This window comes from Anolis carolinensis, chromosome 4 (assembly GCF_035594765.1).
Source record: "Anolis carolinensis isolate JA03-04 chromosome 4, rAnoCar3.1.pri, whole genome shotgun sequence".
In the NCBI taxonomy this organism is placed as follows: Eukaryota; Metazoa; Chordata; class Lepidosauria; order Squamata; family Dactyloidae; genus Anolis; species Anolis carolinensis.
The window spans coordinates 27,104,022-27,176,110 of record NC_085844.1 but is presented as its reverse complement, the minus strand read 5'-3'; the positions used below and the strand labels follow the sequence as shown (position 1 = coordinate 27,176,110).

The window sequence follows — 72,089 nt, the reverse complement described above, 5'->3', positions numbered from 1 at the left end:
GAATTGAAGCCAGGGACATTGTCAGGGAAGAATCCAAAAAGACATTACCTATAGCCAAAATGAAAAAGAGGCTCAATAGATGACAGAGAAAACCTTTTAATCAGTTAAATATCAGTGAGAAACAAAAATAAAAGGTAAAGGTTTCCCCTGACGTTAAGTCCAGTCGTGACCGACTCTGGGGGTTGGTGCTCATCTCCATTTCTAAGCTGAAGAGCCAGCATTCTCCATAGACACTTCCAAGGTCATGTGGCCGGCATGACAGCATGGAGCGCCGTTACCTTCCAGCTGGAGAGGTACCTATTGATCTACTCACATTTGCATGTTTTCGAACTGCTAGGTTGGCAGGAGCTGGGGCTAACAGTGGGTGCTCATTCCGCTCCCGGGATTTGAACCTGGGACCTTTTGGTCCACAAATTCAGCAGCTCAGCACTTTAACACCATGTGCCACCAGGGGGCCCACTATTTTTGTTTAGAGAAACAAAAATAAATGGTAAAAAAAGAGTCAGAACCCTGAATGGAATTGTTCATTGACTTCACAGGGACAAAGAGAACTACTATAATAATGCAGGAAAATAGAAGATGGCAACAAAAAATAGAAGAAGAAGAGACCTCTTCCACAAAGGGAAAAAGGGAAATTTAAACCAAGAGTGGGGATGTTTTCTAGGACCAAGAGATAGACATTTACAAGACCATGTAGAATTTTAAACAACAGAAAATACACAGAACTATATAAAAGATTAAAGTGTGACAGATTCATTTGAGAAAGAGCCATATGAAGACAAAGCTTCAATTTTAGAAAGTTAAGTGGAAACTGGACTCAGAGTGCTTGGGAGAAATAAATCACCAGAAACAGATGGCATGCCAATAGGGGTACTTCAGTTTAGGGATTCTTCAAAAGTGATAGGCAGTAGGAAAAAGCAGAGACTGCACTATAGGTGGTTACAGTAAATCAAAGGAACCACAGTCCTGAGTTTGCGAAGTCTTAAACAGCTGAATGCATCAGAAGACCCTCATTCATAAGATCGCTAGAAGTTGAAGTTGACTTCAGAGCAAAGAACAAAAGCAACAACAACATGCTGGTTGAATCAGTTGGAACTTGGTAAGCCACTGGTTATTGAAATGTTCTCTATTCAGTGTGGAAATAGAGAAAAATTCATAGTTTCGATCAATGACTGGATTTAGGCTAGTGAAGACTAAGAAGTACCTTGGTACTTGGTACCTTGAACTTGGCCACTTGGCCAATAGCTGGAGCCAACCCACACAATTCACCTGTTCCCTACTATGTTAAAGGGCACTCCACAGTCCCCGGTGGCACAACGGATTAAAACGCTGAGCTGTTGAACAAAAGGTCAGAGATTCGAATCCAGGAAGTGGGGTGAACTCCTGCTGTTAGCCCCAGCTTCTGCCAACCTAGCAGTTCAAAAACATGCAAAAATGTGAATAGATCTATAGTGTCACATGACCTTGGAGGTATCTATGGACAACGCTGGCTCTTCAACTTAGAAATGGAGATGAGCATCAACCCCCAGAGTTGGACACAACTAGACTTAATGTCAGGGGAAAACCTTTACCTTTAATAATTTCTCACTGCACATCTATGCATATACATTTTCATGTGCTTATAGTTTGCGAATCTATGTCCTCACTTCTATTTTTAGTGGTTCATAATAGGGCAGTAGAAATAATAACAATATCTAAACAATAAGAAAAATATAAAACACGTGTGAAACAGAATGGTTTAAGAGTAGAAGCATAAGGACCAAAAAGAGATCATAATGATACCTCTGGCAGTAAGGAAATCATACATTTTATGTACATTACACAGTTAGGGTGGGTGGGAGGAGGGAATCTAGAACCCAAGTAGGAAAAAAACAATGAACATTTCTTTCAAAATCCATTAAAAGTTGAAGTATAAGAGAAATGAATTGTTTTTCCTTTTCTACCCTGTTCCCAGATTTAAAAGACTTTTAAAAGTGTATTTTCTTCTTTTAAAGTATATATTCTTCTTTTAAAATCAATTTATCTTAGATAAATTGATTTTTAATGTATCTTATCCCTTAGGCAAGAACCTGTTGACCATTGTGTAACAGTTTGTATTATTAATTATTAATAATAGCAAGCACCAATATTAGTAGCCGTCTTGATTTAAATTTTAAATTATGTTTAACATTTAGATGTTAAGCTGAACTGTTTCTTTTAAAATATTTTTGTGCATTTTCAAGTGTTTGAAATGTAGGTTTTAATTCAGTGATATACTAGAAGAGCCTAGCAAATAATTTTGGTCTTAAGACTAGCATTTCAACAGAAACTCTGCAAAACATTCTGCTGGAGCTATTAATATTAAATCTGGCAGGAAAAAGGTGGACTATTTTGGCAACATAAGTTTGTTTCCAAGGGATAACGGTTCCAAAGAGGAAGTCAATGATCCGGCCTCCAAATATAAACAAGGAATACTTACAAATATGCATCCACGATCTTTAGAAAAGTGCATAAGTTTGCAAACTGAAAAAAGAAAGAAAGGAAACGTTACTAAAAACAAAAGGTCAAAAGAGAGCATCTAAATACATATTTAAAAATCATTTTATAAGCTTTTGTCTGTTACCATGATACTTTTTTGTACTCTACTGTTTAAAGGTGAATAAATTAACACTAAAAACTACTGCATATTAAATCCAGATAACTATCAAAATAGACACACCAATTGATTTGCATGATCAATACACTAGCTTATGGTTATCCCATTCATGCATTACACTGGTAAGTGTATGCAATAGATATATCTGCATTTGCAGAAGTCTTGTGGCTTCCAAGAACCTCTGCCATCCTCAATTATCATTCATGACAGTCTTTTTAGAAATAGTTTTTGTCTTGTATATAAAATTATTTTAATTAGTTATTAAAATTCCCAACATAGTAGAACCAACATGACTGTGACTTGAATAACAATATTACAAGATGTTCAGTGTCTCGTGTTGCCCAGCTACAGTTCAGAATAGGTTATATTTAAAACAGCGCAGCTATATAGGAGCTATTTCCATCTGATGTCTAACTTGGAGTAACTTTAGAATTGTTTTGATTAAAAGGTACAAATAAAAAGGGTCTAATTGCTACCTCTTTCATATGGTTTCTTATCACAAGTTGCACAATTTTTTCCCCACCCAAACTTTTTGTCAATTTTTATTAGATTCCAATTCACTTTGCTTGCATTTTTAAATAGATAAATAATGCATCATGTGACACATTTAGTGTCATGGGCAATTGAGGCAGTTTACAGCATCGCTACGCTTTTATAACTGAAAACCTTTTTACAATCATTAACTTAGATCCATATGTCTTGTTCTACTGCTCCTGGAGAACAGGATGAAAACTTGGCATCAAACACACAAGGAATTAACTGCTTTGCAGATGTACAGTAGAAGGATGCTAAGTATTGGAACAACTGAGCTCTGCCATTAGAACTGCTTCCCAATGAAGCTTTAACTGTTTAGTCTAACCGCTGCCCTCGTGAAAAATTGTGGAAGGTCCCAATAACAACATGCAGCATTCCTGGGTTTTCCCATTATTCCTTCTACCTTATTTCTCATTTTCTTCATGAAAAATTCAATTGAAGGTGGGGCAGGGAAGATGGAAGAGATGCACAATCATGAATTGTAGGAGATGTTGTGATGGAGCCTATTTTCAGGTTACCTTTCCTACCCTGGAATCTAATACAGATTATTTCAGGATATATCCACACTGATTTAAAAGACCATAAAGTCCCAAATTCTGTTCCTTTTTTGGTATTTTATTTTTCTAAAATAAGGTGATAAACCCATATGTTTTCAAGCCTCTGGTCGTTTCTGGCTGGGACCCTTTTAATTCCTCATTAAGGTGACTCAGGCAGTGGTTAAACTACTGAACAGCGAAAATACTGTTCCATTATCCAGGGGGAGGCCACAAGGGGGAGCTAAAGAGTGAAGGATAGTCCATTTTATTGGGAGGGTGGAGTTGAAGGAGGAAACCCATTTTACCCGTTTTCCCCATTTTTGAAGGTTATCCCCTCCCTTTGCATATCATAAACAATGGTTGTTTCGAAGATGGTGATAGAGACATGGGTGGGAGGAATAAAAGAAAAACAGGGGGAAATTATTTAACTCATTCAACTCCCTTCCCCTCGTAAAATGGACTATCCTTCTCCCTCTAGCTCCCCCTTGTGACCTCCACCCAGAACAGAACAATACCATTTTTTTCAAGGCTCTTCTTTAAATTTAAATGAATCTAACAACCTCATCACACTCACCAAAGTTAGCGTCCTATGATGCTTCCAGCCTGTTTGAGAGCGGGCCCCATGCCAGCCATCACACAACATTGTGTGACTTTTGGCAGAGGCCTCACTCCCAACCAGGGTGGAAGCATCCTTGGACACTTCCCTCACAATACGGGAAGCTTCCCATGTTGTGCTGGCTCCAATGGAGCCCGCACAGATCCTCCCAAGACGAGTGATGCTTCCTATGCATGATGGGGAAAGCATATCTGAGAGGAAGCTGTGCATGGGGCGATGGATTCACCTCACTGCCCCTCTCTTTCATTCGCAAAGTCGGGCAAAGCAAATACAAAAAATAAATAATAATACTATGTGTGTTAGGTTAAAATATAGTTAAGGTATAATAAATACAATTTAAATGCATTTTAAAAACACACAATATCTCCACAAATCTCACCCACAACCTGCCCATCAGCATCACTGGCAATCCAAATAAGATAGATTATCATTGGCAACTTAAAACTGCACTGAGGTGAAAGCTGCAAAAAGAGAAATGGAAAAGCCGACCTTTTTTCCTTGTTTACCATCACTTGTACATCATTAGGGGCCGGGCTGTGGCGCAGCTGGCTAGTAACCAGCTGCAATAAATCACTACTGACTGAGAGGTCATGAGTTCGAAGCCTGGGTCGGGTTAAGCCCCCGACCATTAAATAGCCCGGCTTGCTGTTGACCTATGCAGCCCCGAAAGACAGTTGCATCTGTCAAGTAGGGAAATTTAGGTACGCTTTATGCGGGAGGCTAATTTAACTAATTTACAACATCATAAAACTGCCAGCAAAACACGAGGAAAGGAATGAAGAAGTACAACCACTAGTGAACAGTGAAGCAACAGCTCCCCCTGTGGCCGGAATCGTGAAGCTGGAAAAAAATGTTAAATGCCTCTGTGTCTATCTATATATGTTGTTTGTCTGTTGGCATTAAATGTTTGCCATATATGTGTTCATTGTAATCCACCCTGAGTCCCCTTCGGGGTGAGAAGGGCGGAATATAAATACTGTAAATAAATAAATAAATCTCTTCTCTTGTCGCTATACTCTCCTCCACCCTTTCACTCTCTACATCTCTCCTATGCACTTCTTACTATAGAGGCCATGCATTAGCAAACCTTCTTTTCCTTCTCCTTTCTCCCATTCTGGCTGACGTCACTTTGTTTTGCTCACTGCCATCATTACTATCACCCAGAGCAGGGAAATTTCAGGAAGGATAGCAAGGCAGAAAGGCAAATAGGGCACAGTAAAAACACATATAATAATGATATCTCCCACATTGTGCTTTTCTTTGTTGGGAAAAGTGCAAAAGCAGGGTTACAGCTGAATACTAAGAAAACACAAATAATGAGCACAAAAGATCAACATAACTTTAAAGTGGATAAAGAAGCCATAAAAATGATCAAAGACACCTTGGCTCAATCATAATCCAAAATGAAGACCGTAGTCAAAAAGTAGAAGAAAACTAGGATTTGAGAAGGAACTAGATAATATCCTAAAATGTAAAAAATATGCCATTGAATACTAAAGTTTCTGTGTATAACTATAAAAGCTGACAAGAAGAAACAAACTCACTTGAAAAGTGATACTGCTGGAAAGTTAGACAGAGATGCAATTTTTCCTGACTGCATGCTCTTGTGATATATTTAAATTCTCCAATCATACCAAGGTAGAAAAAGGGCACTACAAACCAAGCCATATCAGCAAAGCAACAGCCATGTAGTTGAACATGCAGAGATAGAAAGTCAGTGGGGAAAGTATCACGTCATTACATTTACTTGATAAAGTTTTTTTTAAGTATATAAATTACCTATATTTTGTAAGGGAATTCATTCTAAGTTGGTGTTTAAATTTCTGTTGCATTAGTGTAAAAAGAACTTGCCAGAATGAAAGTGAAAAATGACATCCGTGATTTTACTCTTCCTGTTTCTTTGTCCGCGCTTTTACTTGGCACAGAAAGAAACAGCTGCAAGAATTTTTGAAAACCTCATTTGTCACCCACCCAACCATTGAAAGAGAATGAATGGGATTAAAAGGAAATACACTGAAAGAAGAAATGATACAGGAAACAAAAAGATTTCTCAGGTGACATGAAGAAAGAAAATCATTTATAAAGAAACTGGGCTAAAATTTTGTTCCATACTCCAACCATCAAATAGTGGATATAAATCCAACAACAAAGAAATGTCAAACCAAGCTCACAGCAACCCTAAAAGAGATTTCTATGCAATATTACCCCTAAACCAGCGTTCCTGATCGAATTTTCCTATCCACTATCAATACGATATTTATGGAGCCTAGAAAGAGGTATATATGAATGTAATAATAATAATAATAATAATAATAATAATAATAATAATAATAATAATTTATTTTTCTATCCCGCCTCCATCTCCCCGAAGGGACTCGGGGCGGATAACATGGGGCCAAGCCCAAAAAATAAAACATGAACAAAATTAAAAGCATATATAAACAACAATTTGTAGATAACTAAGTTTAGGAGACATATACCATTACATATATGCATAAAGTAACACATGGTCTACAATACGGTACTATTTTCAAAATAGTCTTCACCAGTGGTGATGCATTTATGTTATCTTTGAATCCACTCAAACTTTGGACAAACTCTTTTGGACACTTTCTGGTCATTTCTGATACATCTTCCACTTCACCCACATCTGTAAACCACCATCCCTGAAGTCTTTGCTTCATTCAACCTAACAAGTGGAAGTCTGTAAGATGAATATGGCCCCACTGACCATCCCATTTGTGCAAGAACCTATGATGTTACCAAAAAAGTGTGGAATTGTGCGTTATCATTGTGTAACTGGATTGCGTTCAGCTGTTTCTCTTATGGACAGCTTCTCAAAGTTTCCTGATGGAAGTAATGTATTATAATGAAATATCCCCCCCCCCCACACACACACACACAAATAATTGATAATAATTTATGAACACTGGGAGTTGCCTTTATGGGGTTACACATGGGTCTCCTCCCATCATTGTCATCAATGACTGGCCCAGCATTGTCACCATGGAAAGGAAACTGCTGTCCCAGTTTTTCCCTCACCCCAATCTGGAATTGAAGAGACTGAACCTGGAAACCTTCTGCCTATGAAACATATGCTTTGCTGCTGAGCTCCAAACATGCCAAAAGTAACAAGCTACAGGTGTTTGATCTTCTGCAGTCACTAACAGCTGGGAATCTGACAAAGTAAACAGAATAGCACAAATTGGCACTCAGTTCATCTCTATAGTAGCCTTCTGTGAAAAGGATTATTGTTATGGAGACAGCTGTCCTTAAATTCCTGGCAGCTGCAATTATACGGAGCCTCTTTTATCTTTGCACATTAGAAAATTGATATACCACTTCGAAAGACAATAAAGAAAACAAGCCCACGAGGGAAAGTTAAGGTGCCTGATTCCTTAAGAAAAATTGAATCATTTCATTTTACTGTTCTCAAATTTTTAAAAGTTGGACAAAATGCTATTTCTTGGCCTATATTTAAGATATTCTAATCCAATATAGTGAAATAGTTTGAGTGTTGAACTATGACCCTAGAGATCAGGGTCTGAATCCCCACCCAGTCATGGAAACTTACTGCATGAGAGTCACACTCTCTCAACCTCAAAGGAAGACTAAGACAAACTCCCTTCTAAACAAATCTCACCAAGAAAATGCCATGATAGCTCTCCTTGGGGTTGGAAATGACTTGAAGGCACACAGCAACCATCTGTGTAGTGATAGAAATTGCTACCATTTAGTGAGTGTCTTCTTGTATCTTTAACTGCATTTTAAACACAATCTGATACACAAAAATTGTTTTTTAAAAGCCAGGCTTCACCTGGCACTCATAGGCATGACATTTTGCCTGCTGCAGTTCTTAGTGTCAGCTTGTTCTCATAGAGGCAAGTCTAGTAAATTAGTTTCAAGGTGGAATTTTATTCAGTCCTAATCTTGAAATTATCAGCATAGTTTTCCTAATAGAGTTCTCTGGTCTTTCAGTAACTGCAGAGAAGACAGAAATTCAATATGTAAGATTCCATGGGTTACTTGAAGGAAATGAACTTTTCGCCTTCTCAATCTTTCTAAAACTGATATTACTCCTCTGATCGATATAGTGTTCTTTTTTCCAGTGTGTTATGCCAGGTCTCTTTCCATCTCCCATTGCTAAAGGAATGGGGAAAGAAAACCATTGAGATATCTTATGATATGGGGAAGGATATAAATATTATGAATAAATAGATCTTATATCCAGTGTGCTGTGTACTGGATATACACCCTCCCTTTCTCTTGGCCCACTGCTGAGAAGACTCACCTCCACGAAAGTTTGGCATTGATGTGTTGCATCTTAAATACACAGGCTTATGCTGATAAAATTATCGATACAGCAATTGCCCAAGAAACACAACAGTGTGCCCTCACCGCTGTCTCTCCTCCCCTCCTCGTCTGTCTTCCCTTATACCAGTAAAGCTTTGCTGGAGCTTCCTAAAACCTTTCCATCTCCAATTGATGGAGCCCATTAATTTGGGAACGTATCCTTTCCCCATCTGTGTCCTCTAGATGTATACACAATGTGGATATAAACACTCAGCACTTACCTCTGGATATAAGTATTGATTTTCTTGGGTTACTCTTGCATCACTACTTCCCCTCTTATTACCTTGTGTTTTTCTCTCCTCTGGATGTGTGCCATTCCTAGCCAGCATGCCCGATGGTTGTGCTGTGCGGATGGCACTCGTCCAATGCTTCATGAAAGGATCCAATCTTGACAGCTGGTCCAGTGCCAATATCCCCAGCAAGATATCTTCTTCCTACAGTGCTGCTGTACTATCTATATTAGTCCAGCTAAAATAACTGATTTTGTTTCTAGTTTGATTATGCCTGCTGTTTAACATATTTTAAATCAGCCATTACTAGTATCATGGAGCCCCAGTGGCACAGCGGGTTAAGCTGCTGAGCTGCTGAACTTGCTGATTGAAAGGTCAGTGGTTCGAATACAGAGAGTGTGGTGAGCTCCCGCTCTTAGCCCCAACTTCTGCCAACCTAAGCAGTTCAAAACATGCAAGTGTGAGTACATCAATAGGTACTGCTTTGGTGAGAATGTAGCGACACTCCATGCAGTCATGGTGGCCACATGACCTTGGAGGCATCTATGGACAATGCTGGCTCTTCAGCTTAGAAATTGAGATGAGCATAAACCTCCAGAGTCGGACTCAACTAGACTGAATGTCAGGGGAAAACCTTTAACTTTAACTTGCACCATATTTGAGCACTACAGATGATAGATGATAGATAGATAGATAGATAGATAGATAGATAGATAGATAGATAGATAGATAGTTTTGGATAGTATAGGGAAAGGGTAACACTGCTGTAACATTTATTTTGCTGTCTGCCCAAAAGATTTCACCTCACTTTCTGTTAAATTTTGAAAAATTTGGCTTGTTGTGGAAACAACGATTGGTGATAAAGCTTCAGTTGAGACACCTTTTCCCCATTATAACTCTTTCAGGAGTGATTTTCCTTTCCTAGGGGTAGATTTCCCTTACTTCCTGTTATCTAAACCTCCATTCTTAACTATGAGTCATATGTAAGTTGGATGTTTATAACCTGAGGACTGACTGTACTAAGTTCAATACTTAGGGCACTTGCTCCTGTAAAACTGGCTGTGAATTGCACTAAAACATACAACGTTGTCCGAATGCCCGATCACCATCTCTCAAAGCAGTTACTGTACTCCCAACTCAAAAATGGAAAAAGGGGTGTTGGTGGACAGGAAAAGAGATTTAAAGATGGGCTTAAAGCTAACCTCAATAACTGTCGCATAGACACTGAGAACTGGGAAGCCCTGGCCCTTGAGCACTCTAACTGGAGGTCAGATGTGACCAGCAGTGCTGTGGAATTCAAGAGGCATGAATGGAAGGCAAAAGGGAGAAACGTGCCAAGAGGAAGGCGCGTCAAGTCAACCCTGACCAGGACCACCTTCCACCTGGAAACAGACGCCCTCACTGTGGAAAAACGTATGAGTCAAGAATAGGACTCCACAGTAACCTACGTACCCATTGCCAAGACACTACACTTGGAGGACCCAACAACGAGGCATAACCTAAGTAAGTAAGAATATACAAACTTCCATATGTACAAATAGCTGCACAAACACATGTAAATATCACCACTTCACACACAATTAACTGAAGAAAGTGAACCAACTGCATTTTTAGATTAACCCAAAATGAAGAAATTCTGGAGTCTGACAACCACCATAATTCTGGCTGCAGAGACACATGCCTTGGTTGGATTACTGTAATTACTATGTAATTCTGCCTTTCGGAAACTGTTTACAAATTTCATTGGGTCCAAAATGCTGCAGCTAAGCTGCTAACTAGGGCTGGTTCTAGGGAACACTTTCTGAGCCCCAGAGAAAGGCAAAGGCAAATATCTCTTGAACACATTTTCACAAGAAAACCCTGTGTTAGGTTCGCTATAGATTGTAAATGGTTTGAAGGCACACAATAACAAGAAATCATCAGGCAATGTTCCTATCTTGAGATTTGGAATACAGCCTTCGTTCTTTCAAGTGAGTTCATCTATATCTCCTTCCCTCTCTCCTCCAAGTCCTGTCTTCTTTTGCTTCACAGCTTTTAAATTGTGAACTTTCCTTCAGGGACCTGATCATTTGACTTTTATAGAGTGCCTAATATGTTCCGTTAGCTTATAGCTATTCTGGCGACTCCAACCCTTCACACCAAGACTAGAACAACATTTTAAGGGACATTGGCTTCCAAACATATCATACTCAGCACTTGAACAGCCTTTGAGATTTTACTAGTGGCCATAAGGTGACATGATTCAATAGAAAAGATGATAATATAGTGTGAAATTGAAAGTAGTAGGAAAAGAGGGTGATCACAATACAGATAAATTGATTCAATAAAGGAAGCCATGACCCTGATTTGGCAAGATCTGAGTGGAGCTGTTAACAGTAAGGTCTCTCGCAGAGATCCCACCCACAGGGTCACTATAAGTCAAAACTAATTTGATGACAAATAACAGCAAACCCAACCAAAGCTTGTTTATCTTGCATGTGAAAGAGAGTGCTGAATTACTTGGTTTTACTAAATATTTCCCATAATTGTTCAATGTGTTTTAAATAGTATGCATTCCACTTTAAGATGTTTTTTAAAGAGTTGAGGCAGAGGGATGTCATTTTTTTTTTTGAATGATCATAAATATAATTAAGCTTCCGATTGAGGTGTAGTGATTTCAGCTAGGGCCACGATTAAGAGAATCCATGCTCGATGAGCGTAAGCTAAACCAGATAGGCCAGGACAGAGAAACAAACTCACCAGGTTGAAGACAAGCCTCAGAGATTTATTACAATTTTGGCCAAAAGGGATGCACGTACAAGCAATTTGCTTCAAAATGTACGAGCATAAAGATACAGAGAAATGTAAGACATCTTATATAGTTCTGACAGCCATTAAAAACTCTTGCTCCCTGCTCTGATTAGTTGGAAAGGAGGCTGGTCAGGATTTGCACTGGGACTGGCTGGGATCTTTGCTGACATTGCCACTTTGAGGCGGGGATGCCTTTGGCGGGGAGAATGGCAGCCATGGATTGGTCAGAGTGGAAAAATAATAATTTATAGACACACCCCCTGAAAAAGCATAGCCCCACCCCAGAAAAACAAATTGCACAGATATGCTGATGAGCTTTTGATTTGTTCAAATGTCCAGTTCTGTGCCAAACAAAGATATGGGTCTCAGGAAACAAAGGTGCAAGACTCAAAGGACAAAGATGCTGATCTTGGGTAATCATGGGCTTGGCTGTCAATAAAAGAGTTAACAAATGCACATACTCTAAGCTTCTATTTCCACGAAGGAGAGACAGACTCAGCATCATGTGAATTATACAAGCATTTTGGGCTTATCGGGCTGGCAAAGAAAATCACCTTTCCTTGCATACACACAATGAATCTGATAATTACCTAGCTTGGGAAATAGCCAGAGGGATTGGCTCAATGTTTTACTTTACCAGGGGATTATCTGAACAGGGTCACATAGAGGTGGCTGTTTCTAGGCTACATTTTGATACATTTCATATGAGAAGTAGATACAATACACAGTTTGAAAGATACAAGTTATAGAAAAATCATAAATTGATACAATTTATCAAAGAGTTAAGCACAGTATAGTGGGGATCCAGCTGCTGCTGGGTTTATTCCCAATCTTCTATAACTTTGAACGTGTGCAGCTCTGGACTTCTGGGAAAGGTCTTTTTAATACAAGTAAAAAAAAATCATATATTTATTTGTGGTCTCCTAGTGAGCTATAAATTATTGACCGGGGGGTGGGGGGGAGTTACTGTGGCTCAATAACAGATTCAGTTCACCACCAGAAAGAGCTAGAATTACATTAATCTCTTTCCGAATGCATTCCTTCAGTACATAAGCAGTTGCTGTACAGCAGTTGCCATAGAGATGTTGAGAGCTTGCTAAATGACAAAGCATCTTGTCTATAGCTTTGTGAAAAAGAGGGGGACGGTGTTGACAAGACAACTTCTCTGGGAAGATAGGACTTCAGCTCCTAAGTTGCTTGGCAAACCTTGCTGTAGGTGAAGGAGAGCCTTTTTTAGATGAGGCAAAGCCTGCATAAAATGTATGTCTTCCATTAATAATTGTGAAGGGCTATAGTATAATGAAGTCCTTTGAGGGAGGGAGGGAGGGAGGGAGGGAGGGAGGGAGGGGTTACACAATTCAAAAAAGAGTTATCTGACATTTACATCATTTTTATCCCAAAATAAGAAGTAACTTTGGCTTGAGAATGCAACAGTTTCAAGGTGCAATCAGGACCACATCTATGTTTATAATCCAAATGAGCACATGGTGGAATATACATCCCCCTTGCAAAAGCAATAAAATCAGATATATAAAAGTTTGTTCTTTAATTTTTTAGCACTACTTAAGAAATACTAAGGACTTATATATATGATAGTTTTGAATTGAACCAAACAAATTTTTCACTGCATTATGGACACCAGATGAAATCGTAAAGTTAGACTTGCCAAGTGAAATATGGAACAGAGTTTCTTTCCTGTAATAATAATGCAGAAGGGGAAATTTCGGAAGGTCATCCTTGGCGTACAAGAAACACTGTTTGAAATTTCCTTTTCTATGCAATCATTAAAAGGGCCGGAACCATATTTCTTATCCCACCTGGCAAGCCTACTTAAGACTTAATGCATATATCGAACTGCATTACACAATCCAATTTCACTGTAGCATTTTAGAACAGAAAAGAGAGGATGCAGTACATCACAAAGGAGACATCCAAACCAGATGAGCCAATCCATCTATGTAAGTGTATGGCCGAAGCATTGTTGCTACAATCGATTTGCAATGGCAATGCAACAAATTAAGAAATGGGAAAATTGAACAAGAATGGCACAGGGATTCAGTGGTTTTGGGATAACTGAGTGAGTAACTGTACTTCCCCAATTTGGTGCCCTCCAGAATTGTCTACAGCCAGCACCGCACAGGAAGGATGGGTTAAACTGGGCTGAAATGAAGCTGGTATCATACAGTGTTTTCCACATCAGTTTTTGCTTCAATTCAGCTTAATTCAACTACTTACCACAGATACCAAGTGCTGCTGTTTTGTTCCTTCTAGCTGTCTCTCTTGTCTCTTTGAAACAAGGAGTGAATCCATAAATAAGACCCCATCTACACTGCCATATAAGGCAATGTGGAATAATTAATGACCTCATCAGATCCGGATTCACAACATATCACGGCAAATCCCACAGTGCCCTTCAGCAGATGAGGAGAACCCATCACCCTATGTCCCACAAGGCCCAACTCACCGGGTCCCCATCCCAAGGGGAGAAGCATCAGCAGCCTGGCTTCCTCCCATTTACTTCTATTCAACATGGGAAACCCCCCTTGTTGCCACCATAGTAGCATGTGCCAGTTCGCCTGTATGTTTATAATGGAGCCCAGGCAAAAGTTGCTCTACATCATGGGATGGGAGCCAGTGGGCTCCATCATAAAAGTATAGGCGAACCAGTGCATGTTGCCGAAAAGAATGTCATGTTCAATGCAGTTAAACTGTATTAAATGAATGTAACCAGACATGGGCAAACTTTGGCCCTCCAGGTGTTTTGGACTTCAACTCCCGCAATTCCAGCCAGTAAGCTGGCTAGGATTTCTGAGAGTTGAAGTCCAAAACATCTGGAGGGCTGAGGTTTGCCCATTCATTGTCTACACTAACCATGTAATACAGTTACAGTGAGTTTTATCCAACCGTTTCTGTTTGATGTGTTTATGGGCATTGAATGTTTGCCCTATGTGTGTATAATGTGATCCGCCCTGAGTCCCCTTCGGGGTGAGAAGGGCGGAATATAAATACTGTAAATAAATAAATAAATAAACTAGTATCAAAAGATTTTCCATTTGACTTTTAAAGATCTCTCTCTCTCTCTCTCTCTCTCTCTCTCTCTCTCTCTCTCTTTCTCGGTCCTACACTTGCAGAATTAGGTCCTGATTTTGACAAAAATACAAAATACTAGTCCAGCCATACCTGGACCTAATTTTCCCTCCACTATGTTACTGTCATAAAGAGAACAAAGCACTAGTAATTACTGATGCTATCCCGGCTATTGAATGATTTTGCTTCAAAAGCACTCATCAATTATATTTAAACCATTCTGCTAGACTGATTGCCTCCATCCCTCCGAGCACATCTTTATTCAAAGCAGGCAAGCAGGAGATTTAAAGCTGAAGCCATGCAAAATGTAGGATGCACTGGCTCTCAGGAATCCACACACTATGAAATTATCCATGGCCCAGGGACCCGCCACTCAGTGCTGGAATGTGTGTAGCTGCCTAGCAACAACAAAGAGCATCCAGCGTTAAACTGGGGCTGATTATAAAGAGTCTGTCAAATATGGTAATCTCTTGTCAGGGAAGTGGAGGTGGTTTCAATTAACAAACAATTCCAGGCTTATTGAAAGCACAGCAGATCCAAAAATAGCATTTGCAGACAGGATCAAAAGTACTGTAAATAATTACCTCTAGTGTTTGTTTGCAACACTGCTCTCATTTCAACAGCGTCTGACCTGACTGTAGATTTGTTCTGGCATTCCTCTGGAATACCTTTGACTTAATTAATATAATTCTGACCCAAGCATCTACCCCTGCCTTCCCTCTGTTCTGCAAACAGCTTTGATCCAGTTTGATGGATTACTAGCAAGAAACTCAGCCACAGGGAGTTGTTGTAATGTTCGACACTTGTAATTACTCAAGCCTTTGAGAGAAAGGAGACCACAATCTCCTGGAAGATAACCAGATGATTTGAAGCAGAGCTTCTCTTCCTCACTCCACTTCAACTTTCTGACAACAGGAAAACCAAACATGCTTTTGCCCAATTAAAGTTAAGATGTTAGAATCCCCAGGCTATTTGATGGGCCTTTGTGAGCAAAGTTCAACAACAACACAGCAGAGGAATTGTAGTGCATGTACTCTGGAGAATGAAATGTTTCACCATTGCCTCACCACTAGCTACTTTCAGTGGGACACTGGATTCTATGAACAGAAGGATGGAGTGGCCATGGGGAGCCCTCTCAGCCCAATAGTAGCAAATTTCTATATGGAATACTTTGAAAAACGGGCCCTAGAAACAGCACCAAAAAAGCCAACTGTTTGGTTCAGATACGTAGATGACACCTTCACAATTTGGAGCCATGGAGAGGAAGAACTCAGCAAGTTCCTGGACCATCTTAACAGCATCCACCCAAACATCCAATTCACCATGTAAAAAGAAAAGGAAGGAAAACTGCCATTTCTAGATGTTCTGGTCATCCGCAAACCCAATCAACAATTGGGCCACATAGTTTACAGAAAACCTACACACACAGATAGATACCTTCATAAAAACTCCAACCATCACCCAAGTCAAAAAAGGAGCACAATCAAAGCCCTGACAGACCGTGCACAAAGAATCTATGAACCTCACCTCCTCCAAGGTGAACTCAACCACCTAAACTGGGCTCTACAGGCCAATGGATATTCCACCACAGACATCAGAAGAGCTGCAAGGCCAAGAACAAGCCATGAGAGTCAAGACAAAGATCCACCCAGAGGAAAGGTGTTCTTACCATACATCAAGGGAACCACTGACCGCATAGGCAAACTGATGAAGAAGCACAACCTACAAACTATCTACAGACCCACAAAGAAAATCCAACAAATGCTACAGTCAGCGAAGGACAAGAGGGATCCTCTCTCTTCTGCAGGAGTCTACCGGATACCATGCAGCTGTGGACAAGTCTACATAGGGACCACCAAACGCAGCGCCCAAACAAGAGTCAAAGAACATGAAAGGCACTGCAGACCAATTCAACCAGAGAAATCAGCCATAGCAGAGCATTTGATGAACCAGCCTGGACACAGGATATTATTTGAGAACACAAAAATGCTGGACCATTCCAACAGCTATCATGTCAGATTACACAGAGAAGCCATTGAAATCCACAAGCATGTGGACAACTTCAACAGAAAGGAAGAAACCATGAAAATGAACAAAATCTGGCTACCAGTATTACAAAACTCCAAAACCAAAACAGTAGATGGGAACCAAAACTCTGAGGGCTTGACTGAACAAAGGATGCCCCCAGGCAAGGGACAAAACATTTCCAATGCCAATTAGGGTGATTAACTGAAACATTAATGCTGGCTCCCAGTGACAAAGGACTCTTGCCACACCCTGGACTCTACACAGATATATATTCTTTCCTTTCCTTACTTAGTTTATCCATACCTCACAACCAGGCCTGTAGCGGGGGGGGGGGGGGGGGGGTTAGGGGTTCAACCCCCCCCCCCCCGAAATTTTTCAAGTTATAAAAAAATTCTCGTTTAACCAAATCCCCATGCTAAGTCTATGAGATGCAAAACATTAAGAGTCCCTCTAGGCACTATCTCAAGCAGATATTGATAGGTTTGTAGCGGGAAGGGGTATGTGGTAGGGGTTCAACCCCCCCCCCCTGAAATTTTCAAAACCCCTCCCGAAATTTTTTCTGGCTACGGCCCTGCTCACAATCTCTGAGGATGCCTGCCATAGATGTGGGCGAAACGTCAGGAGAGAATACTTCTGGAACATGGCCACACAGCCCGAAAGACATACAACAACCCTGTGATCCCGGCTATGAAAGCCTTCGACAACAAACTTTAGATTTGGTTTGGTTATTTGGGGTGCTGATTCAGTAAATTGCATTGGATAGACCACATCAGCTCTAGTTTCTGATACAGAATATAGGCCATCCAGTAGTCGCTGTCTGCTCGCTCACAAAAAAAACATATTTAATAATCTAGAGCTGATGTGGTCTATTCAATGCAATGGTCAGCTTTGCAGAAAGGAGTGGAAATAAAATTAATAAAATAAATAAAGAGCAAGGAGGTTCGCGGACTGGATTTTTGTTCTCCCAGTCCACTGCTGGGCTGCAGCCCACAGGTTGGCAACCCCTGCTTTAGAGACAAAGTGCCAACACCCCCTAGTTTTGTAAGTACCTTAGAACATTTTTAATGGATCGCATATGCCTAATTGGTACTGTCCTTGTGAACGCTGCCTAATGGTAGAGCTGGCCCTGTCTGTCTCCCATACTGAACACCTTCAGCATTCCTGAGAGCCTCTTAGCAGCATTCAAACAACTATTTTAAAGCTGAAACAAATGCACTCTTTTTTTAAAAATATACTAAGGTTTTCAAGAAGAACCTGAGGCATTTTCTTTCCAGGGAGAACTTTATTCTCTTGACAGACAAGGTGGCTTAAAGACATCATGTGGGAAAGAATATTTAAAAAGATGTGTAAGACTGGAACTGGACACGTGTGTGCCCCTCTGGATGTTTCTTGACTCCAACTCCCATTAGCCTTTGCTGCCATATCAGTGATCAAGGATGACAGGAGCTGAAGCCCCATGCCATCTGGAAAGTCATTGGTTTCCCTTAATTGATGTGAGCTTTACAAAGTAATATTTTGCAGCAACAGGAAAGTCTAAATCGATTTTTCCGTATGTTAAAGAAGATGCTAACAGCTGTGACAGACAAAAAATATTTTTTAAATCAACAATAACTAATGAGTCAGGCAGTGCACAGCTTTCAGCATTAATTTCCTAATTAAATTAACAGAAGAATCATTAATGAATTCATCCCAGCTTAAGCTGGCAGCACATACCAAGTCCTGCAAGATTTCCTTCCTTGTGGGATTCGAATGGTCTTCTTGCACAGCAGAAAGTGTCTCCAAAGCATGCTGCACATGTTCTTGCATAAACTCCATCCAGCTACAACCGATTTGGAGATCGTCATTTGTCACCCTTTTTAAAAGTCTCCAGAATAGGGTGCCAGGGAAGAGAATATAAAGCTCCAGTGAAAAACAGAAAACAAATAAAGGATTATAAAATGAAAGTGCAAGAAGGAAAGGAAGATTTCATGCAAACTGGAGAACATATCTATCTTTTTGTTTAATGTTCTAGAACAAAAGAATATGCAAGCACTACACCTTTCCCTTTCTTCTGACAAAAACTCAAGTAGCTAAGTCTGCAATTCTATACAAAGTTATCTGGGAGTAAGTCTCATTGAACAGTAATGGTTTACACTACATGTTCTTCTCCTGTGCCTTCACTTTTTATTCACCTGGACTGCCTAGTTATCAGGAATTGCATGGAAGACGGACAGTAGAGTTGTTCACAAGCACTGCTCCCATGTGCAAGATGCTCAAGCAGCTGCTCTGGGGAGGCTCAGCATCAAATATCGCTAATCCTTCCAGTCAGGGTTCTCAGCTACAGTCACTGGACCTGCATGACAGAGTCTGGACCTTCTTCTATGGTCTTCAAGGTTTGTGTGTGTGTGTGTGTGTGTGTGTGTGTGTGTGTGTGTGTGTGTGTCAGGAGTGACATAAGAAACTGCAAGTCACTTCTGGTGTGAGAGAATTGACCATCTGCAAAGATGTTGCCCAGGGGACACCTGGATGTTTGATGTTTTACCATCCTTTTGGGAGGCTTCTCTCATATTCCTTGATGAGGGAGCTGGAGCTGACAAAGGGAGCTCACCCGTACTTCCCAAATTCGAACAGCTGATCTGTCAGTCAGCAGTCCTGCCGGCACAAGGGTTTAACCCATTGCGCCACCAAGGGCTCCAGGTCTTCAAGATAAGAGGGAGGGATCTCAGAGTGAAGAGACTGCCTTGAAAAGTGTGTTTATGTTCTCCCCTTTGTGAAGCCTGGCATTTGCTTCTTTGATCTGAATGCCATTCTTAGCAACAGTAGTTGATGATTCATGTATTATGCTTACTGACATCACCTTTTTTATCGTGTCAGAAGTGACTCGAGAACATACAGCAAGTTGCCTCTGGTATGAGAGAATTGGCCATCTACAGAGACCTTGCCCAGGGGACGCCCAGATGTGTTATTGGGAGGCTTTTTTTCATGTCCCCACAAGCTAGAGCTGATAGACAGGAGTTCATCCTGTCTCATGGATTTGAATCAGCAACCTTCAGGTCAGCAACCTGCAGGTCAGCAGTTCAGCTGGCACAAGGGTTTAACCCATTGCACCATCGTGGCACCTACTGACATCACCAGGATTAAATCAATGGGGCTTATCACTTGTTTTCAGGTTTTGGCCTTCGTGACATCAATGAACCCTTACCAGCAGCAACTTTCCCCCGCTGGGTTTGCTGTCCTTCCTGCTCGGGACATAATATTACCATTTTAACTGCAATTCCCACAACCTGAAAAGCTTCATAGTCCAAAGAAGTTCCACCTCCACCACTAGAGCCTTAGTATGGTATGGTGGGAGCAACGTACTACCATTCATTTCCCACCTCTTTCCCACATGTGTTTGTCCCACCCAAAGGTCCACCTGCAGTGATGGTTTGCCTGCCTCGTGTGACTCACTTAAGCAATCTTTCTATTATCCTATTTTCCATCATATACCATAGAATTGCATTTAGAAAGCTCCTTGAGATCATATGACCCAATCTTTCATCTCATTGCAAAATAATATATTATGTGTTCTTTTGTTACTACTTCAGGAATTATCCCAGGACACCTGAGCCTCTATGAACATTCTTCTACCATGAAAAATAGCAGCTTGGAAGACAATAAAAAGAATAATGCTGTTCTACTCAAAGTTGTCTTTTGGAACATTTGCTTTTCAAACAAGCAGCACTCAGACACTTGATCTTAGCCAAAAGGCCAAGAAGCTTTTCAAACAAGCAGTATATAAAAAAGAAGCATCAATATTTCTAGGCCAGTCAACTAATACACGAGAAACTCATTTAATGACAGGTCTTTTTTCCCCTTTTGGATAGAAATAATCTTACATGTATTTGCTAATTCAACCTATTTTATTTTAATTTTTATAAGAAAGAGAGGAAGGGAACAGTTTTAAGTTGGCATACATATAACAGGAATGTGGTCCCCATGTTTAGTTTGTTCCAAGAAATAAAAAATAAGTATCTTCCATTTATCTGCACTGAATATTTGAAATCTGTGGTAGGATGGAAATGTTACAGGAAAAATCCCACATGCATACAGTTCCAAATCTGACTGAACTTTAAAATGTGATATAAATGCAGACATTATTCAAAGTCAAGGTGACATTATTAGCTAGTTAAGAGCAGTTGAAAAAACCATTTTTGGTAATATTTTTAGTAGCACCTAATGAAGGTCTTTTACTTTGTGGTGTCACAAAGCAAGTTCTTATCTGACCTCTCAGAGTAAGGGCTTTTTCATAATTGACAGTTTCTGAGACAGTTTGCTTAGAGGAGACCATGAATGGCTTGCTAATATACACATGACTGGGGCAATTATGCAGGGAAATGGTCCCATCAAGTGAAGAAGAAGTGGACAGGGAAAATGAGCTGTGGTATCAGGAAAGGCATGCAGTGAGAACAGAAGTGGTTGTAACTCACAGGCCGCCACCACCGGTGGCAGGCGGAATGGTAGTGTCCCTGAATAATCCCAAATTCACACTGAACACAAAACCTCTCACCATAATTCTGAAAAACATTCTCTCTGTGAGAGATGAGCAATGGAAACATTCTCAAGAGAGAGAGTGCAAACAGAGACAGACTCAGAAATAGATAAGAGGGAAGGACAGGAAGGGAGAAATGAGCTGTGCACTGTAAACTCAAAGCCACAAAGTAAAATCTCCCTGAAAGACTTGGCCAGGAAAGCAGAGATGTACCTGGATTACAACTCCTAGAATGCTGCATCATCAGTTATGCTGGCTAGGACTAATGGGAATTGCAGTGTGATATCTGAAGGACCATGTTATTTCCACCCCAGCTTTGTGGAATCTGATGTGGGAAAATACATCATTTTTCCAAAATGATATCTATAGGAAACTCGTGTTTCTGTAACAGCTGCTAATATTCATTTTCTATGCAACAGTTAAAGATGCACCATCTCACTAGTTTTCATTCTAGCAATCCTAGTAATAGATTTGCTGCTTGGAGGAGTGCTGCTGTGTCCACCTGTGCTCTTAATTATCATCAAATAATTACCACTGTCTTCTGTGGTCACTCTCTCTCTACCCCTAAGAAAAACACAGCCAGAAACCACCTCAAAGGGAGGGCACGGCTGTAATTGCGTTCTTGCAACATGGTGGCTCTTGCTGTGTTATGCTATTGTCCACCACGGTGGTACAATTGCAAAATTATGCCATAATATTTTAAAATAAAATAAGAAATATCTATTGGGGAACGGAGTAAAAGCAACATTGTTTCTGTACCCCACAATGTCCTTTTCATCTGTGCTCCAGAAATAGAGTGATCACACCTTTCTTGTGGATAGAGGAGGAGAATCATGTCACTTGACTACCAGAATATTGAAATGCAGGGGAAGCAGAATCAATAGTGGAACAGCAGTGCTACTGGGACCCTAATGCTTTCTTTCAATCTGATGTGCTTCAATAATGATAATTAAAATGCAGGGAGCGGAAACTCCAGACATGCTCATCCTTGTCTTATGTAAACGATGCCGAAAAGTTAACAAAGCCAGCTGGGCTAATATACTGCCATCTACAAATTAACTCACTCTCACTCTCACTCTAGTCTTATTCTGATGGTTTGCCCCCAGAATAAAGATTTCTTCGTTCCAGATATATGAAAATGCCTTGCGCTTGACTTTAATACAGCCATTGGCCCTAATCCAGTAACAAGCCCCAGCTGTACAGACAGTTTCTGCCTGGTACCAGATGGCAACAGGTGCACATCATGAAAAAGTACCCAAGTCACTGCAAATTGCCCACAGCAAAATTTGGCAGAGAATAAGACACATGTAGACCATCTGCAAATGCTGCTTCAACGAAGGGAGCTCTCTGCTGGGAAATTTATTATTTATTAAACAGGACATACAAATATTTATCTACAGTGTAGATAAAAATGTAGCCACAAAGCAAATAGAAATCAAATTAATAAAAACCAGCTCAATGTAAAAATCTTAATAACAATATGTCAATAAAATACAAAGCTTTAAAAAGCCATTACTAGCCCGAAACCACACCCAGGATCTAAAATATTTAGAATACATAGGGGAAGAACAAACATGTGGAAAACAACAAGATTCCCTGATGAACTTCCCTGGGAAGAGTGTTCTAGTGCTGTGTGGCTACCACTAAACAAGCCCTCTCTCTTCTTCACATGCCAAAATCTTCAAATCGAATGACTTTAAGAGAGGATTTGTCAACTCAGTACCAATAACGCACCATGATCTGAGTGTGTATTGAGTGCAACATCATCCCGTGGTGGCTGGATGAGCCCCATGAGTCACTGGTGTCTGGTACTCTCCAGATTTATCATAAAAATCCCATCATGTTAATAGAAATCATGGAGACTTTAGTTTAGCATAAGTGGAAGGCAAAAGTTTCATTGGGTACTAAGATCCTAAGTCAAATGTTACATACCATCACAGATGTCTCAATAAAGGAAGATTGAAATAGAAAATACAGTACTAACCCCATTCTCATGGGACCAGTACTCACAATTTCACCAACCCACATCTCACAAAATATGTCCTGCCTAGAAATGTTTAGGTTATTTATTTGTTGTGTCAGAAGCGAAATTAGGGTACAGTTATAATGTATTTTTTAAAAACACAAACTAAGTAAAAAAATGGCATTACACTAAATTTCCTTTGATCAGAAGCTGGCCACCTCTGATGTCGCTGTGAGAAAGTCCTCCATTGTGCATGTGGCAGGGCTCAGATTGCATTGTAGTAAGTGGTCTGTGGTTTGCTCTTCTCCACACTCACATATCACAGGCTCCACTTTGTAGCCCGATTTCCTAAAGTTGGCTCTGCATCTTGTGGTGCCAGAGTGCAGTCTGCTCAGCATCTTCCAAGTAACCCAGTCTTCTGTGTGCCCAGGAGGAAGTTTCTCATCCAGTATCAGCCATGGATTGAGGTTCCAGGTTTTAACCTGCCACTTTTGGACTCTTGCTTGCTGAGGTGTTCCTGCAAGTGTCTCTGTAGATCTTAGAAAGCTGTTTCTTGATTTTGCTTATGCAAGTCAGAGCATGGTCCAGAGTAACTTCCAGGTATTTTGATGTGCTGCAATGCTCCAGTGGGATTCCTTCCCAGGTAATTCTCAGAGCTCAAGGTGCTTGTCTGTTCTTAAAATGAAAAACACACGTCAGTGTTTTAGACTGATTAGGAATCAGATGGTTTTCTCTGTAATAGACAGTAAGAGCACTAAAGCTTTGGAGAGCTTCTGTTCAACCACTTCAAAGCTCCCTGCTTGAGTGGTGATGGCACGATCGTCAGCATAGATGAAGCTCTCTGTCCCTTCTGTCAGTGGCTGATCATTTGTGTAAATGTTAAACACTGATGGAGCAAGCATGCTCCCCTGAGCCAGGCCATTCTTCTGTTTTTGGCACCTGCTTCTCCGACCCTGAAACTCAAATGAAAAAGCTCCCATTTTGTATCAGATTTCCTATGAAGCAGGCGTGGTGGTGGTCCTTTGTGGTATTATACATTTTTCTCAGGAGAAGATGATGATTTACATTGGGTACTAAGATCCTGCTGACAGTTCTATGAAGACAGCTCCTGAATTTTTTTTAGGTGCTCCAGAGTGACTCTATGTACAAAGAATCCATTTTAATAGAGTTCACTATTATCATGGTTTCCTGTGTTCATGGTAAGTTCAGGAACGTATCTCCATAGATACAGGGGTAATACTATATTTTGGAATACTGCATAGAGCTTTTGTTACCATGACAGCATTCATTCTTCTAGCAATAGTGCCTTTCCCTCTTTCTGAATGTACAAACCTCCTCCTCTGTGAAATGTGTAGTTTGTTAAGATTTCTTTAATTCCTGAAAGTATGTATTTGTGCATGATTTCTTTAGACCATTCTCATTCAGAGACCATAGTTTGAAACAGACAAAATATTCTTCAATATTCACACAGAACAAGTCATAATTGGTAGAGTTTTGCTGTTGCCTCCTGTAGGATGACTATTTCCATCCATTTTCTTCAGAGCTCAGCAAGATCCAGGCCTCATAAGAACACATGCTGGGGAAAGCTTTTTGCACTTTTATAGGAAGATCAGCCGAAAATAGGAATCCTGTGACAGGCTTCACAACTCTAATGAGACTCGAAGAGTGGACATTTATGACTATGCTCACAAATGGAAATCTCTAAAGGCACATCATAGCAGGGGGCTAACACTTTTCCAGTTGTATGCCATGACACGCACAGAAAGAATGCTGGGATATTTTATTTATCAATGCATATTTTTAGATGCTTCTCCCCCTCCATATAATGAAACATTTTCTCAACAACAGACCAAAAAATTAAATTAGAAACATCAGGTATAAGATCACAACAAAACAATAACAAATAGAACAAAATAATATAACAAATACAGTCTGAGAAAAGATAAAAACCAAACCTAAAATGAATGAGATGGGACTAACCTTGTAACGTTGTAAAGTACTTTTGAGATATAGCAGCCTTTCACTGCTTTTGTAAATAATACGTTTGATATCCCAAGACCACCTACATTTCAGCATAAATGTAAGAAAGATCTGTAATGGGGCCCCTTATATCTTACTTTTATGGAAAGTGAGATTCAAGAATAAAAGAAAAATAATTTTTTGCTCCACTCGAAAAATGATTCTACTTTAAAGATACAGTAGAGTCTCACTTATCCAACACTTGCTTATCCAATGTTCTGGATTATCCAACACATTTTTGTAGTCAATGTTTTCAATACATCGTGATATTTTGATGCTAAATTCGTAAATACAGTAATTACTACAGAGCATTACTGCGTATTGAACTACTTTTTCTGTCAAATTTGTTGTATAACATGATGTTTTAGTGCTTTATTTGTAAAATCATAACCTAATTTGATGTTTAATAGGCTTTTCCTTAATCCCTCCTTATTATCCAACATATTCGCTTATCCAACGTTCTGCCGGCCCGTTTATGTTGGATAAGTGAGACTCTACTGTATATACATATATATAAAATCAAGTCTGTCATATGGAGATATATTTTTATTTATCTTTTGTTCCAGTTTTATTTCTTTTTGATGGTATTTTGCAATGTATTGCAAGTAAACTAGTAAAATAAACTATTAAAATAATATTAATATCCAAATACTAATGGGTAATACAGCATATGAAAAAGATTAAGAATACATAATAATAATAATAATAATAATAATAATAATAATAATAATAATAATAATTAAATACAAACCCACAAGCAGAAACAGGGTGACTGCCTAATGTTTTTTAGTTAATAAAATGGCTAATCAAACTTTGGGTAGAGTGAGGCACTAGCCATAACTGCTGATGAAGTAGCCATCACAACCATCACCCAGCCTTTTTCCTTCAATCCCCTGGCCATTATCCTACTGGAGGACAAAGGTGTCTATGCTACATCAGGCATGGGCAAACTTTGGCCCTCCAGGTGTTTTGGACTTTAACTCCCACAATTCCTAACACCCAGTAAACTGGCTGGGATTTCTGGGAGTTTAAGTCCAAAACACCTGGAAGACCCAAGTTTCCCTGTGCTACATGGTCTCTCAAGAACTAGTCCATTACTTCCTTAGACAACAGAGAATACTCCCCCATTACCACTGTTGAAGTAACAGTCAATGGCCAGTTTAGTTTCCTTCTGTACATGGAGAGTGGAGATAACATCTTTGGTTCAGGTAGCAAAAAAAGTATTGAGCATAACCTAGTAAAAATTCTGTAGGAAACTATGGAATGAGATGTTAACAGCTTGAAGTGTGTTTTATTGTTTACCTGTGCAGCATTAAATTTTTGTTGGATCTGTAAGCTACCTTGAGTCCTCTCCAGGGTTGAGAAAGGCAGGGTAAAAATAAATCCTGTAAATCAAGATGTACATCTTCAGTACAGAGCCATTCTCTCTCCCACATACAGCTTGAAATCTTGATCTAGCCATTTTATATAAGGGACACAATTTTGCTTTGTATATAATGGGATCTACGCATCCACGGATCTAAGTAGATACCAGTAAATACCAAGGACCATTGTATATGAAATGGTGTCTCTGGACAGAAGTTTCATTTCCTCTGCAAATATCTCTTGTTTGCTTAAGTGATGGGGAACATAAAGTATGGAGACTATGGATACATAGATATTTAATGGATATATAGATATTTATTATGTACTGCAATTTTTTGTGTGAGGGAGAGAGAAGTCCTTCTCCAGCTCCTTCTTTCTTCTCATTTCAAATAGCTTGAAATACCAATTGGTGTTGTTTTGTAAATTATGCTTGATTTGGGAAGTTGGTAGTACATTACTGACACAGTTAGGGTTTGGATTACAAGGCTAATGTGTAAGAAGAATATTTTCTTGAGGCAGTGAGCCATATGCTCATATTTTTATTTTAGGTAAGATTATTTTCCATTGCTTCTCTTGGGATCACAGGTACAAACCGTAGTTCTTCTTTACGAAGGTCACAAGAGGACCTGGAAGATATTAGATGTGTCTGCAATGCTGAAATATAGGTATTTCTAAAAGGAACAAGAAAAATCAACATTTTAATAAAAGCCCCAAAAAGATGGTATTGGTTCATTCATCTCTAATAATTTGCTATACTGATAGAAGCTTTTACATACAACAATCAGTCCCTGTATCTGCTCTAGACTCCTCTTAATGGCAAAGAGCAGCAGACTGGGAGGCTCAGAGTTTCAAAACGCTGTGTTTTGTTTTTTTTTTACTATAATTTCCAGAGCCCCCCAAGCAGCACAGTTGGCTGTAAAATGCAAGGAATCGTTGACCAAAACCCCAAGTTTCTGGATCATGAATTGCAGTTTACTTCCCCTTCTCAAAAGGTATTGCGAATGAGCAGAAACATAAACGCTTGCAGATGAAAAATCTTTCTTGACAGAAAACATATACTGACCATCATATTGCTGTAGCTGCAAAAAAAGACCTGATGATTTCCTGCAGCCATTGTTGACCTGCTGAACCTCCTTGACTGCCACAAGCGAGACACATCCTCCTCGGTGACCATCTAAAAATAAAATGCAGTACGTTTCTTAGACAGTTTCCTCTGCCACCTAGTCCTCTCCACTAACTCACTAGGAAGACAGCTAAGGAAATAGCCTGCTTGGCTCTGAAGTATTGCACTGAAACCCACACATCATTCTGAATTGTCTCCTTTCTTCCTTCACAGGAAGCTTTTTAAAACCATCAGAGTACAGATCCATCTAAAAACTGAAAGGTATAGTCAACCAGCCCAATTAGCAGCTGCCCTCCAGGATTTCAGACTGCATATTCCTTAGCCTTTTCTGGAGAAGGAAATTCTTAATAGGCATACTTGAGCAAAGAGCTTCAATCCTTTCTGTCTCAACCGCATCGGAAAGGGAAAGTCTGACAGTAGTTCAATGTGAATGGAACTAAGCAGCATCCATTAAAGATGCATTGACAAGAGGATGGACCACATGTGTAGTTATTAGGCTTGCGAATAATTCGTATTTCGTTAAAAAAAATAGCAAAATTCGTACAAATTCATACAAAGCGATATTCGAAATACGCAGGAAAGTGGGAGAATTTAGAAATTGAAATGCTCACCAATAATTTTCATTAATATTCTGTAATATTCAGATGTCTCCCAAGTTCAGTTTAAATTTCAGTATAACCATTAAGCAACTTTGGTAAAGCTAAGAGAACATAAAGTGTTTTAAACCATCGATATAAGAAAGACACTGTAAGGGGCAACCATTTAGAATCAATCTAATAATAAATAAAATTATTGAATCTGCAAAGAGGACTAAAGTAAGTAAGTAATAGTATAAATCTGTGCTAAGTTGAACTTATGTGGTTGTGTGTCATAAAGACGGCCGGACATTCAAGGAGATTGCTGTTGTCACTTTTTGGGGGATAAATTGTTTTGGTCTAAAAAATTTTAAAATCCCCAAAAATCTGTAGATATGTGAATCTTTCTGAAACTTCTGGGGATTGACAGGGGTATAGCGTCTAGATTCAGGGAAGTCATGCTCCCCCTCTATTCTGCTTTGGTCAGACCACACCTGGAATACTGTGTCCAGTTTTGGGCACCGCAGTTGAAGGGAGATGTTGACAAGCTGGAAAGCGTCCAGAGGAGGGCGACTAAAATGATTAAGGGTCTGGAGAACAAGCCCTATGAGGAGAGGCTTAAAGAGCTGGGCATGTTTAGCCTGCAGAAGAGAAGGTTGAGAGGAGACATGATAGCCATGTATAAATATGTGAGGGGAAGTCATAGGGAGGAGGGAGCAAGCATGTTTTCTGCTGCCCTGCAAACTAGGACGTGGAACAATGGCTTTAAACTACAGGAAAGGAGATTCCACCTGAACATCAGGAAGAACTTCCTCACTGTGAGGGCTGTTCGACAGTGGAACTCTCTCCCCGGGGCTGTGGTGGAGGCTCCTTCTTTAGAGGCTTTTAAGCAGAGGCTGGATGGCCATCTTGGGGGGGGGGGGTGTGTGTGTGTGCTTTGAATGAGATTTTCCTGCTTCTTAGCAGGGGGTTGGACCAGATGGCCCATGAGGTCTCTTCCAACTCTACTATTCTATGATTCTATGATTGATCACGCTTGATGTTGCTTGGCCATAGGTGTCCCAATGTCATCTATGAAATGTTAGAGGGTATCACTGGGGCCTCGGAAGGTCTTGGTTTGGTCTTATTTCTCCCATCTCTCTGCTTACCACCTTGTTCTGGGAGTGAAATGGGAGGTTGCGAGAAGAAAGAAGAAACTTGTACACTGTTCTGAGCTCTTTGGGGAAGAAGGAGCAAAGAAGAATCATACCTAAAATCACCAATATCATCAGGGAGCAATAAAATAAGCCTGAGATTGGCTGTGGCAACAAAGGGACCAATGCAGAACTGCATCAGAGAGGCAGCAGCTGCTTTCAACCATGGAGCGTTCCTTCAGGGAACAGGCAGGAATATGAAGATATTCAAAGATGCCTAAATGCCAGGATAAATTGGGACACAGGGGAGAGGAATGTGGCAATGCTATAATTCTCTCTGAAAAACTTTGAACCTCTGCCTAGAGTTAATTGGCTTCCTCTGTCTTTGAGAAACTTTGAGAAGTTGGAAAGTGGAGAAAGGAAGCTCTTGGTGGATTAGATTTCAATTATGAGAAGCTTCATTTGCCTTCCTGTCCAGTGCTACCTACTTCTGCCACACTGAACAGTGTTCTCATTTTTTTTGCCTTTCCTACTGAATTTTTTACCTTCCTGTCACATTTCCAATATACTTTTCTCAGGCGGCAAACTGAATACTCTATGTCAATAGTGACAAATGAGGTAAGCTGACTTATGGTGAATCTTTATACTTAAGGAGCTCCCCCCCCGCCCCGAAATTCTCAGGGTGGCCCACGAGAAGGCCTTACATTTATTATTTAAACTGTTATGTTTATTCATATCATGATCTGATCACCATGCTCAATATATCCCAGCCCCCCCCCCCCCCCCCCGAATCAAAATCCTGGCTACGGGCCTGATCCAGGGGTTTAAAGAAACATGGCTCTGCATCCAGGGTCCTGAGCCCAGGGGTTTAAGGAAACATGGCTCAAAAATATTTGGGATTTTTTTTCAAAAAGCAAGCCTGGATTTTGACAAATGCCAAACATGTGTGGGCATATGCTGCTGTAGCCTCTCACCATTTTACAGATCCTCAGACTCTCCAACACTTGTTTGGGAATTCACCATTTTATATAAGAAACACAATTTTATTATAGGGTTGTTGTATGTCTTTCGGGCTGTGTGGCCATGTTCCAGAAGTATTCTCTCCTGACGTTTCTCCCACATCTATGGCAGGCATCCTCAGAGGTTGTGAGGCATGGATAAACTAGGCAAGGAAGGTAAAATATATATCTCTGGAGAGTTCAGGGTGTGACAAGAGTAGGACTCTTTATCCATACCTCACAACCTCTGAGGATGCCTGCCATAGATGTGGGCGAAATGTCAGGAGAGAATATTTCTGGAACATGGCCACACAGCCCGAAAGACATACAACAACCCTGTGATCCCGGCCATGAAAGCCTTCGACAACACAATTTTATTATGTTATTACATAATTGGAGTTGAGCATCCACAGATTTTGCTATCCATGGAGGGCCCTGCAACCAAACTCATTGTAAAAAACGATACAAGAGCATACCATGAACTTTGCTGGATCAACTAAACTGCTAACCTGTTTCCTACACTAATGATTTCTATGTGCTGCATTTTCTGCAATACTGGGACCCAAATCAGTGCATAAGATAATTAAAAAACAGACATAACTAAAACCAAAGTAAGGTGACATATTAAAACCATCACATTTAAATTAATGAATATAGAACCTGAAAGCACTCATAATTTAAAAGCCCAGTCAGTGAGTTGCCAAAAAAGCCATACAAATAAAAACCGTTTTAGTTGCTGGCAGAAGGACAATGAAAATGAAGAGGCAGGTGAACCTCTCTTGGAAAGGAGCTCCACAACCAGGAGCAGTACTTGATATCTGGATTGCTTCCTGTTTGAAAAAAGGCCTTTTCTGGGCATAAAAATGCTTCAGGGACTTGGACTATGATGAAATGCTCTCATAGTCCCCGAGGAGTGGTTTTTTAAAAATAAAAATCACCCCCATGGCCTACAGCAGTGGAGTGCAGCCCTCCATGGTTAGCTGGGTGACCTGGCCCTGCGCAATGGCTTATTCCAATAGTAGGACAATAGTCCTCTCCTTCTGCTGCCCAACATCTAGAGCTCTTTAAGCTTGGACATAATATAGAGACATTTATGACAAGCAAACCTACTGCTTGTCATAATGTCTATATTATCTTCTAGGAGTTGATTTAATCTCCTGATAAAACATTTAAAGTTAAAAGCACGAAGTCCCCTCTGTTAATTATGGAGTGTGAAGGATTTCCTTTTGCCTGTCTCAAATGTCCAATTAACGGGTTTCAATTTAGCCTAAATTTGAGCATTGTGCAACGGGGAAGGAGAATGATGTCTCTATCCATTTGTTCCATTTAATGCATAATTATATAACCTCTGACACATCTGTCCTTAGTCACCTTTCTCTGATACTAAAAAAGCACTAAGTGTAATGAAATCAGCAGGGCAGAACCAGGCTAGGATTTAGAGCACCGCAGGTGTGCTTAAAATGCTTCTGGGGACTTGAGTAATTTTTACTTCTGATGATAGCAACGGGCTTGCAATATGCTGGGACATACATAAAATTACATAGCATAGATCCCTTCTACACTGCCATATAAAATTCAGATTATCTGATTTGAACTGGATTATATGGCAGTGCAGACTAAGGGGCATTTACAGACATTGCCGGCTCTTTGGCTTAGAAATAGAGGTGACCAGTCATGACTAGACTTAATATCAAGGGGAAACCTTTACCTTTACTAGACTAAGATAATCCAGTTCAAATCAGATAATGTGGATTATCTGATTTGATAATCTGGGTTATATGGCAGTGTAGAAGGGGTCTTAATGGTGGGAAATATGTCTTGAAACAGGGGATAGCACTAAAAGTCCCCTAAACTCCATGAGTAACTTTTAAAGGAACCAGAATAATACAGAAAAGAGGAGCTCCCAAAATCTTGGTGTATGGATTACTATCTTTCTGCTGAACTAGCAGACCGTAAGGTCCCAGGTTCAAATCCCGGGAGCGGAGTGAGTGCCCACTGTTAGCTCCAGCTTCTGCCAACCTAGCAGTTCAAAAACATGCAAATGTGAGTAGATCAATAGGTACCTCTCCGGCGGGAAGGTAACAGCGCTCCATGCAGTCATGCTGGCCACATGGACAACGCCGGCTCTTCGGCTTAGAAATGGAGATGAGCACCAACCCCCAGAGTCAGTCACGACTGGACTTAACATCAGGGGAAAACCTTTACCTTACCTATCTATTAAACACTATGATCCAAATCCAATGGCACACCACCACATGGATATTACCCACTAATGTAGCAGTTTGGATTTTCATTTTGGCTTTTTTGGCTTGTCTGTCAGCCAACAATTTCAAAAGTTTTTGCCTAGCAATCAAGAGTTCTGCTTGTCGCCTGAAGTTATGTAAGCAGCACACACTTCCCATCCTGGTGGACTGTTAGCACTGAGTTATATATAATCGTTTCTGCAGTGTCAAAAGAGTAAGTCTGAACAGTGTGTAGGATGAAGTGCTATAAAAGTACTACATTGATTTTTGGCTGAGCAACTATCACAGCTCTGAGGGTGCAAATCTGTGTGAGCGTTATAGCAAAACAAAAGTCCTTGGCACATTTCTAAGATTGCTAATGAAATGGGCCTGTAATTTCTTGGAGTGTGTTAATGAAGAGAGCTTGAAAATGGCTTTTTACCCCTTAATGTCTTGGGTCTGTGTTAATAATACCTATTTCTTTTTGAGTACCTCCATGATCTGAAGCTGACGGAAAAGATTTGCAGGGAATTTTCCTCAGCAATAGACTGCTAGGGAAATGTTGAACTACCAAGAGCTACTGTATAAATGAAATCTCTACAGTGTTACTTAGAATTAAGGCAGTGTTCCATTTTGGTCTAGGAAATAATTAAGACAATATTTAGTACTGATTTCAAACTGATTAGAAACACAGCATTTGCCACCCTTCCTCGGGTCAGGATTTTTTTTTTTTTGGTCAGGAGCAAGTTGCTTCTGGTGTGAGAGAGTTGGCCATCTGCAAGGACATTGCCCAATGGATGCCAGGATGTTTGATGTTTTGTCATCCTGTGGGAGCCTTCTCTCATGTCCCTGCAAGGGGAGCTGAAGCTGACAGACGGGAGCTCTCCCTGCTCCCCAGATTCAAACCACCAACCTTTCCGTCAGCAGTCCTGCCAGCACAAGAGTTTAACCCATTACGCCACCGGCAGCTCCTGGGTCAGCTGATTATTTATCGGTACACAATAACTATTTTTTGTCGTGGATGCCCAAATAGTGGTGGTCTTTCCTCGTTTGAACTGTAAGTCAACAATTTGAACAGTATGTAAAAAAGCAACACTGCCAGTGGGGAAAATAGACCAATGTGTAGCTAGGGCCCCTTCCAGGCAGGCCTTTTATCCCAGGATCTGATCCCAGGTTTTCTGCTGTAAACTGGATTATATGAGTCTGGGATAAATAGAAAACCTGGGATCAGATCCTGGGATAAAAGGCCTGTCTGGAAGGGCCCTTGGTGTGTTCAGTTATCTTTTCCACTCTTGCATTTTGCAGCCAGCTACTCACAGATTACTTCCCTTAAATCACTTTCCCTTCTTCTAAGAAAGTCAATTTCGTTTCTTCTCCTTTATGATGCATGGTTGGTAATGGAACGCTGTGGTCATAATAGCTGTTTGATGCTACAGATGGTGATTAGCATCCCTGTACATATGGAAACCTGCTCCAGGGGCTTCCAGATACGGTGAGTTGATTTTCTTATATCCTGCCTTCTCCTAAATGAATTATTTGAAATTACCAAGTTTTACCTTTCACCATGCTTTGAGCATCCAGTGTAAGTATTCCTATTTATTATGATAAGCTCATAAACTAGTGTGTTATGCTGGCAAAAATACAATATTTTCTAACACTCATTTGATACATGGCAAAAATTAAGCATTTGAATCTTTTTAGGTTTAATGAGGTGCCTCTGGCCATGATGTTCTAGGTTTTACTTTTTGCAGTCTCCACACAACATTATACCATGATATATCACATTTTGGGCCAATGCAAAGTACCTTTGTACAAGTTGTGATGTTTTATTTCCCAACTATATTAATATATAATCATTGCGTGAGTACTCACAGATGTATTATTAAACACATTTTGAATCCAATTAGCCTGTGGTGCATTTTCACATTCCTTAGCTCTATGTGAAGGGAAGCTGGCTGAGATTTGCATATCTTCTCCCTCCAAGCTTGATTCTTCATTCTCTGATCTGGCTTCTGGAGCGGAGATATGGATTCTTGTCATTAGGTAACTGGGAATAGTACCAATCAGGTCTTCAGAGGAGAAGTTTGGGTGGGTGGATTCAATGCCTCCCTGCTAAACAGATGATTCATACAATGGCTGGCTATTAGAACTAAAGTACATGCAGAGCCAAGTACTAGAGGCATATATTGTTGCATAGAGAGCAAAGAACATAGAACAATCCTTGTTTTATAATATAATATACCATTTCCTATCATTAATCAAAAAGCTCAACATGTAAAGAACTACCACTTTGGCTGTGATTAGATATTACATAGTGTGTTTAATAATAATAATAATAATAATAATAATAATAATAATAATAATAATAATAATTTATGCCTCAAGTACCACCTGCCAGCAGCAAAGAACTGGTGGGATCACAAACCTGTAAAAGTATTGGAGAATTAGCACGCAAAGATACTGTGGGACTTCCGAATCCAGACTGACAAAGTTCTGGAACACAACACACCAGACATCACCGTTGTGGAAAAGAAAAAGGTTTGGATCATTGATGTTGCCATCCCAGGTGACAGTCGCATTGACGGAAAACAACAGGAAAAACTCAGCCGCTATCAGGACCTCAAGATTGAACTTCAAAGACTCTGGCAGAAACCAGTGCAGGTGGTCCCGGTGGTGATCGGCACATTGGGTGCCGTGCCAAAAGATCTCAGCCGGCATTTGGAAACAATAGACATTGACAAAATCACAATCTGCCAACTGCAAAAGGCTACCCTACTGGGATCTGCACGCATCATCCGAAAATACATCACACAGTCCTAGACACTTGGGAAGTGTTTGACTTGTGATTTTGTGATACGAAATCCAGCATATCTATTTTGTTTGCTGTGTCATAATAAAATAATAATAATAATAATAATAATAACATTATTTATACCCTGCCACCCTCTCCCAAAGGGACTCGGTGTGGCTCACAAAGCACTCAAAGATGCAATCATCCAAAATACAAAAAAAAAAAATAAATGCAAAGACAATAACACAAAAGCAATAACAACCAACAAAAACATTACAACCCCCCCTGGTTAATATCAATAAAATGCATCAATAGCTGCAGATATAAAACAGCTGCAGTCTCATAAAGTGAACGATGAAATAGTCTCTAGGTCCTCAAGTACAGTAGAGTCTCACTTATCCAAAACGAAGCACTTAATTGAAGCATAGTGTTTCCATTTGTGCATGCCAGGATGAACATATTGCAATTAACGTCATTTTCTATGGTGTCCCTAGAAATGAGCAAACATGCATAAGATCAAATTTAGTTTAAAAGCCTTCAATACACTTACTCTCTGTCTCTAACCACTGAAGAATAGGAGGACTGATCCTGCTAGGAGAAATTTTTACAATGCTTACTCAAAAATTGTAAAATGCCTACTAAAAATTACTAGCAATGTAATCTTACAGTTTTTTAGTTTCTTGCAAACATATAGTAAGACTTCCCGATTACAAAGGTTTTTTAAAAATCAAAAACTGTTCTGAAAATCCATGCATACTCTGTCTAGCAAATTACCTGTTACTAATCAATGCTGACATTCCTCAAAGGCCTGCTAAATCTGTCAAGTCCTGACGGAAGAGTAAGTATTTGAGATGTTGTTATCTGATGCATGCATTGAATTGCCGCTAATGTGGGAAGAAGGAATTATAATAGGTAAGAATGAATGACCAGAACTCCTGTGTCTTTAGTAGACATGCAGAAAGAAATCAGTAGGCGTCGCAAGTGAAATCTACTGAAATTCCCTTTTCTTCACAAATGATTTCTGCTTTTCTATCTATCCACCAAGCAAATGTCCCATTCTGACTATGACAGGGTGGGGAAAGTACAGTTTGTGGGCCACATGAAAGTCACATGAAAATAACTAACATTTAATGTGTGGGAAATGGCTCAAAATTTACGGGGCTGTTTAGTTCCCCATAACCTTTAAAAAAACCAATGGCTCACTCACTAAACAGCTAATTTTCAGCCAAAATGAAATCACAAGTGATAAGATAGCCAGAGTGAAATCTGGGGAGGTTTCCTATACCTTTAACGATAGTGACAAGAGGGGATTTCAGTGGGTGTTGCTTTTTACCTCCTTGCAAAACAAGCAACACTTGATGAAATTCTCTCTTCTACACAACCATTCCATCTACAGAAACCCTCTCCAGTTTTCAATTTGGAAAGCCTATATGGCATTAGTTCCTAGACACCTGAAAGTGACACTGGTATAGTCTGCAAACAGGAGTATAAATTTACTCCCGTTGCATTTACATAACCTGAGCTTTGGACTGTATGAGGAGTGAAGCTGGATCAGATTTGGGTATCTTTACCTTCCCTACTTGATTCTTCATTCCCTGTTCTAGCAAAGTTATAGATCCGTCTCAACAGAAAACTAATGATAGCACCAAATGTTCAGAGGAGGAATTGGGGTGGTGGATTTGATACCTCCCTGTTAAGCAACTGATTAGTACAATGACTGACTGTTAGGGCTAATGTATATGGTAGGGTTTTGCCAATGGAATATCTTGTTATTAGTTTTAAGTCTGTGGTTAATTGATTGATATGTATGTTTTGTGCACTTATGTTCTTTATTCTATTATGTTTTGTTGTTGTATGGTTTTAAGTTGTTGTATGATTTCATCCGGTGGCTCAGTGTGTTAAAGTGCTGAGCTGCTGAACTTGCAGACCGAAAGGTCCCAGGTTCAAATCTGGGGAGCGGTGTGAGCGCCTGCTGTTAGCTCCAGCTTCTGCCAACCTAGCAGTTCGAAAACATGCAAATGTGAGTAGATCAATAGGTACCGCTCCAGCGGGAAGGTAACGGCGTTCCATGCAGTTATGCCGGCCACATGACCTTGGAGATGTCTATGGACAACGCCGGCTCTTCGGCTTAGAAATGGAGATGAGCACCAACCCCCAGAGTCGGACACGACTGGACTTAACATCAGGGGAAAGCTTACCTTTACCTTTTATGGTTTCCTTGCTATGTTGGAAACCACCCTGAGTCCCTTGAGGAGATAGGACAGTATATAAATAATGATGATGATGATGATTATTATTATTATTATTTTGTTGGATCAAGGGCAAAAATCACAGGGCACCATCCTCTTTTTATTAAGGAATCCCACACTGCCTATTTCCCATCACTAGTCAAGCAACTTAACATATAAAGATCTACTTACTTGGGCTATTTTTTTTTCATGTCAGAAGCGACTTGAGAATTGGCCATCTGCAAGAACGTTGCCCAGAGGACGCCCGGATGTTTTGCTGTTTTACCATCCTTGTGGGAGACTTTTCTCAGGTCCCAGCATGGGGAGCTGGAGCTGACAAAGGGAGCTCATCTGCGATCTCCATGGATTCGAACCAGCAACCTTCAGGTCAGCAACCCAGCCTTGAAGTCAGCAGTCCTGCCAGCACAAGGGCTTAACCCATTGCGCCACCAGGGGCTCCTCACTTAGAAATGACACAATATATTTTTATTCAAAGATATGATATCCTATCTACATTCTGTGTGTGTGTGTGTTGCTGCTTTTTAAAATAATGATGTGCCTAGAAAACAAAGCACTTAATTGAAGCACAGTGTTTTCAGTTATGCATGCCAGATTGAACTCATTACAATTAATATCATTTTCTGTAACATCCCTAGAAATGGCAAAACAAAGTCAGCAGCAGCATTAGCTTCCTGGCACTCGCTCCTCTTCAAAGCCCTGGCACTTTTATTAGAGAGACCTGTGCAGGCTGCTCACTGACATAATGGGCAGAGTATAAAGAGCTGGAGTTTCTCATCTTCTGAGACAGAATCATTGTGTGGCAACTCTGATCTCCTGTGCCAGAAAAGGAAGAAGACATTGATTTCCATTTGAAAGCTATTCCCTGAGTTTCAGGATAGGGCAACCATTTGATCATAACATTTCCCCTTGGTCCACCAAATGCACAGCTCGCCCATCCATTACTGTTGAAAACCAGGTTTTCCCCATTATGCTTAGGCCTCCAAAAACGGTCTTGCTATTTCTCCAGTGATCTCTGCAATCTTTTACTTGGCAAGTCATAGTTCTCCAGAGCTCTATTTTTTCCAGCTTTATCACTTTGGGAAAAGTTTGCCTGTCCAATTAGGTTGCAGTGTGTCAACACACTCACCAACTTTCTCAGATGAAAACTGTGACATATAGGGCTGAACCTGCATTAAATTAAGTACATAAGAGTATGGTCAAAATGGTGAGTCCATATTGAAAGAGAACAAACACAAGAATACTATTAATACAAAAGAAACTGCACACTGAAACAGAAAAATTCCCAAATTTATGTATGGCATACAAGAAAATCTCTGTGTGTGGGGGGGATCCAAACCAATCTATATATATAAAAGAGTGATGGCATCACGGCAGTGGATAAAACAATAAAAGTAAACACCCCACAACCTCGAAAATTGACAGCACAACCCCTCATCCATGCCTCTAGGTTGATACAACAAAAAGAAAAGAAAAATAAAGTCCTAATTAGAGGGAGAGGAATAATTGTTTTTATCCAATTGCTGCCAGTTAGAAGGCTAAGCTCTGCTCACTTGGTCTCCTAGCAACCCACTCAACCCAGGGGACCCTTTACCTTAACTACCACCAATTCCTCAATACTTTATTTCCCATACCACCATACTTTGCCACAGCAACTCGTGGCCGGGCACAGCTAGTAAGTACAATAAATTGTGTCTGTGCATAAATATAATATTATATTACACATTACTCCAAATTAAAATACCTGTGGCAAACCTGCTCAAAATTACAGCTTTCTTACAGATCCACTTTATGAACTCTGTTTTCACACCTACCTCATTGGATCAATCTACATTATAGATCAGGTCATTATAGCTATTAGCTACTCCATAATATAACAATCCCATAGTCACTGTACAGCTAATTGTAGATTCTCAGCCTAACCTTTTCATTGAGTTGTTCTTAGAATAAAAATGAAACAAAAATAGAGAGAAGACAGTTGGGGAGAAATAGCACACAACTGTTTCGAGATCCAGGGATACATGGATTGTAATTATTTAACAAAGGTCATATTGGAAAAAAACATGACTCTCATAGTGAAATACATGCATTCAAATGGCTTTTTAGAATGGCTCACATTATAGTCTTGTGCACATTTATCTAGGAATAAATCCTATTGAACTGGGATTTACTTCTGATAAGAGTATGATTGCATTGTTCATGTAAACAAGGCTGGACAATAACAGCAGGTCTGGGAGACATGTTTGTGCTCCAAAACTTCTGGAAGGGGCTATGTAAACTACCTAAAAATACAATCATTTTTTAAAAAACACACACACACAAAGTGGCCAAAAGTCTATTTCTGGATCTCAAACGTTTGGTATTTTACTTGTTCCTTCAAAAAAAAAAGAGGTTAGTCTGGGTATTTTGGAGGTATCAAGGACCACAAAATCTTTCTTGGGAGCTGCGTATGACTCCAGGGCCAAATTTGCTCACCTTTGAAGTAAACAAGGTATTTTTATTCTGTTTGCTTCCCATAATATACAATGTGGATTCACACAGTCAAGGATATTCTGTTGCAAAGCTAGGAGAGGTTGCAGCCATTTGCATTTGCCTGGGCCTACAGAGAAGGGCAAAATTGTCCCCCTTCTCCTTTCTCTCCTGCTAATTGAGTCCAAACTACTTTGCTCTTTTAACTTGAGGTGCATCTACGCTGTAGAATTCATGCGGTTTGACACCATTGTAACTGCTGTGACTCTATGCTATGGAATTCTGGGATTTGTAGTTTGGTGCTGCACCAGAACTCTTTGGCAGGGAAGGCTAAGGAACAAAAAAATTACATTTATTCTTAATCTTTAGCAATGCTCCCAAATGATATTTGCCATTGTAGTGGTAAACAGTGGAAAAACTGTGTATGTACCACACTTTCACAAAGTATACTTATTATTGGGTTGCTGTGAGTTTTCCAGAAGCATTCTCTCCTGACATTTCATCCACATCTAAGGCAGGCATCCTCAGAGGTTGTGAGATACATTGGAAACTAGGCAAGTAGGATTTATATATCTGTGGAAGGTCCAGGGTGGGAGAAAGAACTCTTGTCTGTTTTAGGCAAGCGTAAATGTTGCAATTGGCCACCTTGATTAGCATTAAATGGCCTTTCAGCTTCAAAGCCTGGCTGCTTCCTGTCTGGGGAATCCTTTGTTGGGAGGTGTTAGCTGGCCCTGATTGCTTCATGCCTGGAATTCCCCTGTTTTCAGAGTGTTTTTCTTTTTTTACTGCCCTAATTTTAGAAGGTTTTTAAATACTGGTAGCCAGATTTTGTTCGTTTTCAGTATACTTATTATTGGTTATGTGTCCTTCACTTATGCATGTTCATACACAAGTTCATGTGCAAATGTAAACGAAAGTGTAAGAAGCAATTCCAGGAACGTGAGAGACAAAATCTCAAACTTGGAAAACGGTAATTCACACAACTGGAGCAATTATAGCAGTGTGTTATGAAAGACTAATCTCAATAGACTTCACGACATGTTTTCTGTGCAACCCAAAATGGTGATGTGGCTGCAAGTGGTTTATGCAATACTTACGTACTTGAGAGATGAAGATGTCTCAAGGCATCCTGATTATGAGAGACACTTTAGACAAGAGCAGCTTTGATAAGAAAACGACCGTAGTGCCCCAGACATCACAATGATTTATGCTGTCATTTGAAGCATCACTACTGGGTGTTTTGCCTTCTTCCTTTCTTTTCCTTTGGGTTCGATTTGGTTTTTTGAAGTAATAAAATAAAATTTAGCCCATTCTGATGCTATATTTAGGGCTGTATTTATTTTTGGCTTGAAAACTTCCTTTTTTTAATTTAAAATGAATTGTGCTCCCATTGCATCGCTGAGCCTGTTTTAATGTAAGTTATTTATCTCAATGAAGCACCGAATATAAGAAATCATTATTATGAAACTAGCAAAGTGCCTGTTAACAGGATGGGCACGGTGTATGTAGAGAGGTAAGATAATGTGATAAGATGCCATTTTCTTTCCACTTCATTGTATATTCCATCTCCTTTTTCAGTTTCCTTTCGGTGTATTAACCTTAGGCCCATTTGTGGCTTTAAATCCAGTTTTACGCAGTGCTGTAATTTTTAATAAGGCTTTCTAATATAAAATGGTTTAAAATAATTTACAGCTATTCAGGAGAGATCACATGTGGCATGTTTTAAATGCCTATTAAAGATTAACCTTTTTGCCCAAGCTTTTGCTTAACTGGCTGTGTGTTCGAGCTTCCAGTTTCAAAAGTTTTAATTAGTAATTATTTTTTAAAAATTGTGTTGCCTTGTCCTAACAGTCTTTATATGTTTGTACATTGCTTCGAGGTCATTGCAGATAGAGAGATATTAAGTGATTAAATAATGGGGAAAAGGTGTTGCAACTCCTACGGTATTATTATGTGAATTCAGCCCTGCTAAAATCGCGGGTTCGAGGAGCTGTTGTGTCTAGCTAATTCAGAAGGCCAAATTCAGACACAATGCTGCAGTAATCATGGAAACAGAACAGTACAAAGAAAAAATCAGACAACTTTTGGATACCACAATATTAAAATACTAAAACAAGACCCAACTAACAAAATCACCAGAAAAACTAAAACTCTGATCAAGAACTCGTCCATTAACCTTGACATACGCCAACAACTGTGCAAATCGGAAGGCCTCCCACCTAGGCTTTATGGACTCCCAAAAATCCACAAGGATTCCACCCCATTCAGACCCATTGTGAGTGCTATTGAATCCCCGACATACAACTTGGCAAAATTTCTGGCTACACAGCTACAAATCCATATTGGGCTCACCACGCACTACATCAAGGACTCAACACACTTCATAGAAAAGGTCAGCAACCTCAAGCTAAGTACCAAGGACATTCTGATCAGCTTCGATGTGCTGTCCCTATTTACTAAGATCCTGGTAGCGGACACCAACGCACTAATCAAACAGAACTTCCCAGAAGACATCACAGCCCTGTTTCACCATTGCCTCACCACAAGCTACTTTCAGTGAGACAATAATTCTATGAACAGAAAGATGGAGTGGCCATGGAGAGCCCTCTCAGCCCAGTAATAGCAAATTTCTATATGGAACACTTTGAAAAACAAGCCCTAGAAACAGCACCAAAAAAGCCAACTATATGGTTCAGATACATTGATGACACCTTCACCATTTGGAGCCATGGAGAAGAAGAACTCAGTAAGTTCGTGGACCACCTCAACAGCATCCACCCAAACATCCAATTCACCATGGAAAAAGAAAAGGAAGGAAAACTGCCATTTATAGGTGTTCTAGTCATCTGCAAACCCAGTCAACAATTGGGCCACACAGTTTACAGAAAACCTACACACACTGATAGATACCTTCATAAAAACTCCAACCATCACCCAAGACAAAAAAGAAGCACAATCAAAGCCCTGACAGATTGTGCACTAAGAATCTGCGAACCTCATCTCCTCCAAGGTGAACAAAACCACCTAAACTGGGCTCTCCTGGACAATTGATACTTCGCCATGGACATCAGAAGAGCTGTAAGGCCAAGAACATCAGGAGAGAATACTTCTGGAACATTGTCATACCGCCCAGAAAACTCACAGCAACCCAGTGATTCCAGCCATGAACTCCTTTGACAACACAAAGGCTAATACATTTTGCATAGTGATACATGTAGAACTTTTGTAGTACTACCGTAGGACATCCTAGTAAATAAAGATGACACAACACAACTTTTGCTTGAGTTAAATGGGAGTTCTGTTTCAGATAACTCTGACTTTTCTATCTGTCCAACATTTTAAAGCTATTTTATTCTTTCATGGTCCAAAGCTGCCACTGTTGAACTATGATATTTAGGTGTAGCTTATCTGTTTATCTCACCTCAAAAATAATTTATTAATAGTGATAAAGCTTTTCCATCTGCCTTTTCTGTGTGTGCATTCAGGTAATATTAGACATGTTAAGTGTATCTGAAAGCAATAATTAGCAGTGACCTGACAATAGATGTAATGGGAATGACTGAGAAAACACATTTTGCTTAAATGCCTGCCAACATGTTCGAAATGATGGTGTGTTTTCTAAACATATCCTATGCATTAGTGTTTCTTGGTTACTTTTTTATTCTGTCATTGAGCTGCCTTTTGCTAGCTCATTGGCATTAGCATCACTGTTATCTTCGTCTTCATTATTATCATCTTTATAACCTGCCTTCCTCTTCAGAACCAGGATTCAAATGGAGCCTCAACATATTATATGTTTCTTACAAAATACTGTATTTTGTATTCTTTCGTATTGTCAGGTTGCAGGTCTCATAAAATGTTTCCATCATAAATATCCCTGAGCCAACCAGCATTGTAATGCTCATTTAGACTATTCTTGCTAATAAACTATTCTCTGCTGTTTCTTCCGGCAATGTTTCCCTCTTTGTGTATTAGTACAATGACAAGATATGTGCCAAAATGACGGAAAATAATGAAGTCCACAGGGAAATATCACCAGCCGCTTTTTGGGTTGTGTTTTGCCTCTAGCTTGTGTGTCATTACGTACATTCATTTCACATTAGGGCTAAAATACACAATCTCATTCTTGGTTAGCTTACAGACCAATAGGATGGGAAGTACTTTACTTACTACTGTTTGGATTCTTCCTGTCTTCTTCTTATTCCCCTTTTGACAGCCAAACAAGAGACTCCGTGTAATACACATCATCTTAATAGAGAGTGAGATCAGTCATGGTTCATATATATCATTGCTTTGTTCATTAGATTACCTTGAACCTATTTGTGAGGAGTTTCCAGTAACTATTAGGTGCATTTGTGTAACATACAACTGAATCTATAACTATATCCAGTATTCTATCTGCATACTACAACCTGCCACATTCAGCATAAAAAACCCTAGTTTTGCTCCCGCTTGTATCAATCTGTTGGTTCTATGTCATAGAAGCCTCATCTAGAGAACCATCTGAGTCCCTCTGGGGAAATAAAGCAGAATATAAATAAAGTGTGTTGTTATTATTTTATTTATATTCCCAATAATAATTATTGTTGTTGTTGTGCAGCGCATTAAACTGCTGAGCTACTGAACCAAAAGGTTGGCCGTTCGAATCCAGTTTCTGCCAACCTAGCAGTTCATAAACATGCTAATGTGAGTAGATCAATAGGTACCGCTCCAGCAGGAAGGTAACAGCGTTCCATGCAGTCATACTGGCCACATAACCTTGGAGGTGTCTACGGACAACGCAGGCTCTTCAGCTTAGAAATGGAGATGAGCACCAACCCCCAGAGTCAGACACAACTAGACTTAATGTCAGGGGGAAACCTTTACCTTTACCTTATTATTATTATCTTTCAATACAGCGACAATATTATGAAGCATGCTCCTTGAAGTAATTGTGTGCCTGTTTTACTTTAATATAATTTCCATTTAACTTATGGAACTTTTTTCTAAGTAAATGTCCATAGTCTTCAATTATAAAAATGCCTATGTGAGCATGCAGAACTGAATTTAGGAAGCAAGTTAATGTAGTAGAATATTTTTTTCATTACTTAATGTCATATGCAGGGCAGGTATTCATAAACTTTGATTCACATGGGATCAGTGGGAAAAGGAACTACTCTGCCCTTTCCTACTATTGTTAAGAACTTGTATAATCATCATGTTATTAATATGGGCATGGTGACTGGGAATAGAGATGTCTGTGCATGAAAATCATCAAGATTCCTAAAAGGTCAACCAGAAATAGGCCCAATTTTAACAGAAAAGTGTTGACTGAAATTCAACAACAAATATCCAATATGGTCAACAGTGAAGGTGGAGCTCTACAAGCTCCAGCTTCACAACTGGGCATATTGGGTATTTGTATCAAGTGATGGCTATGAGATGGATTGGGTTTTTTTTTTGTGTCAGGAGCGACTTGAGAAACTGCAAGTCACTTCTGGTGTGAGAGAATTGACCGTCTGCAAGGATGCTGCCCAGGAGACGCCTGGATGTTTTGATGTTTTTACCATCTTTGTGGGAGGCTTCTCTCATGTCCCCACATGGAGCTGGAGCTGATAGAGGGAGCTCATCCGTGCTCTCCCTGGGTTGGATTTGAACCTGGCAGCCTTCAGGTCAGCAACACAACCTTCAAGTCACAAGGCTTTGACCCACTACTGATGACCGTCACCCCGGCTCTCAAGTTGAATTGAAAGCGCAGCGGAGAGTTCCGCAGATCACTCGCCAAAGGAACGGGACGGGACCGCAGCAGACTATTATTAAAAGATCTTTTTTTCTTCACTTTCCCCTTCCCTGAACTATGTAACAAATCCCCCAATAAAAGTAGCATTCATTTTAACAGTAACACTCTCTATCTGGTTATTTTGTATCTTTCTCTGACTCCTTCCTTTGCATGCAATTTCTCTCTCTCCCTCTTCCACCCGTCCGTCCCTTTAACTCCGGCTGAGGTTTCTCCGCCATAGATTAATATGGCGGACGATACAAATTGGCTCATATCTCTATCAAAATTACCCCTAGAACGCTCCTCTTTTAGTCCTAACCCTTTCTAAGGCTCCTGACTCGGAGACAACCAGCGGAACCGGAATCGGTCCAGTTTTCGGCACCTCAACAGCTGATTGTCAAACGGGACCGACCGCTTCCTTCCAGCCTTATCCCGGACTTTCCTCTCCCCGCGACTCGCGGAATGGTTTTAAGAGATCCCTAGCCCCTTTCTGTGAACTGGGGATGGGGGGATCGCTCTCTCGCGGGGGAGACATGGATCTCCAAGTACCCTCACCCTCTCTGCAGCTGCCAGGGGGTGCCCGGACGGGTGCCCTCCACGTTTCATTCATACTTTCATGATTTTATGAAGGAGAAGAACACTCTTCCCCGGACCTACCCCTGGACTTATGAAATCCTATACTTCCAAAGACTGCAACCCACATGTGCCTCTTCCCCATGCCATCTCTACGAATTCCTCCCATCACAGATGAACTCTTTTTCCTCATGTATCCATGAATTTGCATATTCTATGTACCTGGACACCCTCATGACCCACTGTTGTATGAATTTCTAATCGTTGGGCTAACTTCATGAATTGTGAAATCATGCTGCTTGAACTCCACTCCTATGACTTTCCATATTGGGTTCCCCAGATGTTGTAAACCTCATTCTTATCAAATGTTTTCAATTGTTTATATCATCCATGGTTCCCCTTTGTGCAATGTAACCCCCCCCCCCTCTATGGATTCTCCCTTTCCTCCTTGAAATCTACCTATCTGCCTATATGTATTTATACTCTTTGGGATCCCCGGAAAATATGTGTTTTTCCCAGTTGGGTTTATGTTCCAACTTTATTTTAATTTTCATTCTATCCCATATAATCGTCAAATCATGAAATCAAATGGGAAATATTATGACCCCAACGTGAACCCTAGTCCCCATGATCCAGACCTCCCTTCCCAAAAACAAAAGGATAATCTGCCACAGTTTAATCCAATCTCATTCCGATCGCATGGACAATATAGGGCTTGAGTCACCAAATTCCTAAAGGTGATTCGACCCCAAGGTAAACATTGTCATATCCCAGGCCAGGACGCCTCAGGAAGGCACCCTGTGGGGCCCGTCAATGACGGCTCATCACCACCCTTCTTTACTTCCCCCTGTCACCCCAAGGCATATCTAAAATCTGTGAACGTGACAGGACCCCGGACATCCTTGATGGGTGCCATTAATTCCTTTAGAAATCGGCCGGGCCAGGATTAATCTGATATTTCCTGTCCGGTCACTTCATTGTTTCAATAGCTCCCGCCTCCTCCTCTCTGATTGGCCCGAGTGGGGACAAAAAGCGGCTCCCCATTGGGCCAGCAGAGCAAGGCGGGAAACGAAAGCCCGCCTCGTTCAACCTCCCAGCCTATCCGCGATCAGATGGGCGGGGGAGCGGGGCGGGAAATTCAAAGGGCTGTCAGACCGAAACATTGTATAAATATGGCTTTATTTGAAACATATGTTACGCTAGTAGATTGAATGATCGCTATTAGCGTCCTTTTCAGCTGAATTGCTCAATAAAGACTCCTTGGCGGATTTTCCTTCACCCTTGGCGGACCTTCTTCATTTCAGGCTTCAGGTTGTATTGCGGCTTATATTCTCCTTTTGGCTTCGCCAAGGTCCGTTCCCTCAGGACCGGATCGGGTCCCTCCTTAAGGGCCCGATCCCCTAAAACGCGGTCGACAACACTACGCCACCAGAGACTCCGAAGATGGTGCTAAGCAACCAACTCTGGTGTCTCAACTTCCATTACCCCAAGCAAAATTAGCATAACACACCATCTGGCAGTTCTCAATAACACCTTTGATGTAGGATGCTACAAAGAATCAAAAAGTGGTGCTGATAAATATGACTGCCTTATTTAATTCTCATAAATAAGTTGGGCAAAGCAAGTACTTGCTGCAACATTTTCCTATAGAAGCTCACTCTACTCAATACTTAACCACCTTCTGACTTTCTTTCTCATACTCTGTGTGCTTATCTGCCCAGGGATAGGATGAGTATAAGGAAAGAGGAGGCAGCAGAGTCATGAAGTGGTTCAAGTGTCTATAAGGCCCCTTCCACACAGCTGTATAAAATCCACATTGAACTGGATTATATGGCTGTGTGGACTCAGATAATCCAGGTCAAAGCAGATATTGTGGATTATCTGCCTTGATATTCTGGGCTATATGGCTGTGTGGAAGGGCCCTAAGTGTTTTGAGTACACTTGGAATACACCCATCCTTTCTGTATGCTTCATTGGGCCGTGCATGAAAGACCGTGATTGTGAGTAATTGGAGGCACATCCATGCACTCCTACATTAATCAGTGTCTGCACCTAAAAATGGAGGGGTCCATGGAAACTAGACACTAACAAGGAGCATTGCAAGCTGTTTTAGGTGAACAGTACCCCACCCTCCTGACTGGTACCGATATTTACTAGTTCATCTAGGCCAGTAGTAATCATAATAGCAATCAAGACATAAGGTGGAAGATCCAGGTTTATATCTAGAGTGCATCATGGAATCTCACTGGAAAACCTTGGATCCATCATTCTTCTCTTGGGCAAGGATGAAGTAGTGTCATGTATGCTGCTACAGAGAAATCTGAAACATTTAGTTTACTCAGTCTCTGCATCCAGGATTCATGTTTTACTACTGTGTAGCATTCTATTTTTCAAACATCTCAAGTAATCTATCATTACTTGATAGCTCAGTGGTTCTCATCCTTCCTAATGCCGCGACCCCTTAATATAGTCCCTCATGTTGTGGTGGCCCCCAACCATAAAAATTTTTTTGTTGCTACTTCATAACTGTGATTTTGCTCCTGTTATGAATCATAATGTAAATATCTGATATGCAGGATATATTTACATTCTCTAGACCAAATTTGGCACAAATGCCTGATACGTCCAAATTTGAATACAGGTGGGGTTGAAGGGATGGTTTTGTCATTTGGGAGTTGTAGTTGCTGGGAGTTATAGTTCCCCTACAATCAAAGAGCATTCTGAACTCCATCAATGATGGAACTCCCTCAACCAAACTTGGCACACAGAACTCTCATGACCAACAGAAAATACTGGAAGGGTTTGGTGTGCACTGATCTTGAGTTTTGGAGTTGTAGTTCACCTACATCCAGAGAGCACTGTGGACTCAAACAATTATGAATCTGGACCAAACTTGGCAGAAAGACTCAATATGCCTAAATGTGAACACTGGTGGAGTTTGGGAAAAATAGACCTTGACATTTGGGAGTTGTAGTTGCTGGGATTTATAGTTCACCTACAATCAAAGAGCCCCTTGAACCCCACCAATGACAGAATTGGGCCAAACTTCCCACACAGAACCCCCATGACCAACAGAAAATACTAGTCTTTGGTATGATCCCTCTGGGTTGAGAAACACTGTGATAAATACACTGCTATTCCTCTTCTCACTGCCTCCTCCCCGAGCTTCCCAGTGTTTGTTGACTAGGAAAAGGAGATTGCTGGGCCCCAGAGTATGGCTTTATTTGATCAGGGCTTAGTCTGAGGAACTTGCTTTGGCTTCTGCTTTTTGTTTGCATCTCTTTGGCTGCAAAGCAACGTTTACAGATACCCTGCACGTTTCCTGTTGCAAAAGGCAAACAGCAAGGATTGTGGCATTCCATATATTGCTGGATTGCCATTCCTGTCATTTCTCGCTGTTTCGTACAACAGCTTGCAGAATCGAAACATTTTCTTGTTCACATCTGAAATACATCCATACTGAGCACCATGCTTTACAGGAGAAAAATAGAAAGAATGAAGAGTCAATGAAATGAAATAATGTCTGCTCTTGTATGTGTAGAACATGTGCAGTTTTCCAAATGGCTTCCAACTGTCTTCACACTTCAAACACACACACATTCCTATACTGTACCTATATTCTGCAACTTTAAAGGACTTGTGCCAGCCGGAGGAGAAATAGAGGAATACAATCTGTCAGAAATGTGCAGCTAGTAACATTCTGCAAGCCATGTTTTCAAAGCGAAAGGGGCTACTCAGCCTGAGGTTTCCTGAACTCTAAATGGAGAAGAGAAGCCAAAATTTAATGACATTTCCTCCTGCACCTGCTGCTCACTTAGAGAGGATGGAGCGGATTGCCAGTGCCCTATAACCGGAGGAGGCAGACATCTTCAGTTTTGATTTATTAAACTTGTGATTAAAAGGCAAGATAATAGGAGAAGACCTGGTGATTAAAACTGCCCCAAATTACAACAACAGCAGCAAAACAATCACATCAAATGTATGAGATGTGACTGAGTACCATGAGCTGCTTTACCCATGCAAAACCAAGAGTATACATTGCTGCCATCCAATGGATAAAACAGAAACACCTGGATTATGCGTTAATGTGAATGATTGCCTTCCAAGCATTGTTATGCCTTTTGAAACATTTTCATCCTCTTGCAGATAGATGCTTTGGGAGTGTTCTGTCATCTACAAACCACGGGGAATTTGTTATAATTCTTGCAGTCATTACACTAGTGCAAAAAGGGCAAGAGCAAGCAACATCAGTGGAATTTCCATTATTCAATGCCAGAGGCTTTGATGCAAACCCTTGGACTATAAAAAATTTTTCGTGTCAGGAGCAACCTGAGTTGCTTCTGGAGTGAGAGAATTGGCCGTCTGCAAGGACACTGCCCAGGGGACACCCAGATGTTTTGATGTTTTACCATCCTTGTGGGAGGTTTCTCTCATGTCCCCGCATGGAGCTGGAGCTGATAGAGGGAGCTCATCCGCACTCTCCCCGATGGGATTCGAACCTGGCAGCCTTCAGGTCAGCAACCCAACCTTCAAGTCACAAGGCTTTTATCCCCTAGGCCACCGGAGGCTCCGGACTATAAATAAAAAACCCTTTTACCCTGTTCAAGCCATAGTCAATAGAGTGAAACCTGTTGATGTATTCTTCTTCGACTGTTTCCTATTAGAATTCATCTTGGATTTTTTTTGTTCTTGGATAGCCACCTTGAGATTAAAGACAGTGTGTCCTAGGACACTGAAGTATTTTTCTCCACTGTTTTTATGAATATGGTAATTTCTGCAATCACACCTGTGTCTGTGTGTTCTTTTGCATATGGAGACTGGCTCATTTGTCTTATATGGAGAGAGATCCTGTCTCTTTAACATACGTGTATAAGAGCCCATTTCAACATGTGTTGCTTATTGTCAGGTTGCATGAGAATTAAGACCTGCTGAACTTACCTGTATAGGAATTCTCTCTTGTTTTCAGTCTGGTATGCCTTTATAAAATGCAAAAGGAGGAGGTGTATGAAGCTCTGGTGCAATTATTAGGTCCATTGATAGGGTTTCAAGAGTAGAACTGACATCTAGGTATTCAGATTTATGAAAATCTGAATATTTTTCTGCCTGTCACACTGAAGATCCCTCATAGGAAGGGGTGGGACCAGGCACCTGCTTCTCAATTGACAGAGAAATAGGCCACTGTCAGTCCCAGGGCCCTTCCACACAGCCATATAACCCAGAATATCAAAGCAGAAAATCCCACAATATCTGCTTTGAATCGTGTTATCTGAGTCCACACTGCCATATATTCCAGTCCAAAGCAGAAAATCTGGGATTTTATTCAGCTGTGTGGAAAGGGTTCCAGCAGTTGTTTAACAACAGATGAGGCTTGAAACCCACTACATAGCACTGTATCTACATAGTACATAATGGTCATGCAGGATTCTGACAATAACCTGCTTCCTCTTTTCTGTTAGTCATTAGTAGAGTAACATATAAAACATAATAGTACTGCAAATATTGGAAGATACTGCATTTTATTCCTATTTTATTTATAATTATGTAATGTAAATAAAATAGAATAGGGATCAGCTTATTCCTCTTTGGGACATAATCATAATCTTTGGGACTTAGGGACATAATCATGAAGTTTTGGTTGCTGTTGCGTTTTGTGCAGAGAAACTAACGTTACCAATTAGTTAACTGTCACAACTATAATAGCTTAACTAGGTGTTGAAGGGGAGCCCTGATTCTGAGGCTATTCCAGAGTCTCGCCCACCAAAATGGGGCCTTGAAGTGAATGGTTTTAAAAAAGTAAAAGTTTTATAGGTGGTTTGAATTTCAGGAGCAGGGCAATATGTTTCATCATCATCATCATCTAACATCATAATAATAATACATTTATTATCCATCTCACCTTGACACTCCCATGAAAGTTTATCTTTGCTTTAAGCTGTTGACAAATCCAGCACGAGGGGCTTCAGTGCTGAATAATGGATGCATATCCAGGTTTATGTATTTGCATAACAGAAAGATTTACATTTAATTTCACTTGTCTTCTGGAATGTATGTGCTCTTGCCTTGCTTGAGACACGAGTGCAAAAGCAAATGGAGGATCATGCATTCTCTGTGAATCAATCTGTGCATCCAGTCTGGAATGCTAAGAATGTGGCGTTGAATGGCAGCTCAGTGTGAACTTTGCCACATATTTAATCTTGCTTCAACACACACCAAATTGATTTTGACCCACATTATTTCCTCTACATTCCATTATAAAAATGTATAGAGATTATTACTTCCGTTTTTATAAAGTGGGAAAAGTGCTCAGGGTTTAACACAGGTATTTTACTGTACCGGTTAATGAAATTGCTATATTAGCATCAAGATTGTTGCAAACCTCCCTCTGGCTAGCTAATATAATTTAGGTGGACTCTCCTTTGGAAGTAATTTTAGCCTACCTCTAGCAACAAGAAATCTTTTGTTCCTTCCCTATTAAGTAGAAAAGGAAGGAGGATTGCACTTTTCCTTCTGTATACAGTTTTAAAAGCGTAGCACATACACATAATGCTAGGTGTTGGAACACAGCGCCAATGAAGTCCTGCTCTCTGAAAGTGCATTAGCTGGAACAGTATGATTTACAGTAAACACAGTTGCTAAGACCGTAAAAGCTGCTGGCTCAAGCACTCCACCACCTGGAGAACCTGAAGATAAGATTTTCCAATTACAGCTTGACCAGTGCTGAGTGTCTGTGTGTGTGCACCTTCAAGTCCCCAGTGATTTATGGCAATCTCCTGATTGACAGAGGGTTTTCTTAGGCAAGGAATGCTGTACTCAGAGGTGGCTTTGCTGTGTTACAGGTGAAAATATATTTGTCCAGTAAAACTATCTAGAAACTCCCATCAGCATCAAACCACATCAAAAGCTACAGAATTGAGGGGAAGCAGTTGTATATATATCTGTTAACATCTTTAAGACATCAAGGATCATGTGAGTGCTTGACATCTTGATTTCAGCTGTAAAGTGAGAAATGGCTGAAATTTTTGAAGAAAGCATATTTCAAAGCCATTAAGGTATTGGAAAGACCATGGTTTCCGGGGCTTACTTAGGCCTACATAAGGTTGGAGAGCTGTCTTAGAAAGTGTCACATCGCTATTGAAAGTGATGGTCCATTGAAAACTGCTTACCATTGAGTCATTGACTGCTGGTCAGCAGCAGGGAAAGAAATCAAATTAAATAATAATTTGGCATAAAAATGCTACCAATTCCTGGCACATTGAGGGAAAATGGCAGATTTATTATTCCCCCATTGTTTAACGTTGGTGTTAGCTGTCTTTGGAACTTGCTTAAGTAGGCAGAGCATAAGGAGTCCCATCCATGTGATGAAAGATGAGATGAAATCCCAATCAGCAGATAAAATGTCAGTGAAAAAAGAAAGCAGCCATTGGAGTATTGCGGAGTTTCTGCTAGTTCAGAACTTTGAATTGTCCCTTCTGACAGAAAACCAGTTGCAGGCAAATTAAATTGGAAAGGCTTGGCCATCACTTACAGTTATTCTTCTCCAGTTCTCTCTATACAAGTGATTTTAGCCATCGTTTGGGTTGGGAATAGAGGTAGGGAAAATGAGTTGATCAGAGTGCTCCCTTCTTGGCCGGTAGCAGCAGCTTTCTAGGTTCTGAACAAAGAGCACCGAAATCATGCTGTTTTCATAGAATCAGAGTGGAAATCATGCTGTTTTCATAGAATCAGAGTGGAAAGGGGCCATCAGGTTCAATTCCCATCTCAATGCATGATCTCCAAGTAAAGTGTTCTCAATAGGTAGCAGCCCAGCCTCTTTTTGAAGATGTCCAGAGAAGGAGACCCCACCACCTCTCTAGGCAATTGATTCCGTTGCCAATCTGCTCTCACTGCTAATACTCTCCTTCTAATTTTCAATCAAAATCTACTCTCCAGTAATTTAAAATCATTAGATCAATAGCGTACACATTTATTAATGAGCAGGGGACAAAAATGCAAAATGAAATCCATGCAAAGGTTTGTTCCAGTGCTTTTTATTCCAATTGTTTTAAATAGTAGCGCACAAAAGGAACGCCAAATGAAGAACAATTTTTAGATAACCTTCATACATTTCGTTTTACATTTATGATTGGTTTAACTGTAGAAGAAATATGATACATTTAACAATTAACAACAGAATTTGCTAGTAGATTTACAGTTGAGTGTTAGCTGAAAAAAGGTTTAATGTTGGAAACAATGTTGGAAACAGCTTCAAAACTCATCCAGAGTCAATAGCTCCAACTTACGTTTCTGAAGTGCTCCCTGGGATATAGTCTATTTTTTGACTTTACTGTAGTAAGCAATCATTCAAGATGTCAAACAAACTTATGAAAGAAGAAAGATTAAAGCAAACAGTGAAAATGCAGCACATTCCTGGATATATCTAATCATTGAGTTCAGAGAAAACATACTCCTTGCTGTACATAGGAGTTAAGAATATTTTGCTGAGTTGGTAATGTACTAATATCTGCAGATTTGGAAGGGGTGGGCTATAAACCATTTTGTTTGCTGGTTTCTGCCTTTTCCCTGTAACTCATTGCACTTTGACATCTCTCTCACAGGTCTACAGAGAAGACATATTCAATTAGAAGGAATCTGAATAAATGGCAATGCTTGTTAGAGTCCACCGAACTGGCAGAATACACTTTTCCATAGAGATGCTAATGTGCATCTCTCATCTAGAACAATACTTAAGTGTAACCAGAGTTGTATTAGGGCCAAATGCAGCAATAGACTTTATAAAGTAAATATGAATTATGGTCAGCATTGAATGCTATCTTTTTTCTAGGACAAATTTTTCTAGGCCCTCACTCTGGATTACTGCAGTTTTCAGCTACATAAATGTTTGTACTAAACTAAAACGGTGGTGTGCCTCGAGATTACATGCACAACTGCACTATTACTTCATCTTCATTTTTTTCATTAACTGGATTTATGATTCTATAATTAATAAATAATAAGAATATGCAGACTGGAACATTTATCTCATGCCTGCAAAAAATACATTGTTCTATTGGAGGGATAACTTTGGTACCCTCCCCTGCCCTCTCTATCTTTTACCCAATCATTTCTGTGGTGCCAACAAACTCTGCAAAGACGAGTAACTTTACAAAGCTTTTGTATTTTGTACTCAAACACCCTGCAGACCAAATGCCCAACCCTGCTAACTCCGCACAATGTGAGCTACAGAAGACAGATGACCAACTTTGCAGCCAAAAGGTCTTCTGGTCAAACAGCCAATTCTCCTGAATCACCCTATGGCAGGAACTGTACTGGTTTTCATTAATCAGAATAAAGAATCATTTATGCAGCCACTTACCCAATTCCTTTTTCTAGGTACACACAACATTCTTCCTAAGTTACACTGACGCAAAGGGTATTCAACAGCAAAACACTTGAATTAAAGAAACCTTCTTTGTTAATATTCAGATGAAACAATCAAAACAGCATTAGTTTTGTCTGTGAATACATTCTTCTGTTTGTTCATACAGGTGTTTAGGTTATTTCATTTTTATTTTGTTTCCACTCTTTAAAAGTGAACATTTGTGGAATTTGTTTATTTCTTTTTTAATTTTAGATTCCCCTGTAAAAGCTCAAAGTAACAAGACATGGAACACATGCACACTCACTTTCATCTTTACAGCAACTCCATGAGGTAATTTAGGGTGAGAGCATGAAACTAATTCATGGCCATCCAGTGAATCCTGACTATAGAATCATTTGAAACTATATCTCTCCAGTTCTGTATCCATCACACTATTCACTACATCAGTTTTCTGTGAGACTAATTGAGAAACTATCAACACAGATGCATTTCCTCTGTCTTAAAAAGAATTACACTAATGCAACCTGTAAATGTTCCAGTGGTCACACTACAGTGTCTGTTTTGCTGTCTGTGCCCCTTTTCAGAAGATACCACCTCTCTGACCCTGTGGTAATGGGATTTTGAAAAAAAATGGCTTGTTGTGGAAACAAGAATCAGTGAGAAATTTCAGTAGAGACATCTTTTCCCCATTATAACTCTTTCAGAAGTGATTTTCCCTTCCAAGGAGCAGAGTCCTCTCATTTTCCTGTTATCTCAACTCCGTTCTTGACTATGAGTCATTTGTAAGTTGGATGTCTGTAACTTGTGGACTGCCTGGATATGAATATCTGGTTGGCTATAATGTAAAGGGGGCCCCTGGTGGCACAGTGTGTTAAAGCGCTGAGCTGCTGAACCTGCAGACCAAAAGGTCCCAGGTTCAAATCCCGGGAGTGGAATGAGCGCCCGCTGTTAGCCCCAGCTCCTGCCAACCTACCAGTTCGAAAACATGCAAAATGTGAGAAGATCAATAGGTACCGCTCCGGCGGGAAGGTAACGGCGCTCCATGCAATCATGCTGGCCACATGACCTGGAGATGTCTATGGACAACGCCAGCTCTTCGGCCTAGAAATGGAGATGAGCGCCAACCCCCAGAGTCGGTCACGACTGGACTTAATGTCAGGGGAAAACCTTTACCTTTACCTACAATGTAAAACAGGATGCTGGACAAAAGAGTTCTTCAGTCGGATCACTGTATATATTCATGTATAAGTCTAGAAATTTTAGTTTAAAAAACTGCCCCCAAAAAACTGGGTCAACTTGCCAACAGGTCAATGTGAGTAATGTACCTTAACATTTCTCAAAAAAGGAAACAATCCCCTTCTTTGAATAGGCAAGAGCTTAATGTGAGAAGCACTGGCTCTCCCTACTCCCTCTGCTGTGTTGCTGCTTCTGGCCTTTTTCAGTAGCAAGATTTGGAAATGGCAGCCAATGGACCCCAACACTGATGCTTTCCCCTCTTTGTGGAGTGACCTTCAACGTCCACAGGCCATATCAAATTCCATAATTTAGACCCCAAAAACTGCTCATGACCAATACAAGGTCAAGTTATATATGAGTATATATAATATGTTGGAGCATTGCTGCAGGTTGCACAGCAATGAATCCTTCATCTGAGCCCTAAGTATCAAGAGAAGTTCAAGGAGAGGGAGAAAAAATGGTAAAGTGCTGTTAAAAGATCCAGTTATTATTTCATAAATTCAATCTAAGATTACTGCTACATATACAAGTGGGTTGTCTCTTAGTGTGCCACAATATTAAACTCTAAGTATAAAAGTTGCACAATTTTATACAGATAACCTTGGTTTAAGAGTACAAATGCACTCATCCTATTTATACCGTCACCTGCAATAAATATATTGCATAAGAAACAATCCATCGACTGTGAGGAAGCAGAGAAATATTCCCAGAACACTCCACTTCTAGTAGAAGCAACAGGAGCTTTTGCAGCAACCAGCAGCAAATGAATACTTTGGCAAGATTCATTTTCCAAGAAGGCAATACTAGAAGTCAGCATCTAAAGTAAACACATTGTCATTTGTTTCGGCCATCACTGCAAAACGCTGATACTCTGAAACTCTCTTCTCAAAGAAATTGGTTTTTCCTTCCAAAGAAATGTTCTCCATGAAATCAAAAGGGTTTTCTGCTTGAAAGACCTGTGAAAACCAAACTTGTTATTAAATCACAGCTACTGAGTAAAGCACTGCAATCTTCCTAGCTCTGTTTTTTTCTACTGTTTAGCAGAAATGTCTTTAAAATTCAGAAATTATTTTAACTTTTCCGATTGGAGTTTTAATGGACTGAAACTAATATTTGTACTTGGTTTTTGCCTTCTGCTATCTTGTTACTTTTTAACAGTAGAATAGGTTGATATTCATTTATATAAGATTCTCTGACTGCTTTTTATTTACTGAAGATAGGTAGGACTTTTTTAAAACGAGAAAGTGTTAAGCTTACAGGTAAGACGTGATTTGTAAGACAATCTAACCAAATAAAACACATATGACAACTATAATGTGGTTTTTAAAAGATGTAGGCACACATATATTTTCACAAGGTTGTTTTGATAGAAGGGGAGGTTTTTCTTTTTCTTTTTTGCAAATAACAGTTGAACTCCAACACAGGCCTGAAATAGACTGAAAGAAAACCCATTATATAGACTAATGATAAATAAATATATTTTCCTGAAAAGCCATACCTTGGAGAAGCCCAGTTCCAGAAGTAACCTGTCAGCCACAAACTCAATATACTGTTTCATTAGAGTGCAATTCATTCCAATCAAGCCAACTGGCAAGGCCTCAGTCAAAAACTCCTATAAAAGAAAGAGAAAAAAGTAAAACTTTGAGGGAGGAACATAGTGGAGCAACAAGACCCCAAACTGAGGTATGAGCCAAAATGATGGAAAAATTAGAAAGTTGGATTAAGAGTTCTAATGTCATATTCCTATTCAATTGCCTAAATTTAACATGGAATTTATGGCAGTACTCGGATTTTTGTGCCTTTTCCTCAGTAGCCCCAGCACTGGAAGTCTTCCAAGCTCACCACAGTATTTGTTAAAGATTCAGATTTTTAATTTTATTATATACAAGTGACAAACAAAAACAAAAAATTACAATAACTAACAAAACATATGCATTACAATATCCTAACCAATCATGTTGTCGATGGCTTTCATGCCCGGAATCACTGGGTTGCTGTGAGTTTTCTGGGCTATATGGCCATGTTCCAGAAGCATTCTCTCCTGACGTTTTACCCGCATCTATGGCAGGGATCCTCAGAGGTTGAGAGGTCTGTGGGAAACTAAGCAAGTGGGGTTTATATATATGTGGAAAGTCCAGGGTGGGAGAAAGAACTCTTGTCTGAGACAAGTGTGAATGGTGCAATTGGTCGCCTTGATTAGCACTAAATGGCCTTGCAACTTCAATGTCTACTTCCTGCCTGGGGAAATCCCTTGTTAGGAGATGTTAGCTGTCCCTGATTGTTTCATGTCTGGAATTCCCGTCTTCTGAGTGTTAGAGATTTTAGAGTTTATAAGCAGCCAGACTAGTATAATGTCAAGTTTTAACTGTGTTTTTTAGAATACATTATAACTGTACCCTCAATTTGCTTCTGATACGATAAATAAATTTAAAATGCCTGAAGATGGATTTTGATTGATGGGGGGCTGCAATAAACCATGCATTTTACTAGTCATTCTGGTACAGGAAAGAAAACTTAACTGCTTACCTGTTCAATTTCAACAGCATTGACAATGATCTCTCTGACTCTTTCCTCTGAAGGCTTATTCACTAAGTATTGAAACATTAGGCAGGCAAAGTCACAATGGAGCCCCTGAAAAGCATGAAACTTTAGCTTAGTTTTCATAACAAGTCCAAATGCTCATATGAACATTAACAGCTCTCCCACTTAAATTATATTGACATATTTAAGCCCATTTAAATTATATTGACATATTTAAGCTTCTGCCAACCTATAATAATAATTTATAATAATTTTATTCTTATACCCCACCCCATCTCCCCGAAGGGACTCGGGGCGGCTTACATGGGGCCAAGCCCGGTCAAGACAATATAAAAACAAGCAGTAGAACAAATCAAATCAAACAACAATAAAACAAGTTATAAAAACACATACAATACATCATGATAAAATCATGGATAAAATCTGTAGGAAACTGGGCTAAAGTGCTAATTATGTTGATGTCATCAGGGGGAGTGGTTATCCAAAGTGTCATAGCCATCAAAAGTGCTAGGAGAGGCGTACAAACGGGATTATTAGTGAAAGGCAACTGGTCAATCTTACTAGATTAATTTCGAACCTAGCAGTTCGAAACAGGCAAATGTGAGTAGATCAATAGGTACCACTCCGGCAGGAAGGTAACGACTCTCCATGCAGTCATGCTGGCCACATGACTTTGGAGGTGTCTATGGACAATGCCGGCTCTTTGGCTTAGAAATGGAGATGAGCATCAACCCCCAGCGTCGGACACGACTAGACTTAATGTCAGGGGAAAACTTTTACCTTAACCCTTTATTAAGCCCTGTCTTGAAATTGTAAGATATATGTGCAAAGCATGTTCAGCATAGCATCCTTAATGTTATTATTCTTTAAAACCCTTTAACAAACATTAATTTATTTTGGCAGATCAATTTGGGGACTACAAATTCCAGTATCCTCTGCTTAGAAAAAAATGTCATGATAGGATATAAAACAGGTATGAGAAATCATTGGCCCTACAGGTGTTTTGGACTTCAACTCCCACAATACCTAACAGCCGGTAGGGCCAAAGTTTGCCCATGCCTGGTCTAAACAAATCCACAGAAGTTGCGATGATCCTCTGGATGGCTACACATTACCTCCAGTACTGGAGAAGATAGCTTCTGAAAACAAGTTCTTGGAGACTATAAGCCGGTGGCTCTCAACCTGAGATCCCCAGATGTTTTTGCCCTATAACTCCCAGAAATCCCAACTGGTTTACCAGCTGTTAGGATTTCTGGGAGTTGAAGGCCAAAAACATATGGGGATGCCAGGTTGAGAATCATTGCCATAAACAGAAGGTACTTTTGTGGTCATGCTCTGCTTGTGGGCACTATCTCATTTGTGGGTCACTGTGAACTCAATAGTGTTTTAGATAAGCCTGTGCTGATCCAGCACAGCTCTTCCGATGCTCGTATGTCTGAATGTTTGAAGACATTTAGCATAGTAGGCCTCTGAATTAAGCTGGGAAGACATAAGACACTCATACATTAGTCACAAATATACCACTCTTCATGAGCATTTGAACTGCTGAGTTTTAAATCCGGGATTAGCTTTACTTCCCTCCTTCATTCCTCATATTTTAAGATAATTAAAACCAATGGATTGAATTAGGCAAGGAAAACATGCTCCTAAGGATCTCAGTAAGTGGCAACCTAATGCTTCTTAAATATGAATTGTGTTCCTGTGTATGTGAACTGGGGAGACCTGCCAGTATCAGCTGACATTTTCTGTTTGGACACTATAGAATTAGCCTCATTTTAAACATTACCCCTCCCTGGGCATTACTTCATCACGGCTAATAAGTTCATTGGAGAAAGTGAGACCCGGCATCAGTCCTCTTTTCTTGAGCCAAAAGATAGCTGCAAAGGCACCAGAGAAGAAGATTCCTTCAACCGAGGCAAAAGCAACCACTCTCTCCCCTGTTTCAAAGAAGATTTTTAAAAAATAGCATGTTAGTCATACAATTTACAATGTTTTCAATCTATTATTAAATCACAGATGTAAGAATGCAGGACCATGAGATGAGGGATGTGTGGGCTTTCAGATGCTGATTAACTACTATGTCCACATTCTTCTGCCCTGATCCTACTGGCCAGAGCAGACATGTGCAAGCTTCGCCCCTCCAGGTGTTTTGGACTTCAACTCCCACAATTCCTAACAGCCTCAGGCCCTTTCCTTTTCCCCCTCAGCCGCTTAAGTGGCTGAGGGGGAAAAGGAAGGGGACTGAGGCTGTTAGGAATTGTGGGAGTTGAAGTCCAAAACACCTGGAGGGCCAAAGTTTGCCCATGCCTATTCTATATAATGAGAGCAAGAACACAGTCCCCAAATAAAAGCAACTCATTGAGATCCATAGTGGCTCTCCCCATATCATCTAAAACACATGATTCTCACGTTACTTACCAAACGTGGCTTTCCTATCTCGTATCCACCGTAGTGCCCAGTCTGCTTTCTTCTTGACACATGGCATTGTTTCGATTGCATTAAATAAGAAATCCCTGGAAATTGAAATGAAAACATATTAAATATTTGAAGGAGACTATCCAGGTAATGAAAGAGAACACTATTTATGTCCACCTCCAGTCCACAAGGCAGCATGGGATACCCATATACACAAAACACATGCACGCCCCTGAATATACTAAGAGCAACATAATCACTGCATAGGGTGCCAGAGGACTACATCTTATTGCTAGTTCCCAATTAGAGTAGACCCAACAACTTGCTGAACCACATAAACATCTGTATAAGTCTTACTGATTCAACAGTCTACTTCAACAGAACTAGCAATTAGATTTATGCTAGAGGATCTCCCAGCATTACCAAAGTATGTGAAAGTGCAAAATACTTTGCAGTTTTTGGGATTTATGCAGAACCATTTCGTACTTCTTGTGGCCATAGCCAAAAAGAGAGACTGAGAAGGCCATATGTAATCTATGGACCACATGATCCCCACTGCTGATGAAACCATGGAAACCAACCCCATTCACACAAACCACATTTAATGTAGAAGTATCAATTAGGAAAATGCTACCCTTCACCAATTAAGAAGAGGGTGCTTTCATGTAAATATGTGCACATGGTAAAATAGATTTTTCAAAATCTGCCACTAGATGAAAATATATGAATTAATTTCATATGAGTGACTGCTGAGAGACTTACAACATAAATGGCAAGACTAGTTCATTTATGAATTTTAAACTCATATCTTATGTTCATTATATTTTAATCTTTGTTCTGTGTATTGTAATATATTTGTAGAAATGTTTTAATATGTGTATTTTATATAAAGTTTATAATAATTATGTGTTTTAGCTATGCTGTAAACTGAAGCCACAAGGAGAAGCGGGTAAGAAAATTGTTGTTGTTTTTATTTCAGCATATAAAAGGAAAGTCACTTCATCATGAATGTTCCAGTTGAAGCACAGCCATTTGAGCTCATAAAATAGTTGGTATATGAATACAAAAACTTTTGGAAAGGCATGACCTTTTAGAGATCATAACCTTTTGGAAAACCAGAAATCTCCATAGCCTTTTGGAAGTGTGACCCTTTTTGGAGATCAATTGGCATTCACACTATTTTGAATAATCATAACCCTTTTGTAAAGTATGATTTTCCTGAGAAGAGTTAAATACTCATTTGAGTGAATCTTCTCTTTAGTTGTAAATATCCAGTAGTATTCATGCAAGACAAATTACATTTCTCAGTTGTTAGGCTGATTTACCTGGTTATCTCTCTGAACTGTTAGGAACAAAGATATGCCAATGCACAAAATATATAGCAGATCTTCAGAAATGTTATTTCAGTTGCCCCAAAAATCTACTTTCCCATAAAATATATTGCTTTTAAATCATGCTCTCAAGAGACCAAAATAGGTAGTCTTCATTAAAAGTAACATTACTGACTTACTTTCAAACTTCTACGTATTCAGCATACAGGTACATTTCTTATTGGTTGAGAGTTTAAACAGTTGGCTTGTAGAAGTTTATTTCCAACAAAAACTAATACACATGAAATGTCCAGTTACTTTAATCAATGTAGTGAGCTACATTTCTAGTTAACATTTTAGTTGGTTCATTTTAATTCTGGAATTGAGTAAAAGTATTATCTAAAATATGACAAAAGTCTGCATTTGAATAACCTCACTATTTATTTTAATGCTTCTAATTCATGCAGCCTTGGAGGCATTTGAAAGAATCTGGAGTTCACAAAAAAAAGACTGAAGCTGAAAAAAAATTAAAGAAGTGTTGTTCACAGCTCCTCCACCTATCCACCTGAAGCCAAGTTATGCAAAGTAAGCACATATAAGCAAGCACTCTTAGTTGATACTAATCATATAGACTAGCAATGTCAGTCTGTTCAGATTTGAGGTTTTACTAATGGAAATTTTTGGATCTTTTTCATGTACAAAAGTATGTGCTGGAAAAATTAGTAAAAGCCATATAGAGCCCCTGTTCCGACCACCCCCAAATTATTTCTTTAATGGGCTTGGGCTCAAAGCATCCTTGTTCACTTCTACAAGCAAGGAATTAAAAGTATCTGCTTCTGCATTAGACAATGGCTCTTTGGTGAGAACATAATCAATGAGTCTGGAGCTATACATCTGCAACTGTGCTTTAATTCTGGTTTCTTCTTACTAACCATAATTCAACCTTAAACTAATCACAGTTCCCTGAGTTAGACGTCACAGAGAACTGTAGTTTACTCAACAGTCAAAGCTTTTAATCTTCTGCAATGAAGGGACGAAAAGCAGTCCCTGAATTTAAGGCTTATTCTTGTAGTGCCCAACCCAAACTCCTTCAATGTGAAAAAGCACAACAGAGACAATGAACAAATCTTCTAGGCTGTCACAATACTTACGCAATTACCTTTCCTCAGGATCCTTGATGTAAGTGTCTATTAATAAACTGTACATCTCTGAATGAACATTTTCGATTAGGATCTGAAAGCCATAGAAACAACGAGCCTCTGGGACTTGCACTTCCTGACTAAAGCGTTCCACCTGCCAAGGAAAGAAAGCCAGACAATTCACACATGCATATCCCTCAAGATTCACAACTAAGCATGTGACTATCATCACATTTGAAGTAATTCTTAGGCCCTATCTACACTGCCATATAATCCAGTTTAAACTGAATTATAATGATGAGTGTAGATTCATAATCCAGTTCAATGCAGTTAATCTGCATTTTGAAATTGGATGATATGGCAGTGTAGATGGGGCCTCAGTCAGCAGAAAAGCCCAGCCAAGGGGATTTGATTAACAACTGATGTTTCACACATGGACGTTGTCACACCAGGAGCTTTTGTCCTTCCCAGCACATACCTTCGGGAGCCTTACAAGGCTTGGGCTGTTATCATGTGAATTCTCCATTCCATATTTTGAATATATATGTTTAAAAGAAAAATACTGGTGAATAGGACACATGAGGTCCTTTTCACCAGAGGTTGACTAATTTGTTCACCAGAAGTTGACTAATCTAATAATAATAACAATAATATAAATAATAAATCATTATTTATATCCTGCTTTTCTCCCTAAAAGGGACCCAAAGTGGCTCACAACATTATATAAAGACAATACAAAACAATATACATATGTAAAACAATAGCTTATAAAAACAAATTTACAATAAGAAATAAATAAACACATTTAAAAACATTAGTCTAATGCAGTTATTGCAAGCAACTCAACAAGATAGATGGGGATCTTAGTGTGACTCAATAAAAGTTAGCCTTCCTGTCATTACAGCTAAGTGTCTTCACCAAAAGCTTGTGCAAACATAAGGCCTTTAGCTGTTTTTCAAAAGATGTCAGGGACGTGGCTGTTTTAACCTCCTTGGGGAGGGAGTTCCAGAGAGCTAGTGCAATTTGGGAATACTAAATGGAAGAAGAGGAAAGTAGTTACTATAAACACCACATGGATGCTGCAATATCAGAACTGCAGAGGAAGAGACTTATCACACTTAGGACAACAGTGGAAAAGCAATGATGTTGAGAGCTGTTGACAAGTTTTTTCCCATTAATTAAAGATGCTCCACAATAACAGCTGGAATACCCACAAACGCAATTATGTAGCTGCAATCACTCTGTGCTAACCTCATGTGCTAAAGTTTGCAGCCTAGTGCAAACTTAGAAGATACATATGAAAAAGTATCCTTAAAACTCTAAATGTTATATTCCTTCTTAAAGATAGAGTAGCTAGGCATATTGACTGGGAATTTCTGTGAAATTGAATACAGTTTAAGTGGTTTTATTTTTCAAAAGCTATACAATATATCAGAAATACTGGTGTTGCATAACGTATTGGCAAGCTCAATTTTTCTGCGATATGCTAAATTGTCCAGAAAGATGAGGAAGATAAACAGCAGGGTGGGAAGAAATTAGAAACCAAGAAAAAAACTAGGAAAAAAATGTAGGAAAGGAACAAAATAGAAACAGAATGACCACTATCTTACCATTGCAATCAGAAGGTTAAGTGGAGGACAAACAGAGTAGTTTAAAAGAAGGCACAGCTCATGGGCTGAGAGACTGAAAAGGGACACCCAACACACTGCAATATGTTATACATACATACATACATATCCACATACAGTACAATGGTCAAAAGAAGTTGGATTATAGGGTTGAAAAAGAAACATGCCATACATTGAGAGACAGCCCTTGAACTATCTTACCAAGTTTTCATTCACAATTCCATCGCTAGCTGCAAAAAATGCCAGGATGTGTGAAATAAAATATTTCTCTTCTGATTTCAGCTTGTTCCAGTGAGGGAAGTCCTTAGATAGGTCAACCTTTGCGAAAAAGAAAAATATATATTGTCATTTGTTACAATGGTTTGTAACAGAGCAAACCTCTGAAGAAAGGAAACAGCAACTGTTCTAACTTACAACATCTTCCCCCAACTCAGTATCTTCAGATGTTTTGGAGTACAATCCCCATGAACCATGCTTGGCAATGATGGCAATTGTAGTCCATCACACCTGGAAGCGCATAGCTGAGGAAGTCTGGTTTGCAAGAAACATCTCTTTCTCATCTCCTTTACCTTCATCTAAAGAAGTCTACAAGGATAGAGGAAGTATTGTTGAAGGCTTTCATGGCTGGAATCACAAGGTTGCTGTGAGTTTTCTGGGCTATATGGCCATGTTCCAGAAGCATTGTCTCCTGATGTTTCACCCACATCTATGGCAGGCATCCTCAGGTCTGTTGGAAACTAGGCAAGTGGAGTTTATATATCTGTGCATTGTCCAGGGTGGGACATTCCAGCACTAGATACTTAAAATTTACTGACATCTTACATATACTTTTTCGGACTATGTAAAATCAGACAATTAAGTGGTCAAAGATACAGAATGGGGGACGCCTGGCTTGACAGCAGTGTGTGCGAAAAAGACCTTGGAGTCCTTGTGGACAACAAGTTAAACATGAGCCAACAATGTGATGCGGCTGCTAAAAAAGCCAATGGGATTCTGGCCTGCATCAATAGGGGAATAGCGTCTAGATCCAGGGAAGTTATGCTCCCCCTCTATTCTGCCTTGGTCAGACCACACCTGGAATACTGTGTCCAATTTTGGGCACCACAGTTGAAGGGAGATGTTGACAAGCTGGAAAGCGTCCAGAGGAGGGCGACTAAAATGATTAAGGGTCTGGAGAACAAGCCCTATGAGGAGCGGCTTAAAGAGCTGGGCATGTTTAGCCTGCAGAAGAGAAGGCTGAGAGGAGACATGATAGCCATGTACAAATACGTGAAGGGAAGTCATAGGGAGGAGGGAGCAAGCATGTTTTCTGCTGCCCTGCAGACTAGGACACGGAACAATGGCTTCAAACTACAGGAAAGGAGATTCCACCTGAACATCAGGAAGAACTTTCTCACTGTGAGAGCTGTTCGACAGTGGAACTCTCTCCCCGGGGCCGTGGTGGAGGCTCCTTCTTTGGAAGCTTTTAAGCAGAGGCTGGATGGCCATCTGTCGGGGGTGCTTTGAATGCGATTTCCTGCTTCTTAGCAGGGGGTTGGACTGGATGGCCCATGTGGTCTCTTCCAACTCTACTATTCTATGATTCTATGATTCTAAAGAGATCAACACACAAGTGAATAAAATAAAATAAAATAAATATTCAAGCTAAAGGATCCTGGGAGTTGCAGTACTAAAAAAAGTAAAGTCTCCAAGCTCTGCCGCAGAAAGCTCAACACTACCAGTATTTTGACCCTTCCTCAAAATGTCTTTTTCAGCATCTTGGCCTGATTTGCTGCTGTTCTTATCTTATCTGATGGTGTTACAGTAAATTATTTGTTCTTAATGTACTTTGATTTGGGGGCTCTTACTGAGAAGCAGCTCATAAGCTACCAAATAAACAGCAGTCGACTGCTGTCGAAAATAAAACAGCAGTCGACAATTACACAAAATGGTTTGGTTTTCATTATGATAATCACAAGGCATCCAATCCAGTTCTCTGATAGTGAACTGGACCTACTGAAATGGGGGGAACCCTCTCTAAATAAACAGACTGAAATCCTATACACACTTACCTAGGAGCAAGCCTTACTTAATACAATGGTAGTTACTTCTGAATAGACATATGGAGGATAGTACTGCAAGAATGAGTTCTGACTGGATGCCAAGTGGCCACATTTTACTGTGCAAAATGCCGAGAGGAAAGATCAGCATTACAAAATCAAAACCAGTGACTGGTGTTAAGATCCATTCTTCTGTTCTCTGAAGGGAAGTGGTTTTAATTTCCCTATTTGAAGGTGAGGTGTCATGCTCTCATTTTTTAAAAAGAACCTTGTGATTTGCCAACCACAACAAGGTGCAAACAGTCTTCAGAAAGCAGATGTATGCTGAGAATTGAAGAAAAATAGAACTTCAAGCACATACTCTGTGACAAATTTATGATCAATGCCAGAAGCAAGCTTACAAGTCCCCTCTCCATCTCCACCCCAGTATTCTTAATCTGAATTTGTTTGGAAGGAAAAGCTTTTTCATTGTTCTCTTATTAAACTTACAGCAACCCAATTAGCAATCTATTACAAAACTACCCTGATGTCTACCAATACGCCCTTATCTAGTCCGTCCTGCCCTGATCCAAGATCTCTTTTATTTCTGTTTTCCTCCGCTTGCTCTAGTAATGTTTCAGACACCATGGGAGAATCTGCTGCAATTGTGGGACCTGTGCCTCCTTTAAAGAAATATGGTTTTTCAGGGCATCAAGCACACATACCACGAACAGTGTTATTACTCACCTCTTCTGCTGTCCAGAAAGAAGCTTGAGCTTTCTTGTACATTTTCCAGATATCAGGATAGTGGATTGGGAAGATGACAAACCGTCGAGGATTTTTTCTTAACAAGGGCTCCTCATTTGATTTCAAGCCATTTTCAAGACCATCAGAGAACAACCTCTAAAACAAGAATATGGAGTCATAAAGTGCAGTTGACACTAAATTGGGAGAAGTGGGCTTTGTTTATATCACCTGCAGGTTAAACTTTATCATCCAAGAATTCATCTCTTCCACTACTAGATGAAATAGGGATGGGTAACTGTGACTTTCCAGATGTTGTTAGGTTACAAGGCTGCATTAGTCTTAGCTTGTTGGAAATAGCAACCTTCTCAAGCCTGAACTAGTAATTTATTTTGTATATTATTCTGTTTGCTTACTATATTGTGTAGCTTTCCCTTTGTTCTATGTTTCCTGAGGTCGTGGAAGGGGCTGCAGACCACATGATCAGATCTGGGACTGCTCTCAGCTGAGACTCCATTTTAGAACACAGAAATGTTTTAGCCATGAGACTGTTTAGAGCTCAGACTTCATTAGAGTACAGACTCCATGAGATGCCATCAGACTATGGACTATTTAGAGCAAACACATGTTGCTTTTGTTTATACTGGAGGGGTTTGGGAGGAATTGACAGTGATTTAGGGGATATGTAGTTCGCCTACATCCGGTGAACACAAACGGTGATAGATCTGGACCAAATTTGGCACAAATACCCAATACGCCCAAATTTTAATACCGGTGGGGTTGGGGGGGGGATGATTTTGTCATCTGGGAGTTGTAGTTGCTGGAATTTATAGTTCACCTACAATCAAAGAGCATTCTAAACTCCACCAATGATGGAACTGAACCAAACCTAGCACACAGAACTCCCATGACCAACAGAAAATACTGGAAAGGTCTGGTGGACATTAGGAAGTGAAGTGGGGGTGAAGGGAAAGGTCAGAAGTTGACCATAAGGTCAAAGTAAGGCATGCAAAGAATAAACTATTCTGGATATCCACTTCTTTCTCCAAGGGCAGCACTATGTCCGGGAGCAATAACAGTAGCTTATCTTCCATTGAATCAACACCAGTAACAAAGAATGCATACATTTAAGCAACACAGCAAACTCGACCAAACACTTTATCAACTCTGAAATGGGCCTAATGAGTTTGCACAACGTAAAACCCAAAGCTCAAGAGGAGCTGCTACAAACATCTCACAGAGTTCAGTGGGCACAGTCCAACTCACCATTTGCACAAACATGCCCTGAAGGCAAGGAAAATCAAGCCTCAGAAGACTTCAGCTCTGAAATTTGTTTGGCTGATGGGAGGATTTGTAGTAATAAAGAAAATCTTAATGCTATAGATCAGGCATAGGCAAACTTCGGCCCTCCAGGTGTTTTGGACTTGAACTCCCACAATTCCTAACAGCCTACCAAACCTTTGCTGATACCAAGGGTCCACTGTATTTAAAAGCCAGTATCACGTATTTAAGAGGACTTACTCTCAGATAAGGTTTGCATGTTAAGTAGGAAACGTATCATTCATAAAGTAAAGGTAAAGGTTTCCCCTGATGTTAAGTCCAGTCATGTTTGACTCTGGGGGTTGGTGCTCATCTCCATTTCTAAGCCGAAGAGCCGGCGTTGTCCGTAGACACCTCCAAGGTCATGTGGCCGGGATGACTGCATGGAGCGCTGTTACCTTGCCATCGGAGCGGTACCTATTGATCTACTCACATTGGCATGTTTTCGAACTGCTAGGTTGACAGGAGCTGGAGCTAACTGTATGTATATATATATATATATATACATACAGTTGAGTCTCACTTATCCAACATTCACTTATCCAATGTTCTGGATTATCCAATGCATTTTTGTAGTCAATGTTTTCAATACATCGTGATATTTTGGTGCCAAATTTGTAAATACAGTAGTTACTACGTAGCATTACTGCATAATGAACTACTTTTTCTGTCAAATTTGTTGTATAACATGATGTTTTGGTGCTTAATTTTTGTAAAATCATAACATAATTTGGTGTTTAATAGGCTTGTCCTTAATCTCTCCTTATTATCCAACATATTCTCTTATCCAACGTTCTGCCGGCCCGTTTATGTTGGATAAGTGAGACTCTACAGTATATACACACACACACATTAGCATGAAAACATCTATATGTTAGCTTGGAAGCACATCATATGAGCTTGGTAACATATACATGTAAGCTTTGAAACACGTAAAATATACATGTTAGTTTGGCAATATATTGTGTTGTTGTTGTTTTTATTCTCTCCCCAAGGAGACTCAAGGTTAGTTAGATCCTATGCGTAGGTGACCTAAGTTTAAGGTCAGTGATGTTTCCAAACTAATACATATGCTTCCAAAGGTATTCCGCACTATGGGAATACTTCAGCCCTCCAGGTGTTTTGGACTTAAACTCCCACAGTTCCTAAGAGCTTGGTGAGAAATATGCCTCAGTGGTTCCCAATCTTGTTTTGGACTTCAACTCCCACAATTCCTAACAGCTACTAAGCAGGCTAGGGTTTCTGGGAGTTGAAGTCCAACCCGATTGGTCCCCTCCCTCGCAAAGAAAGCGGTGCGCAGGCCATCCATCCCGCCTAGCTTTCGGGTCCCGCTGCCCCAGTGGAGCCGCTCACCGAGGCCTCGCTGCCTGGCTCGCCCATGTCGCCAGAGGCTTCAGTCCGCAGCTCTTCTTCCTCCTGCGGCTTCTCTCTCTCGGAGGCGGAGCTGGGAAGGGAAAGGTCAGTCAGACGCAGCCAAGGCCCTGGAGTCCAGCGAGGAGGCTCGCTCTGACTGCGCCTGCGCGGTAGAAGGGATGCGATTGGATGGGGCTGTTAAGGAATTGTGGGAGTTGAAGTCCAAAACACCTGGAGGGTTGGACTTCAACTTGGTGTTTGCCTATGCCTGCCCTAAGTGCAAATCAGTGTGGTTCCAATCCATCCCATGCAGTCATACCTAAACAAATACTTTTATAAACCATTTTGCAAGGTCTTTCACCTTCTCTACGCTGTGGAAATAGTACAGTTTTGACACCACTTTTTAACTGCCATGGCTCATGGCTATGGAGTCCAGAGAGTTGTAGTTTCACAAGGTCTTCCGCCTTCTCAGG

The 72,089-nt window shown here is 40.1% G+C and overlaps 1 protein-coding gene and 1 long non-coding RNA gene across 2 annotated transcripts; both read right to left on the bottom strand.

Moving 5' to 3' along the window:
• Nucleotides 1-26,092: 26,092 nt before the first annotated feature.
• Nucleotides 26,093-36,510, bottom strand: LOC103278477 (uncharacterized). The gene is made up of 3 exons (XR_506084.3): nucleotides 36,283-36,510; nucleotides 27,730-27,840; nucleotides 26,093-27,337 (listed from the first exon to the last, which is right to left on the bottom strand). It is a non-coding gene; the product is annotated as an uncharacterized LOC103278477 (long non-coding RNA).
• An 18,055-nt stretch (nucleotides 36,511-54,565) lies between these two features.
• Nucleotides 54,566-71,784, bottom strand: rrm2b (ribonucleotide reductase regulatory TP53 inducible subunit M2B). Its single transcript, XM_008108291.3, has 9 exons — nucleotides 71,617-71,784; nucleotides 68,947-69,102; nucleotides 66,383-66,499; nucleotides 64,574-64,707; nucleotides 62,108-62,202; nucleotides 61,493-61,626; nucleotides 59,675-59,779; nucleotides 58,647-58,760; nucleotides 54,566-58,104 (listed from the first exon to the last, which is right to left on the bottom strand). Exons 1-9 carry the CDS (start codon nucleotides 71,641-71,643, stop codon nucleotides 57,952-57,954), a joined length of 1,035 nt encoding a protein of 344 aa, XP_008106498.1. The 5' UTR covers nucleotides 71,644-71,784; the 3' UTR covers nucleotides 54,566-57,951.
• Nucleotides 71,785-72,089: the final 305 nt, after the last annotated feature.

Bases quoted from the DNA above. Each gene is read 5' to 3' on its own strand.
- rrm2b (XM_008108291.3), bottom strand. From the start codon at position 71,643: ATGGGCGAGCCAGGCAGCGAGGCCTCG. The intron at 69,103-71,616 runs GTGAGCGGCTCC...TTCTTGTTTTAG, and splicing joins AGCCAGGCAGCGAGGCCTCG to AGGTTGTTCTCTGATGGTCT. The intron at 64,708-66,382 runs GTAAGATAGTTC...TTTCCTTGGCAG, and splicing joins GAATTGTGAATGAAAACTTG to GTGGAACGCTTTAGTCAGGA.